Source organism: Taudactylus pleione, unplaced genomic scaffold (assembly GCF_031769625.1).
Source record: "Taudactylus pleione unplaced genomic scaffold, aTauple2 ptg000114l, whole genome shotgun sequence".
NCBI classification, from domain to species: Eukaryota; Metazoa; Chordata; class Amphibia; order Anura; family Myobatrachidae; genus Taudactylus; species Taudactylus pleione.
Window position 1 is genome coordinate 8,662,128 of NW_028284516.1, and position 72,089 is coordinate 8,734,216.

General features: G+C 45.3%; 1 protein-coding gene across 2 annotated transcripts; it reads left to right on the plus strand.

Moving 5' to 3' along the window:
* The first annotated feature begins 2,485 nt into the window (after nucleotides 1–2,485).
* LOC148524937 (carbonic anhydrase 13-like) lies at nucleotides 2,486–59,450 on the plus strand. Of its 2 annotated transcripts, none has more exons than XM_088471398.1 (7): nucleotides 2,486–2,572; nucleotides 10,039–10,243; nucleotides 32,315–32,433; nucleotides 46,327–46,422; nucleotides 50,279–50,341; nucleotides 53,291–53,446; nucleotides 57,545–59,450. In XM_088471398.1, exons 2-7 carry the CDS (start codon nucleotides 10,051–10,053, stop codon nucleotides 57,674–57,676), a joined length of 759 nt encoding a protein of 252 aa, XP_088327524.1. In that variant the 5' UTR covers nucleotides 2,486–2,572; nucleotides 10,039–10,050; the 3' UTR covers nucleotides 57,677–59,450. The 2 variants fall into 2 exon arrangements, with proteins under 2 accessions (XP_088327524.1, XP_088327525.1); XM_088471399.1 differs by having other exon boundaries at nucleotides 2,545–2,572; nucleotides 10,042–10,243.
* The last annotated feature ends 12,639 nt before the right edge of the window (nucleotides 59,451–72,089 follow it).

Consider the following 72,089-nt stretch of genomic DNA (forward strand, 5'->3'; position numbering starts at 1 on the left):
GTAATTAAACAAAAAAAGATTATTTTATCATTTTTTTTTTACTTTTTGAAAATAAAAATGCACATATCAGGCATTTGTAGCATTTTTAAATATCAACATATTTTTATCTTGGACAGTAATAAACAGTATTAGGGGTAAATTTACTAAGATGAGAGTTTTTAGAAATTGAGATGTTGCCCAAAGCAACCAATTAGATTCTAGCTATTAACTTCTAGAAGGTGCTACTTAAATGTTAAAGTGATGGCCGCGGAAATTTTTACCGCAAAAATCATGCACTTAATTGGATGTGCCCCATAGGGGCTATTGCAGGGTTGGTAGCAAAATGAAAATAAATACATTTACAAAGAGCCACATAAAATGTGCATATTTCTTCCTGTCTGCAGAGCTCAAAATTGGTCTGCAAAAGTATCATTGTGTCTAGCTTACCCCACGCATACATAACCCATGACACTTTCATCTATGTTGTAATACATCTATTTTATGTGCAGCAAACCCATTTGCAAACAGGCATCAGATTAACTGCAAAAAACTCTCTACCACCGCAGAAAGAAACAACACCCTGTATCGTGCAATCAAAAAAATATCAATAATAATTTTTCTTAGCACACTGACAAAAACACAACCTGGGCCTCAGCGACAAAGAAAGCACAACTCGGTATCCAGGCAGCATTCACAAACATCCAGTTACAAGAGTTGAGTTAGTGCTGACAATCGTCATTATCAATATCCGCTACTTGCACCCGCCCCTGTCTGTCTGCAAATAAAGCGGTTTTATAAGGCATATTTATGCATTTGTGTGAGCATGCCATCTTCAGTCTTGAGGATTTCAATGTGCTATACGTGTGCTGGTTTGCAAGTGTGCATTTGTACTGCATACATTTTTTGTTATTTGTTAAAAAATATATTTTGTATTACTATTATTGATTTTATTATTGCATCTCTAAAATATAAAGCTTTTTACAATTATTTTGTTGATTATTAGGTTTACAAAGCCACACATAGGGCATAGAAAGCTTGTAAAAACATCACATTAAAGCCCAACCTCATAGTACTTTAGACCAGCCACTTTAATTACATTATACTGTACTTTCGATTATCTCTGCCAAAGTACAGCACAGTTAAGGAAATATTTTAATTATCTGCCACTTTTGGGCGGAACTAGAAATGTGACATCACCTAAGCCATCAATTGTCACCAAATGAACCTAAAATATTAATTCCATGCACTCCCTGTCACATTTGTGCCCTGAACGTTTGCCCCTCTTGCATAGTCTTTGTTATGGCCCTGTATATTCCCCATACTTAGATTGTTCCCTCCATCTTTACTACACACCTCAACAGATGCAGTCTGAATTCTTGTACGGCAGCCTCATTCCTTCAGCATTCGTGAATAGAGTGGGCTATGTCAGCAATATAACCACACAAGTCCAAATGCCCTTAATACAGTGACTCTCTTTTATTTGGATATTTTCTACTTTGAAAACAAGTAAATTAAAAAGTTATGTCTTAATGCAGATTTTCACAATACTACCGACCTGATGCTATAAAATTTCTCTGTGGTCTAAATTTGGTTCTATTTATCAAATATCAAAAATGTATCAAATCAAAATCTTCGAAAGGTTTTCAAGTCTCTGCTCCCAATGCTATTGGGTAGCAGCAGTAAGAAGAGACTTTAGGCTTCGCAGGCCAGTCTTGGTCACACCTTTGGGGTCATACACACGCACTGCACTGGAATCCTGAACTTAGACTTCCAGTAGCAGATTCAATAAAAGAAGAAAAAAAAAGAAATATATTAAAAAATAAATTTATTTTAATATAATTTGCCAACTTTATTTTGATTATTGGTGCCTCGGAGAAGGCTATCGTGATAGGATAGTGAGCTGCCACTTTCCTGTTTTATTAGGCTTTGTCTTGCACTGCATAGGCAAGTTATTGCCGGAGACAGCCGGCACAGGCCAATGGAATAAATACTCCGGGATATCTACCACAGGGGAGGGTGCTTCTTAATTATCTCCGTAAGATAAATAGACTGTTTAATATATATTGTCATGCCTTGCTAGGTCACTTCCAGGGTAAAAATAGTTGAAAAGAAAGGTTGATTGCAGCAAGAGGCGAAATGTTGTACGTGAGTTTAATATGCATCTCATACACCCCATCCCAAATACTATTATGTCATACAGTATGTTCATTTTGTGTTGGCTCAATAAGTTTTGACTATAGTTCTATACAACTTTAGGTGGTTAGATCCATGTTCTGTTCAGCTCCTACATTTTTACATTTCTGTGGATAATTAGATATATGCAAATCATAGACATAGCACAGCACCAGACATCTCTTAGGAAATTGCTTGTTAAAATAAGTATCACATTTACTGTACTATTTATAATACAGCCGTCCTGTCATCCTATGGAAGTTCCTCCCTTTCTGCATTACAAGGCTTGGCTAGTAAAACCAGTCTGACTTACTGTATTTTTGTTGCTGTGAGTGACGCTGATATGTTTTGAGTTATATGGAATAGTAAAGACCGCACAGTTAGACAAGAAGAGACAGAGGAGAGACAAGATCTGCCATCGGTAAGTATATAGAAAATAAATGAATGAAAATGCAGGATAATATCTGAAAGAGAGCTGCTATCACTTAAAGCTATTGGATATCCATTTACAGTGATAACTAATGAAATTCTCTGGGAATCTGATGCTTTGTATATATAGAATGTAAGGTGCAATGTTATTATATATTCCTAATTATTATGAATCAAGAATAAAACACTGATGCAGTATTGGTCAAGTGCCAGCAATCTCCACATTGCAGCTCTTACCTAATGACAGATACAGACACAAAATATGTGATGCCAGCAAAACAGTAGCCAGCAAAGCAGTCATTTAAGAATAATGTAAAAATTGTGATTGTCGCTTGTTAATTGGAGCAGATTTATCAGTAGGGTTGTGTCAGTATAACTGTAATAAACTAAGTTCAATAACAGTTTGGAAGTCATAGTAGTGTTTTATCAATTGAGTCTTTTATTTCTAACAATTGTAATTTTCAACATTACAATTTGCTTAATTTTCAATAACTTATAGTAGAAATTATATTCATTGTTACCTAAGAGTTTCTATATAAAGTATTAGCTGTTTATTATGACTAGTAGTTTACAACCCATTTTACGATGGGTCCTCCTCTGCCCATGTTCTGCCCATGTGTTTGCCTCCGCTCTCGATATATTTATCTTTGTATCAGCTGTTATGTCATGCCAAGCGCGTCCTCAGGCTCCCACTACACATGCTGGAAACATAACAGCCTTCCACAGTTATTACATAGTGGCTTACATAATAACAGTCTTTAACAACGTTATCATCATAGAGTCAACATTATAGAAATAAAATAACATCTATCAATCTTTGTAATTAATCTGGGTTGTGCTCCATTAGGAGCCTATTCATTATCTATGGCCAATTGGCTTGCGATAATTAAGTATGCAAGTCCCCGCGAGTTGCGGCTGTAGATATAAAAATAACGGAACAATTCAATATCTGCCGCGCACCATCCATTTTCGTCTGCAAATGCAACCGACATATGTTTCTATGGGGGGGTTGCTGTGCTGCCGGATTTACCAAGCTATCCACTAGATGTACTCTGGGGTATTACAGCAGATATATCTGCTGCTTGCATTCCGGAGATTGGCCCTGATAGGATAACGCCATCTCCAGGTGGCGTTACCCTATAGTAGCCTATGGTCTCCCTCCCTGTCCTCCCCCGTGACGCATGTGCCGACCAATGGCCACTCATATACATTGGCTGCCAGGGACCCTAACCAAGAAGCAGTGTGATAGCGTTAAACTATCACACTGCTTCCAGCTCTTATTGGAGCTAGTCTCCTGGCAAGAGAAAGCAAGTACATTCATGTGAAAATATTTATTTTCACAATGCGAATTTGGGCGAATATTATTTATCGCATGCACACTAAAAATGCAGATTGTAATAAATATGCCCCTTGGGATGTAGTTATGAGACCGGCGGCCTCTCAATCCCGACAGCGTAATTCCGGCAAGGGATTTAATTTAGGCGTTGAAATACCGACGCCTATGTTAATCCCGACGCCGGAACACTGAGGACGCCGGAACGATCGTCCTATCTGCCGAGTAAGTATACACTTAGCCCGGGGATGCCGGGGTTAGATTTACGGACCCCCTGGGGAACTTAGGGTTAAGCACCCCCCTGAGGAAGATTAGGGTTAGGCTAGCGGAAGGGAGGGTTAGGGTTAGGCACTAGGGGCGAAGGTTAGGGTTAGGCAACCCCCGGGAGGGTTAGGTTTAGGGTGCGGGGAGGGGGGGTTAGGTTTAGGCACCCATGGAGGGAGGTTAGGGTTAGGCACCCCTAAAGCTGCCTGTCCACTAGACGATTAAAATGAGCAATTGAACGATGACGATATCGATATTGTTTGATCGTTCGATAATTGTTCGATAATCGTTTGAAAATCGTTTGCAGATTGTTTAAAAAATTGGTCTTTAGACATCTATCATTTTGCAAACATGCTGGTCAACCTGACGGTTGAGCAAGTCTGCAGACTGACAAATGACTGCACGATTGCAATTTCGTATTCGTGCAGTCTTTTGCCTGTCTTCTAGTGGATAGGCACCTTAAGGGAGGGTTAGGGGGGGGAGGGCAGGGTTAGCATACTTACCCCCGGGCGTCGGGATCTTCACCTGTCGGCCTGTCACTGTCGGGATTTGAACTGGCGGCTCTTGAGCCGCGGGATATCAATCCCATTCCTGTCCCTTAGTGATATAACAGGTTCATCAATTTATGAATTTCATCTAGAAAGTCATTGCCATATACACAGTTTAACTTTCCTTTTTCAAACATTGATAATTGCTGTAGTATTTTTGTCTAAGGCACACATGTTGTTTTCCCTTAACAATGCTGGGATTGATTGCTCCTGTCATTTGCAATGTTGTTGCCTGGAAACCTAGTAGAAACTTTGTAAGTGTTATTTGAAATACCTGAATATTTTGCAGCCTTTCTTCTATTTCCTCTTGTGTTCCATTGAAGTCTTCGTACTACAGTATAAGGCAGAGCTTTCAGTGCTAGTGTCAGGGGTAGCAAGTATACAACATGCTCTTTGTGGCTAGATGTAAGCAATATCTTTGATGATGATGCCAAAACCAATTAGGGAATAATATTACACAGCCTGGACTGCTTGTTCATATAGAGCCTGAAAATTTACTGAGAGCTTTTACAGGAGAATTAACCACTCACTTTAAATAAAGGGCTTAAATGACTCACATACACTACATTGTGTTTTACAGAGCAATCACAGCGTCTGATGATTGATTTTATCTCATGCCATGCAATGTCTCACATACTATAGTGGATTTTCAGGAGACGCACTCAGGGCCTGATTCAGCAAGGATCGCTATTCTGCTAATACGCACGCAACGTAGTTGCTAATATCAGCGGTGACACAGTATGTAAATAACTGCATTTGCATTGTGTTCGTAGCCTAACATAATGACGCCCACTTCCCCTTTCTCACATCCCTATACTTTAGCAATATAGCGAAATAATCGGTAACATCGAGTAATATCGGACTTATTACAGTCCGAGGCAGGTCAGACAGTTAAGTTAAGGCAGGTCAGACCTCACTCTAACTTCAGTGCACGCAATTAGGCCACAGGCTGTGTATGGAATAGCAGTGGCTAATTTATGCACGCCCCTGCAACGCCATCCCAACACACTGGCATGTCTGCGTTCGTCCAACCACCACCCATCACCACCCACAAACGGCACTTCCTGTCAATCACTCTGCGATGGGTTTGTGTAGTCTCTGCGATCGCAGTCCCGATCGCAGTGGGCGATTCCCGAACACGCACTGCGATGCATAAGCATACACAGACCGAAACAATCGGCCGATTGCATGTGTATAAGCAATTGCGTTCCTTGCTGAATCAGACCCTCAGTTACTTAATTGAATTCCATCTAGAAAAATAAAAAAATGTTCCAAGGTCTGCAAAGGGAGAAATGTTATGAAGCGCGATTTACCCAAATCACATTTCTGCCTCAGGATTTAAAGCCGCAATTTTGTTGAAGGCAAACCAGCCTTGTACATCCCACAGCAAGAATCAATGAAAATTTAGCACAGGTCCAGACAGGGGCGAATCCAGAATATAATGACAGGGGATACACCACGATAGGGGAAGGTGTGGAAGGGGGGTAAATTTGCACATGGTGAAGGCGCGTGAGTTCCTGGAAAAGTGGGTGTGATCACATAACAAGGGGCGTGGCCTCATAGGGAATTCCATACCCACGAGCCACTTCCTAGTTTTCATTATGCTGCGGTATGGAGTAGTGTCCTCAGCAGCCCACCTTCTGTGTTTCCATCCACAAAAGCCCCCTAGAACTGTGTCTCCATCCTCAACAGACCCTTTCTGTGTCCCCAGCAGCCCCCCCTTCTGGTATACCTAATGCAGTGGTTGGGGTCCCAGTTGGACCTCACGGCAGAGTGTGCCGGGCATAACTTTGACCCAGGGAGCCTGTTTGGACCCGGGGAGACTGTTCTGAGCCTTCCACTGGATGGATTACTTCACAGAGTGGTAACATTGGATCTCAGAAGACATACTAAGGGCTTGAGGTCCTGGTCGAACCTCCTGTTGGTGTACGCTGGGCAGAAATTTGATCCGGGGATGTTGGGCAGAACTTTGATGGGATAGCCTGTTCTGGGCCTTCCACTGGATGGATTTGAATGAAAACTTGACTGAGGGGTGGCAATTGATTTGGGATGCCTAATGGAGCAACTGTGGTCCCGGTTGGACCTCACAGTGGAGTGCGCCGGACAGAACTTTGACCCTGGGAGCCTGATTGGACCCGGGGAGCCTGTTCTGAGCCTTCCACTGGATGGATTTGGACAAAAACTTACAGAGTGGTAATATTGGATCCCAGAAGACAAACTAGGGGGTTTAAGTTCTGGTCAGACCTCCCCTTGGTGTACACTGGGCAGAAATTTGACCCTGGGAGCCTGTTCTGGGAATTCCACTAGATGGATTTGGAATGAAAACTTTGCAGAGGGGTAGCAATTAGTCTGTGATGCCTAATGGAGTGTTTGGGGTCCTGGTCGGACTTCGTGTGGAGTGCGCCGGAAGAACTTTGACCTAGAAAGCCTGTTCTGTGCCTTCCACTGGATGGACTTGGATGAAAACTTCACTGAGGGGTGGCAATTGATTTGAGATGCCTAATGGAGTGGCTGTGGTCCTGGTTGGACCTCACGCGGAGTGCGCTGGGAAGAACTTTGACCCAGGGAGCCTGATTGGACTTGGGGAATTTGTTCTGAGCCTTCCACTGGATGGATTTGGACAAAGACTTACAGAGTGGTAACACTGGATCCCAAAAGACAAACTAGGGGGTTGAAGTTTCGGTCAGACCTAACCTTGGTGTACACTGGGCAGAACTTTGACCCTTGGAGCCTGTTCTGGGCATTCCACTAGATGGATTTGGATGAAAACTTCACAGAAGGGTAGCAATTAGTCAGGGATGCCTAATGGAGTGTTTGGGGTCCCGGCCGGACCTCACGGCGGAGTGCGACGGGCCGACCTTTGACCCAGGGAGCCTGTTCTGGGCCTTCCACTGGATGGGTTTGGACGACATCACATAATAAAGCTTAATAACTTGAAGATTTAAACCCAGCAACGCCAGGTACTTCAGCTAGTAAACAATACCTTGTCCATATGAGTATCTTTTTTTCAGAAGTGCTTTGTGAAAAATAGAACAGTCCTCTTATGTTCACTGCTACCAATGTCTTTATCTTCCCAATACACACGCTGGGGGATGGTGGAAATACAGTTAGAGCTATATTAACAATGAGACGCCACCCTTGGATCTCTCTGAGAGATATCACTGTAGTAGACAGACTGTTTCTGTGCTTGGTGAGTCAAGGTTGAGGGACCTCACAAGCCCAGAAGTGACATATTTTGGATACATGAACTGAGACTCAGATGGCTTTCAGTCATTACTGTAGCCCCTTTATAGGGAAATCACTATCTTTAGTCCTGAATCGCTGGTCTTCTATTTTTTCCTAATAAAATAGATCACAGTGATTTTACACAATCTAGTTGAAAATATATATTATGACTTTTCTGCACTACACATATTATTAAATCAGGGGCAGAGTAGGGGCCTTTGTGCAGTTCCCATGCACACCCATCTGTCTTGCCAGTGGTGATCCCAGGCTGCGACCCCAGCGCTGGGATCGCAGATGCAGCAAGGAGGTGTGTGTTTCCTACAGACAGCTCCTGCTGCATTAGCATTTGAGATAGACGTAATTGCACAGCGGCTTGTGTGTGGCTCAGCAATTCCATTCATCTCTGAATCAGGCCCTATATGTCATCCCTATGATCAGTGTTACGCCAGTAAATCCAGGTACAAGGACCTATTACAGAGTTGAATATAATTCAGTTTGCATCACATATTGCTTTTTTTATGCTATGAATTTGCAACAATCTGCCACGTGACATAATTGGTAAATGAATGTGTGATATACGAGGGCAGTAAAGTCACTTACTGTACATTGTATAATGCACTTATGCTCACTCTGTAAAATTTAGATGTCAATCCATGCTTGTTTCTGTATGTATGAATTTCATACTGTTTGCTAAACAGTAAATGTTGTTCCCTGCCCATTATGTTTCCTGTGTTGGTCTATTGTCCAAAGACCAATCTCCCATACACTATTTATAGAGGCACAGAAGGAATCTCATGACTATACAAATGCCCAGGAAAATGGTATTGATTATCAATTAGTATTCTGTTCTAGTCATATGAAAATAGCCTGTGTACTTCTCTGAATGCAGCATATACAGTATACTGTATGTTTGCTTGTCAAGCTAAACTATTCCTTTAGTAATTAATATTGATTATATTTAATAAGGTATATGAATTATGTTAAAAAAGGGCAGCTTGTGCATCACATCCACATTCAGCGCAATAACTCAGTAGCCAATTGGGTTTGATGATTTAGCAATGAAAAGAGTGGAGAAGTGGACCAGTGGAGAAGTTTTCCATAGCAACCAATCAGCTTCCAGGTAGCATTGATCAAGTACAGTACATGCTATAAAATTATAGGTACAAGCTGATTGGTTGCTATGGGCAACTTCTCCACTGGTCCACTTCTCCACACTTTTCACTGCTTCATACATCAACCTCATTGGGAAATTGAAAATTCACAGCAAGAAACAAATTTCCTGTGTAATTCTGACATTCTGATGGGGAACGTGCACTGCTTTCACCTGCTGGCTCATACTGCAGATCAGTACATCTCATAATGGGGTAGATGTATGAAGCCCAGAAACGGTATCAGCGCACGTTAAGTGCGCTGATACCGTTTCTCCCCGATGTATGATCGGGGGTCTGGGCGGTAAATGACAGGGGCGCTATTATCAGCGCTGCTATCTACAAGATAGCAGCGCCGACAGCCTGGGCTATGTACGAACGGTCAGATCGTCTGACCGTTCGGCCGGCTGTAGCTGTCGTTATCGTTATCGACAGCTACAGCCTGGCGTTAGCCTATCCCCACAGCTGGGACAGCGCTGTCCCTGCTGTGGCAGCTACCGGCTCCAGGGCTGCACGCGGGGATCTCGCGATACTTGCAAGATCCCGCGCATGCTCATTGGAGCCGGCCGGGACAGAGACACAGCGCATCAGCACTAGGCTGATGCGATGTGGTCTGTAGCGGGTAGCGCCGGAGGGGGGAGTTAACGCTCCCCCTCTCCGGCCAGTGAGATGTTCACACATCTCACCGGTAGTGCTTCCTGCTTCGCCTCGGTAAAGAGGCAAAGCAGGAAGCGTTATAGCGGCACTTAACGTGCCACTATAATACATCTACCCCAATGTACTAATGAGTACATACCATAAATTATGATCAGATAGACTCAACAGCTGAGCACCCAGGATGAATCCTTGAAAAGCAAACAGAATGCTCTTTGTTTTACGTTAACTATCATAATAAACTGTCAGCACTGTTTTTACTACAGCTATCTTATTATTTTTTCAGAAGAGCCCAGATATGGGTGTGTCTACCTCTCGTAATGAGCACAGACGACCTCGTCAGTCACCGATTAATGTTAATACCAAAAAAGTGAAGTATGATTCTTCCTTGAAGCCTCTGTACATCTACTATGACCCCAAGACATCCCGAAAACTTGTTAACATGGGTCATTGTTTTAATGTGGAGTTTGACGACACAAATGATAGGTCAGGTATGTTTGATGCTTTGAAGTAAAATATACTGTATTTCCTGTATTGGAAGCACATTCTGCTGATCATACGTCAGACTGAGACTGTCATTCCTGACTGTCATTAGCAGAATGCGCTTATTCGGCTTGTTGGGGCTGCAGCAGATGCAGAATCGCAGTACAGACATTCCTCACTTAATGACCTACCTGTTTACCCACCGTTCGCACTTACGACTACACCCGCGCGTTACCGTCTGCCTCGAACTTATGACCCGCGCTGACTTTTTAGCGACCGTTCAGAGTTACGACCCGCCCTGACTCTTTAACGACAGGCAGCGGGCATGGCATCTCAGTGTCAGACGTCAGAGAGATGAGAGATATGAGAGATGAGAGAGAAGGAGAAGTCAGAGAAAAGGAGCTCAAAGTAAAGGAAGACTATTGATCTTGACATGAAAATGAAGATCATAAGTGATTATGAAGCTGGAAAGAAAGTTAAAGAGATAGCAGGTGACTTGGAGCTGGCACATTCAACCATTTCAACAATCTTGAAGGATAAAGATAAAGCATATCTCCCAACATGACCCTCTCCAGGAGGGACACAATGCTATGGTCCTGGACTTCCCTGGTAAGAGCTGGGGCTGCAGCGCAGTTCAAATTTCAAATAGGGGAGTCACACCAACTGTCATTTCACACGCTGCCAAACATAACTGGCTGGGACTCACTGGCAGTTGGTGTGACTCCCCTATTTGACTTTTGGACTGTACCGCAGCCCCACCTCTGGAGCCTCCACCAATCATACATTACCAGGGAAGTCCAGGACCAGAGCATTGTGTCCCTCCTGGAGAGGGTCATGTTGGGAGGTATGGATAAAGTGAAAGAATCAGTAAAAGCATCAACAGGATTTAAAGCCATAATAACTAGGCAGCGGAAAGGCCTCTTTCATGAAATGGAAAAATGATTGGCGATCTGGTTTGATGACCATATGCAAAAAAAAATGCCACTGAGCCTTTCAATTATTCCAGCCAAGGCACGCAGTATCTTTAAAACTTTGAAGATACGTGAGGAGGATGAATCGGCAGAAACATTTACGGCAAGCCATGGATGGTGTCAATGGTTTAGTCGGAGATTCAACCTGCATAATCGCAGTATCAGTGGTGAGGCAGCAAGTGCTGACGTAGGAGCAGCTGAAAAATTTGTTGACCAATTTGATGAAATCATCAAGAAAAGTGGCTACCGTCCGGAACTAATCTTCAGTGTGGATGAAACAGGACTTTTTTGGAAGAAAATGCCCGAAAGGTCTAACATACACAAAGAATCTAAAACAATACCCGGTTTCAAGGTTTTTAAGGACAAGGTCATGTTGTTGCTGGGTGGAAATGTTGCTGGGTTTAAGTTAAAGCCTTTGCTCATCTATCGCTCCCAGAACCCACGTGCAATCAAGCAGGTCAGTAAGCACATGCTGCCCATATAATATCGTGCAAATAACAAGGCATGGATGACACAAGCTTTATTTGAGGATTGGTTTACCAACTGCTTCATAACCCCAGTCAAGCTTTATTGTCTGGACAAGGGTGTTACCTTTAAAATATTCCTCCTGCTTGATGATTGCCCAGGACAGCCCCTGCATCTTGATGATGTTAACTCAGATGTAAAGGTAGTGTATCTGCCTAAAACACCACTGCTGTCTTACAGCCAATGGACCAGGGGGCTATAGCTACATTCAAAGCATATTATTTGCGCACAACTTTTTCCAAAATTGTCTCGGCAACAGAAAATGATGACGTAACCCTTCATGATTTTTGTAAATCATACAACATTTTACAGTGCATAAAGAACATAGAATCCGCTTGGGAGGAAGTGACAGAAAATTGTATGCAAGTCATATGGAAAAAATGCCTAAAAAGTCTTGTGAATAATGTTGAAGTGTTTGACATAGATGAACAGGTCGATGACATAAATCAAACAACTGTGCTTAATTTAGATCTTGAAGTGGAAGATATTGAAGAATTAGTGGAATATGTCGAGGGAGAGCTATCTAATGAAGATCTAATAGAGTTGGAAGTGCAGCAGCACCTGGAAGAGTTGGAAGAAGGAGAAGAGGAAAGAACGGAAGAAGTACAAAAGAAGTTCACAGTAAAGGGGTTACTGGTGTGTTCTCCAAAGTGAATGCGGCTATGTTACAACTAGAGGGTATGGATCCAAATGTTGAAAGGTTCACGAAAGTAGAACGGCAAATTAATTAACTTTTACGATGCTATCGTGAAATTTATGAAGAAAAAAAGAAAATTACAAAGCAGACCACACTAACAGGATTCTTCTCAAAAGCTACACCTAGTACCCCTACCCCTACAAGTCCTTCCATTTCCTTGTCATCATCTCCCTTACCCGAGCCCTCTACAGATCCTGATAACACCAATGATGACGCATTACATGATGAAGGATGTCACAACCATGGAATTTAGGAGCTGTGTTCCCGGACTGGGCCTTGGATCTGTATTATTTGGCGCAGACGCTCGCTGGAGGAGGCTTGGCTTAATGAAGTTTCTCCGCATGAGAGGGTGCAGCGAACTGACAGGGTTTGAGGAATGCGGCAGTAACAAGATAGCTAGGAAGCTGCGTGGAGCGGCTGGATAGCCCAGGGTAGACGTTGGTAGCTGAGTGGCTATGTGGAGCGGCTGGATAGCAGTGGGTAGACGTAGGTAGCTGAGTGACTACGTAGAGCGGCTGGATAGCCGTGGGTAGATGTTGGTAGCTGAGTGGCTACGTGGAGCGGCTGGTTAGCCGTGGGTAGACGTTGGTAGCTGAGTGGCTACGTGGAGCGGCTGGATAGCCGTGGGTAGACCTTGGTAGCTGAGAGGCTACGTGGAGCGGCTGGATAGCCGTGGGTAGACGTTGGTAGCTGAGTGGCTACGTGGAGCGGCTGGATAGCCGTGGGTAGACGTTGGTAGCTGAGAGGCTACGTGGAGCGGCTGGATAGCCGTGGGTAGACGTTGGTAGCTGAGTGGCTACGTGGAGCGGCTGGATAGCCGTGGGTAGACGTTGGTAGCTGAGAGGCTACGTGGAGCGGCTGGATAGCCGTGGGTAGACGTTGGTAGCTGAGTGGCTACGTGGAGCGGCTGGATAGCCGTGGGTAGACGTTGGTAGCTGAGAGGCTACGTGGAGCGGCTGGAGCGCAGTGGGAAGGCTACTTAGCTAAACTAAGAAACTAGTTGCACTGGCAACTTGTGTGAGCATTGGGGATCCTTTTATAGTGGACACTGGGAGCTGACAGGCTGAGAGAGAAGGAGAAGGCTCCTCATTGGTGGAAGTGGGGTCACATGGGCAATCCAAGATGGCCGCGCCCATGGACCGGAGGACAGCGCTTCCTGGAGGTAGTCAGCGGGGACCAGCGGTGAGCAGGAGCCAGCGTGGGAGCAGCACAGCAGCGGGACCCTCCAGAGGACAACAGCGTACAGCGCGGGAGCCGGAAGACAGCGCGGGTCAGTGCCCGCACAGGTAAGCGACAGGGTCTGATTCTGGGGTCTCCAAGCTGGCGTGTGACAGTACCCCCTTCTTCAAGAGTGGCCACCGGACACTTCCTTGGTTTATGAGGAAACTTCACATGGAACGCTTTGACCAGACGGGGTGCATGGACATCAGAGGCATTTATCCAGATTCGTTCCTCCGGACCATAATTCTTCCAGTCGATAAGGTATTGAAGACGGTTGTATCGACAACGGGAATCTAAGATTCTGTCAACTTCGAACTCCTCTCCCTGCTGTGTTTGAACACTAGAAGCTTTAGGCAGGACCTTCTGAAATCGGTTTAAGACTAGTGGTTTTAAAAGAGAAATATGGAAGGAACTTGGAATGCGAAGAAATGGAGGAAGCTTTAACTTGTAAGCCACAGGATTCAGGACTTTGATGATTGGGAATGGACCAATGAATCGCAGAGCAAATTTCATCTAATGTACTCGGAGTCTTGGGTTTCGGGTAGAGAGCCAGACCATATCCCCAGGTCGGAAATTTGGAATCGCTCGTCTTTGGCGGTCAGCAAATCTCTTGTACCGGGCTGACGTTTTAGTCAGAGAGGAACGAACCTTTTCCCAGATGTTGGAGAATCGTTGAAGGGACATTTTGGCCGCAGGCACATCTAATGTGGGAAGAAGAGGGAAATCTGGCACTCGAGGATGTTGACCAAAAACTGTAAAAAACGGAGTTGAGCTGGTGGATGTGTGATAATGATTATTGTGGGCAAATTCGGCCCAAGGAAGAAGTTCAATCCAGTCATCTTGGGAGGAGGAGACAAAAGTGCGCAGGAACTGTTCCAGGTCTTGATTGACCCTTTCGGTCTGACCGTTGGTCTGGGGATGATAAGCGGTAGAAAATTTGAGTTTTACCTGAAGGGCTGAGCAGAGTGACCTCCAGAACTTCGCTACGAACTGTACTCCCCTGTCGGAGATGATCTCTTGAGGAAGGCCGTGGAGCTTGAAGATCTCTTTTATAAAGCTCTGGGCGAGTAGAGGTGCAGACGGAAGCCCAGTAAGTGGTACGAAATGAGCCATTTTAGAAAAACGATCCACGATAACCCAAATTGTGTTGTGGCCCCGAGATGGAGGAAGATCAGAGATGAAATCCATAGATAGGTGAGTCCATGGCTTAGATGGAATTGCAAGAGGTTGGAGTTGACCGTGTGGAACCCGCCGAGGTATCTTGTGTTGGGCACATTTGATGCATGAAGACACATAAGACCTGACGTCCTTTTTCATCGAAGACCACCAATAGGACCGCTGGATAAATTCTAGGGTTTTATCCATACCCAGGTGACCAGAGAACCGGGAAGCATGAGCCCAATGCAGTAACCTCTTGCGGAGTTCCGGAGCGACGAAAGTCTTCCCAACCGGGGGTATAGAAGATAGTTGAGTAGAGGCGAAGGAAGCGGAATTCAAGATTGGTTGGGGCTGCTCCATGGGTAGATCAGGGTTGCTCGTCATGGAACGGGAGAGTACGTCGGCTTTGAGGTTTTGTGAACCGGGGCGATAGGAGACTTTGAAATTAAATCTGGAGAAAAACATTGCCCACCGGGCTTGACGAGGGTTCAAGCAATTTGCAGATTTAAGATAAAGGAGGTTCTTGTGGTCAGTAAAAATGGTAATGGGGTAATGAGCTCCTTCTAGAAGATATCGCCATTCTTCGAGGGCTAGTTTCATGGCGAGTAACTCTTGATCTCCAATGGTGTAGTTCTTCTCTGCAGGCAAAAACTTCCGGGAAAAGAAACCACAGGGATGAAGTTTTTCATCTTTAAATCGCTGGGAGAGCACTGCACCGACACCTTCAGAGGATGCGTCCACCTCCAGGATAAAGGGCCGGGTGGAGTCTGGTTGCTTTAAGATGGGAGCGGAGATGAAGGCTTGCTTAAGAAGTTGAAATGCAGAGGTAGCTTCGACGGGCCATATAGTTGGATCTGCTCCCTTGCGGGTGAGGGCTGTAATCGGAGCTACCAGAGTCGAGAAACCTTTTACAAACTTGCGATAGTAATTGGCAAATCCTAGGAATCTTTGTATGGATTTTAAGGAAGAAGGAAGAGACCAATCAAGAATGGCTTGTAGTTTTGACGAATCCATTTGAAGGCCTGTTCTGGAGATAATGTATCCTAGGAATGGTACACTTGAGACCTCAAACAGACACTTCTCTAATTTGCAAAACAGTTGATTGGACCGTAACCTCAGAAGGACTTGTTTGACCTGGTCTCGATGAGTTTGGAGGTCTTGAGAAAAAATCAAAATGTCGTCTAAGTAAACGACCACACACTTGTACAAGAGGTCCCGGAAGATTTCATTGACGAAAAACTGGAAGACGGCCGGAGCATTACAGAGGCCAAAGGGCATAACGAGATACTCGTAGTGCCCATCCCTGGTGTTGAAGGCCGTTTTCCATTCATCGCCTGGACGGATACGAATTAAATTATAGGCTCCTCTTAGGTCGAGTTTGGAAAAAACTGTGGCTCCCTTGACTCTATCAAATAACTCTGTGATGAGAGGAAGAGGGTAGCGATTCTTAATAGTTATTTCATTAAGACCCCGGTAGTCAATACACGGGCGCAAGCCACCATCTTTTTTTTTTACGAAGAAAAAGCCAGTCCCTGCTGGAGACGTGGAAGGTCGAATGAAGCCTTTATTTAAGTTTTCCGTAATGTACTCCGACATGGCCTGAGTCTCAGGGAGAGATAGAGGATAGGTTCGGCCCCTAGGAGGATTCTTCCCGGGAATCAGATCTATGGGACAGTCCCAATCACGATGGGGAGGTAACAGGTCTGCGCTCTGTTTGCAAAAGACGTCCTGAAACCCATCGTAGGCTTTGGGCAGGTCTGTAGAATCCCGTACAACGGAAGATCTGATAGGTATTACCCGCTGACGGCAACCTTTGAAGCAATTGGAACCCCAGGAGATTATTTGCATGGTGGTCCAATTGATTTGAGGTGAATGTCTCTGTAGCCAGGGTAATCCGAGGACTAAAGAATGAGAGGCTTTGGGAATCACTAGGAAGGATAGTTGTTCGGAATGGAGCACCCCAATGGTAAGTTTAAGTGGTGTTGGACGATGGGTGATGGTTCCACTAGAAATGCGACTACCATCGATGGCGGTTAAAGTGATGACTCGAGGCAATGCTTCCATGGGGATTTGATGCTTCTGGACAAATTCAGTAGTGACAAAGTTCTCTGCCGCTCCGGAATCCAGGAGAGCTAATACAGCTTTGGAACCTCGAGGACACTTTAAATGAGCCTGGATGGTGGAATCAGACTTCCTTTGTGATTCAATGGCAACTCCTAACTTAATCTCTCTTTCATAAGTTAGGAGGAGGCGTTTCCCGGACGAATGGGACAAGTTTTAACTAAATGTTGCGGAGATCCGCAGTACATACAGAGGTTCTGCCTCCGCCTTTTCTGACGCTCCTCAGCCGATAAATGAGAGCGGTTGACCTGCATGAGTTCTTCGCCCAGAGGAGGAGAGGGTAAGTGGGAAACTGGACGTGGCCTTCCACGATCAAATCTGCCTCTTTCCAAGGCACGCTCCCTGTGACGGAGATCCACCTTGTTGCAGAGGGAGATTAACCCATCCAAACTGGTTGGAAGGTCACGGGAAGCTAGGTCATCTTTGAGCCTTTCAGAAAGGCCACTCCAGAAGGCAGCGATGAGGGCATCCTCGTTCCAATTGACTTCTGAAGCCAGAGTCTGGAACTGGACTACGTATTGGCCGACTGTCCTGCTGCCCTGACGGAGGCGTAGAATATCAGCTGATGCGGAGGTGGTTCTTCCGGGTTCATCAAAGATTTTGCGAAATGTAGCAACAAATTCGGGGTAGTTGGAGAGCAGGGGGTCCGACTTCTCCCAAAGGGGCGAGACCCAATCGAGTGCTTGGCCAGAGAGTAGAGAGATGATATATGCCACCCTGGTTCTGGCCATCGGAAAGTTGGCGGATTGTAGCTCGAATTGGATTTCGCATTGATTTAAAAAACCCCTGCATAATTTGGGGTTGCCATCGAACTTGCTCGGAGGGGAGAGCTGAAGACAAGCAGGAGGTAGAACCGGAGGAGCAGGTGACACCACAGGAGGAGAGGCGGCTTGGGAGCCAGCGGGAGCGGGATGAGCCAGTAAGGACTGGATGTTGTCCAGGCGTGACGACATATCTTGGATAAATTGGATCAGCTGAGCCTGAGAGGTCTCCTGTCTTTCCAGACGGGATAGTACATCCTGCGAGGCTTCTATCCCAGATCCTTGACCACTTGCCGAGTCCATCTGGCCAGTGCAAACTGTCACAACCGTGGAATTTAGGAGCTGTGTTCCCGGACTGGGCCTTGGATCTGTATTATTTGGCGCAGACGCTCGCTGGAGGAGGCTTGGCTTAATGAAGTTTCTCCGCATGAGAGGGTGCAGCGAACTGACAGGGTTTGAGGAATGTGGCAGTAACGAGATAGCTAGGAAGCTGCGTGGAGCGGCTGGATAGCCTAGGGTAGACGTTGGTAGCTGAGTGGCTATGTGGAGCGGCTGGATAGCAGTGGGTAGACGTAGGTAGCTGAGTGACTACGTAGAGCGGCTGGATAGCCGTGGGTAGATGTTGGTAGCTGAGTGGCTACGTGGAGCGGCTGGTTAGCCGTGGGTAGACGTTGGTAGCTGAGTGGCTACGTGGAGCGGCTGGATAGTCGTGGGTAGACGTTGGTAGCTGAGAGGCTACGTGGAGCGGCTGGATAGCCGTGGGTAGACGTTGGTAGCTGAGTGGCTACGTGGAGCGGCTGGATAGCCGTGGGTAGACGTTGGTAGCTGAGTGGCTACGTGGAGCGGCTGGATAGCCGTGGGTAGACGTTGGTAGCTGAGAGGCTACGTGGAGCGGCTGGATAGCCGTGGGTAGATGTTGGTAGCTGAGTGGCTATGTGGAGCGGCTGGATAGACGTGGGTAGACGTTGGTAGCTGAGACAATACGTGGAGCGGCTGGATAGCCGTGGGTAGACGTTGGTAGCTGAGAGGCTACGTGGAGCGGCTGGATAGCCGTGGGTAGACGTTGGTAGCTGAGTGGCTACGTGGAGCGGCTGGATAGCCGTGGGTAGACGTTGGTAGCTGAGAGGCTACGTGGAGCGGCTGGATAGCCGTGGGTAGACGTTGGTAGCTGAGTGGCTACGTGGAGCGGCTGGATAGCCGTGGGTAGACGTTGGTAGCTGAGAGGCTACGTGGAGCGGCTGGAGCGCAGTGGGAAGGCTACTTAGCTAAACTAAGAAACTAGTTGCACTGGCAACTTGTGTGAGCATTGGGGATGCTTTTATAGTGGACACTGGGAGCTGACAGGCTGAGAGAGAAGGAGAAGGCTCCTCATTGGTGGAAGTGGGGTCACATGGGCAATCCAAGATGGCCGCGCCCATGGACCGGAGGACAGCGCTTCCTGGAGGTAGTCAGCGGGGACCAGCGGTAAGCAGGAGCCGGCGTGGGAGCAGCACAGCAGCGGGACCCTCCAGAGGACAACAGCGTACAGCGCGGGAGCCGGAAGACAGCGCGGGTCAGCGACCGCACAGGTAAGCAACGGGGTCTGATTCTGGGGTCTCCAAGCCGGCGTGTGACAAAGGATTTGTTGGCTAGAATGTCTGTTTTTCATATCTTTAGTTTTTTTTATGCCGATTGTCCTGCTCATGCTCTGTAATGGTACAGTATGCAACAGTTATGCTAAGTCTAACTAGTAGTAGCAAAGTTGTGCAAAATAAAACAAACAAGTTCTGCAAAGTACTGTACAGTGCTGTAAGGAGTTATGCAAAATTATTGTATGCAAAGTAAACAGTTATTCAAAATAAAAGTTTTGCAACGTAAAAAAAAGCAAAATAAAACAAGTTATGCAAAGTAAAGCAGTTTTCTTTTCTTTATTCATAATACAATACAGTTAAATGATTACTGTGCATACTGTATACAGGTATAGTACAGTAATGTATACAGTACAGTTCTGTATTGTACTGTACATGTATACAAAACTGTACTATAATTATGCATATACAATACAGTACTGTATATCCTGTTGATGCTTTCACTGACTCTTTCATTCTATTTTTACCATTTAAAATTGTTGAATGTGCCAGCTTCTTTCCAGCTTAATTTTATAATTGATTGTTTAACAACCAATTCCTTTAACGGAACTTGGTTGTTAAGTGAGGAATGTCTGTATAGATTTGGACCCATAATATCAGAAATGTGAGGGAAGTTTCTGAACGACGACTGGGAGGTGCTAGGGGATGGCTAAAAAAACATACGTAGATGTTGAGTCTGTTAGAAAGCAATGCACTCCTGCAGGGAGGTCTGACCTCCACCCTGATGTGCTACTGCACTTGTGACAGCAGCAATCTTTACTGTGAGAGTGACATGGTGGGAGACAGAAGTCACGTACTTAGCACCTATGAGAGACCCAGTTAATTACCTGCTATAAAGCTATTCCAGATCCCTGCACCACTACTTGTTTGCAGCATATATTCAGCAGCTGGTAAGCTGTACAAAACCCTGCTCCGATCCATTACCAGTAAATGTAACAGTGAGTACGGCTGTAACTGCTATCTTTCAATAAACCAACACCATTGGTTAAGTAACTGGGCTGTTCATAGTTTGAGTCATCCACTGGTGTGTGCCTAACAACTCTGCAATATCAACACCTGCACACACATTATTTCCAACAGGTTATGGGCCCAGGCATACAGGTGTAAAGTGGCCAGGCTCCCAAGCACCCACAGATACCCAGATATACAAGTAATTAGAGATGCCCAGTGCAGCATACAGATGCCATCTTAGGCACATGTGTAGTGCAGACGGGATCAGTACGGATGACCACTGGACCTATGCCCGGTGGTTCAAATCCCGACAGCAGAAGACTGGCAGGCATCTAAATCCCAATGGGTAAGTACACTGCCTAACCCTAATCTTCTCGTACTCCTAACCCTCCCTTAGAAGTGCTTAAACCTAACCTCCCCCCAGTGCCTAACCCTAACACCCCTGTAAGTGCCTAAACCTAACCCCCCCTGTCCCCGCTGCCCAAACCTGTCTCCCGGGGGGTGCATAACCCTAACTTCCTCCCGGGGTTGCCATCCCCCCTTCCCCTAGCCTAACCCTCCTGGGATGGGTGCCTAACCCTAAGCCCCCCTCCAGGAGCCAATAACCTAACCATCCCCCCCCACAGCTGCCTGCGCCCACCGCCTGGCTTACCTACATTCGGTATGCCGGGCGTCGGGCTCCTGGTGTAGGTATAATGACAGGCGTTGGGTTTTCGATGCCTGTCATTAGTACCCTGCTGGGATTTGGCAGTCGTGAAGCTGGTGATTGGCATTTTGACCATCGACTTCCTGACTGCATCCCGTGCAGACTGCATAAGAACACAGAGAGTACAGCACAAATTGTTTCCAGCACAGTGTGTCAGCACAATAGCTAGTCAGTGCACAGAAGCTGCATAAAAACACAGAGTGAAGACAGCACAAAATGTTTCCAGTGCAGTATAGCAGCAGTGAAGCTGATTAATGTACAGGAGCTGCACAATTATGTCTGTAAGAATCATAAATACAGGAGCTATACACATAATGAGGTTTGCAATGGAAATGCAATTAAAGTGTTAAATGTTGTGGAAGGTCACAGTTGACCCTGATGTAGATGCAAGCCCAGATGATATAGAGATAACCATGGGAACCAAAGTCTTAAGTGCAGAGCAACACATGTCTATAATACATGGGATAGAGTCAGCAAAAGGAGGATAAATTTAAGACGTGTATTGTATAACACCAAGTTGAATGAATGCAGCAGTGATTATTACATAGACATGATGTCTGTCTCTCAGCAACTAATGTCTGTTGGAACGTAAGTGGATTATGAGGAGATTGCTACGGCAATGCTGCAGAACTTGACGTCTGAGTTTGAATTCTTGGTTGTTGCATTAGAGGTAAACATAGTAAAGTTAACAACAGATACAGTCAAAGCAAAGTTTTTACAGTTTCAAGAATATGTGACCTGTGATTTGAATGCTGAAACTACTGCATTACATACAGAGAATGAAAAATTCTGAGCATTTTAATTCAAGTGTAATAATTGTCACAAGATAGGTCACAAAGCAATTGAGCGCAAGCAAAAGAATAGGAATACTATACAAAGCAAGAATTGCAATGGCAGAGATAAGTCAGCCCTGAGTGTTACAGATAACCGCAGAAACATTGCTGGTACATCGATTTGGGCGTAGCAAGACGTTTCAGTTCCAATGAGGAATGGTTCATTAAGTTATACAAATGTGACCATATCACTATCAAAAAAATTGACAATCAAGTCCTTACAGCACCTAAAGTTTGGACAATTGAAGCTAACTTAAAAATTGGGACAAGAACAAAAGTCACAGAGATCCAATATGTGCTTTATGTACCAGAACTGGAAACAAATCTTATCACCATCAGTGTCCTAGAACAGACAAGCCACACAGTTCACTTAGCTCAAGGAAAATGCATTGTGAGAAACAGTAGATGGGCTGTCACATAGCACTGTTGGGCTGATACATAGCATTGTTATGAAGATAACTGAATCACAGTCACTGGTATTTTGACATAGAAGATTTGGTCACCTTGGATATGACAGTGTTCAGAAGCCACTGTACAAAGTGGAATGGTTACAGGAATGTTAGTGACTAACGCAGAGAACCACGTATATGAGAGCTGTATTGCAGGTAAACAAAGCCGATAGCTGTTTCCAAAATCAGCAGAGTTACAAAACCACTTGACATAGTACTTTCAAATATGTGTGGTGCCTAACCCTAACCCCCCTCCCTGCAGCCTAACCCTGACTCTTCCTGGGGGGCACTTAACCCTAATTTGCCCCTGGGGGTCCCTAAACCAAACCCCACTTTTCTGGGATAACGCAAATACTTACCTTGACCTTATGTTCGGGATTGTGGCGGTAGGGATGTCAACGCTGGTTTCCTGATCCCATTGGGGATAGCAGCATTGGCATTTTCCAGAGCGATGGGATTCCGGCATTGGTATATCGATGGCCGGCATCCCGTCCGCTGGCATAGTCACTACATCCCTTGCTTGGCTATTGCCATGAGAGCCAAGGTTACAGATTGTGGAATCCGAATACCAAAAACATTGTTAACTTATGAAATGTTATTTTTAAAGAGACAACACAAGTTGAAGAAAAGTTGGAATATAATATACAGAACAATTATGTGTCACTGGACATACAGTACCAGCTGCTGGAGATATATCTGAGTCCGGGACTATCAGTATGGAAGTTCAACTACATAAAAGATCTTCTGCAAGATCAAATATAAGCAAGCCACCTAAAAGATATGATGAGGAATTTGCAAACCTTGCATTCAGTGAGTCTCAAGATATCAATTGGCATACTGATTGGTATGAATGGCAATCCAAGATAGGCAAAGAGGCTATGCAAGATTTAAAAATCATCAGTGTGAAAGGCATCAAGAATCATGATGGTTGCAGCAGTCCCAAGTTCTTGAGTGGAGAGACTGTTGTTAATACCCATGCTATCAGAACTTTTGCTAAATTATCTTCCGAGAAGGGCAAGTTGTAGTCACGTGATGTGTTGACGCCTTTTCATGTGAATGGCTCTCTGCAACTGGTTCAATGTGTCACAATCATGGTCAGCATTCACAGTATCTTCTTTGGTAAGGAAATCATGAAGAAGCACGCCCTTGTGGTACCAAAACATGGTCACCATGACCTTCTTTACTGATGGAATGTTTTGACTTTCTTTGAAGGTGGGGATGATGCGTATTCCCATGTCATGGATGCTTGCTTCATCTCTGGTGTCACATGATGCACCCACATTTTATCGCCTGCAACAATACGCTGCAGGAACTGCACTCCCTCCTCATGGTACCGCATCAAGTGCACAAGAGACAATCTCATCCTATTGGTTTTTTGAACTTCTGTGAGTTGCTTGGGTACTCAGAGTGAACATTTTGTCCTGTAACCCAGCTGCTCATGAAGGAGGTTGTGAACAGTACCCACTGAGATGTTCATCAATATCACCAACTCAAATGTCATCTGTGGTGGACGTGTTTGACTGGCCGGATCGCTGTTAATCTTGAATTTCTGTCCTGTCGTTATTAAAAACAGTGCACCAAACCCAAACCTGTATCAGTGATATGACGTTATCACCGTACACCTCGACAAGATGGCGATGAATTTCAGCTGCTAATGTGCCTTGAGATGCAGAAAACTGATCACACTACGCACCTCAATGTTTGACCATGTTTCCGCCAGCCCAGCCATCATTCAACTGATGTTGGAGCAGTATGACTGATATGAGACACAGTCTAATGGCTTCAGTGGTCTACCTGCTCTGGCCTGGCGGGAAATTAGAATGAAATAGAGAACTTATTGAACCACCCTCGTTAATAGTATGATATGAGGCACAGTCTAATGGCTTCAGTGGTCTACCTGCTCTGGCCTGACTGGAAATTAGAATGAAATAGAGAACTTATTGAACCACCCTCGTTAATAGTATGAACTACATCATCAGTATTATCACTGAGCTCATTGTTCAATCTATCAGCAAGTTAAAATCACTTTATTTGTTTAGAAGATTTGAATTGCAAATTAATTCCCTTTATTATGTTGATCCACAGGGAGCATTGCTGAAATCTGCTTTGTTTTTTAGCTACCTTCATCCAGCAGGGAAGTATTGGGAATGTAAAGTGGCCCTGGAAAATATTTTGAAAGTTTCCTCATGTTGTAGCATAGTTATCAACTTTCTGGCGCTCCCTCTGGGAGGCACAACGGGAGGCATGGCTCGGCATATGAGGCAGTGTGGGAGAAGTGGCGGCGCAGTCACATCATTGTGGCCAGGCCCCCTGCTATACAAAAATATTAATTTGCATAGAGGGCAAAAAAAAGGACAAAAGATAGTTTTATTGGGGCACTCTTTTAATAATTGACAAATATTACATGAATCATATAATCAAGTATACAGAAAAAACAATCATTGAGCTACAAAATGTACAAGATTATGTGGTATAGCTGGAGAACATAATTTTCATAAATGATAGGATCTAAGCAAAAATACATATAAAATAAATATTTTGTCCTGTATTGAGCTAATTGCATTTATTATTTTCCTGCTCATACATGCTAATCCACATATAATCTCTCCCTCTTAGAAATACATTTTTGCAATATAAATCACTGTATATACATAGATTGTCCAGTATTTGACCAGAAAGACAAATATTATAGACACAAATCACTTAGATTGGTAAAATTGTGTAATTAAACAAGAAACCTAGCCAGTTAATTACTGGTATAGTACCTTCAAAGGTAATATAACTGCAAAATATACACAATATACAATACTTGAAACCTTCCAATCAAAGCTTATAAGTATTTACTTAATTATTAGATTGATTTCTATTACCATTGGATAAATACTTAATTAGTTACTGATACATTTGTATCAAATAATTACTTCTAGAGTGCCCCAAAAAACCTATCTTTTGTCCTTTTTTTTGCCCTTTATGCAAATTAATATTTATGTGTACTGCACAAAAACTTTGGGAGCACCACCAACATAGGATCATCTAATATGGATTGATAGATAGATCATTACATTGGTTCTGAAAAACTACATGTTATATATACCTTTTCTAACTGGTGCAGACTCAACATCCAAACTATATGAGACCCCTGCTATACAATGCAGAGATTGCCGTCATTGTAAAGCGAGGGGCATAGCTATTATGACGTGATTCAGCATGATTCGCGTTATCTGCCGCCTGGACCACCCACTTCACCCAGTAAGTAGGCTGTAGGGGGCGAGTGCCGGCCAGCTCCTGGAGACTTGCCCACTTTTCCTGCCAGCCATGAGCGCCACACGATTTTCCGGAGCCTCCCAGGCATTGCAGGAGAGTAGGAAAGTATGTGTTGTAGGCGTCACCAAAGTGACAAAGGGAGGGGTCAAACTGGCAGAAGGGTCTTCTGGGCTAAGGGAAGAGTAGATCACCCTTTCAGATTCCATCCTTTAACATAGTGAAGTGTGTAGGGCCTTGATGATGTGTTTTAATGCAAATTGCATCATCATTACCCCGCCCTCAGTGTGCAATGCAGTGAATTGCAGCATTTTGCGGGGGCAGTACCACTATGATGTGAATTGCATCATTAGACACCTGCACTTGCCCCTTAGGCATCTTCTCAGAGATCTCCCGGAGAAGAGCTCTAAAATAAAGACAAATTTGCTTGCATGCTAAGGGCAAAATTTAAGAATAGAATAGAATAGAAACCCTTGATTTATCAAGCAGGGGTTTTGAAAACCACCATAAAACTGGCAGCTAACACACCGAAAAAAATTGACTGTCTTTAAGGTGCCTACACACACAGCGATTTTTTACCCAAGTTGGCCGATTTTGATGAAGTGTGATGACAAATCATGTAAAATATGGCCAAATCGTGAGTTTTCACTCGCGATCACGATGCCAATGCGCGTCCCCGCTCGTTATACATCGCATCTTCAGATCTGCCATGCTGTAGGGCAGATTTGCCAATCTGGGACATGTGGTGCCGATCGTGATTACTTTTTACTAACAATGTATCTCACGATTCATCGTACTTCGAGGAATTTGACAGACAGGACCCTGTACATGCCCATCCGCCATCTTGTGCAGCATCGTGGATAGAAGGAGACGGAAGCACGATTGGGAGCCTGCACACCTGAAGTCTAGATTTCAGCACTTTGGTGAGTATTGGTACTGTATTAATGCAACCCCACTGCCCACCAATATGTGCCACCCACCTACCAACTAATGTGTGCCACCCACCTATAAATGCATGACCCAGCCACTGCCCGCCCGAATGACAAAGCCACCTACCCACTCACTGGCCACCAATGTCACGGGCTACCTAATAAATAACAAGAAAACACTCCAAATATATGAAAATTTCAAAAACAAATATACTGTATTACAACAAGATAAACAAATACATTACAACAACATAAACAATTCTATTACAACAACATAAAATATATTTCAACAGCATAATCAAATGTATTACCTTTGTTTATATTGCTGTAATATATTTGTTTATGATATTGTAATATAACATCATAAACAAATGTATTGCAACAACAAACAAATCTATTACGTAAACAGAAATATATTACAAACATGTAAAAAAACAAATTAAAATACAAATAAAAACACATTACATTTCTGTAAAAAATGAAAACATTACAATACAAATAAAACACATTACACTCCTGTAAAAAAAAAGAAAACATTACAATACAAATAAAAACACATTACATTCCTTTAAAAAAGAAAACATTACAATACAAATAATAACACATTACATTCCTGTAAAAGATAAACATATTACAATACCATAACAAACATATTAAAATCTTGCCTAAAAAACATATTAAGACATTAAAACATTTAACATTAACAACATCAAAAATCACAAAACTATTTACAATAATACTTAAATATTTATATGTCCTTATTTTTTATTCTTACTAGGACTATCAATGGATAGTGAGCGCGAGATTGTGACTGAATTCCTCGAGATCCTACAGTCAAAATAATGTCTATGGTGGATAAGCTGTAGACAATACCATAATAAGTCTCAGAAATTGGCAGCTTTAGAGGTGTTGTTGGAGTACACTAAAAAGTTAATTGCAGATGCTGACCTGAAAACAGTCCGCCACAAAATCCAGAACCTGGGTACGGTCTACATCAAGGAGAAGAAGAATGTGGACGATTCAAAGAGGTTTGGCGCAGGCACCGATGATGTGTATCATCTAATGTTGTGGTACTATAATTTGATGAGCTTCATCAGCGATCAGGAGCCACAACACCAGTCTGTCGTCCTGATGGCCGAGCGAGAGGGAGAAGAGGAGGCGGCAGAAGTGAGTGGACCATCTGAGGAGATTTTGGTAAGTTGCAACACAGTTCATAAACCAAAATCTTTTTTTTAGAATAATCCCAAATGTCCACTGTAGTCAGTTAGTTCACAGACAGTCCTCCTGCCATGGCACCGCACCTGGTCCATTGAAATAGGCCATATACTCCTCCCTCACTTCTTTGGCACGTGCGGTTGATGTTGTTGAAATTGGTGGTGCAGACATTGATGTAAACTGGGCAATCTCCTCCGGATGTCCTGCATCTTCTGGTCTAGCTGTGACTGCTCCTCGTTGGGTAGTTTTTCTTTGCAGAAAGTTATGCAGCACACAGCACGCCATCACGACCCAGTCTATCTTGTACACACGTAGGTTTATGGTGGTGTGGAAAATGCGGAACCATTTGGTGAGTATTCCAAACGCATTTTCCACAATGCATTGTGCACGGGATAGATGGTAGTTGTAGATCCTCTTCTGTCTGGTCAGGCCCCTCTGTGCAAATGGCTTCATCACATGTTCATGTAAAGCAAAAGCCTCGTCTGCAACGAAAACATAATTTAGGCTGTGCTGTGTCTCGTCCAGTGACGGCAAGTTGAGGGTTGTGTTGGTGAGTCTCTGGTAGAATGCCATCTGTTTGAAGGACCCACCATCCGAAGCATGGCTATTCTTGCCAACATCCACAAACAAAAATTCATTGTTGGTATTCACCACTGTCATGAGAACGATGCTGAAGAAGCCTTTGTAGTTGTAGTAATATGATCCGGTGTTGGCAGGTGGATTGATGCGGATGTGTTTTCCATCGATGTCTCCGCAGTTAGGGAAATTCCAACGTTGTTCAAACTCTTCAGCAATGCTCTTCCACTCCTCCACGGTGTTTGGAAACTACAAAAATAGAAAAAAATGGGTTAAAATATGACTATAATATTTTTTCTCCATTTCTTTTTCCTATATAGACTCCCACCCAAGAGCCTGGTATGTTCTCTACGCCGGACCCAAGTTTGATCATGGACAGCGAGGTGGAAAATTCTTCCCCAGTGCCAACAAGCATTCAACCCCCCCATCATGTTCCGCACCTCCCTAACGGAAAAAAAAACAGGGGAAAAAGCAGCAGCAGTACTCAGAACAGGAGGACATATTTCTGCAACAAGCACAACGCATCCTTCAGAAACCGCCAGATGACATTGACGATTTCACAGCACATATTAACAGTAGAATGCGAAAAATGGATGACCCAACTAAGAAAAGTTTCACAGGCTCGTGTATGAGCTATTAATAAGGTCACTCAATAGCAATTTACATGACTCAACTTACATTACAGACCCACTACTATATTCGCCTGCCCCAACCGCATATGTGAGACCCCCCCAGCTCAGTTGGAGGTTACTCCCCCACCCAGTACCCCACCCACAAGCCAGACCATTTATAGTGCTCTGCTGGAGGCAGAGGTAGATATGCCCCGTTACTCGTAATTTTTTCAGGTATTTTTTTTTTTATTGTTGCCTGTACTATCACCAAATAGTAGGTGCTTCTGTATGGTATACAGTGGTGATGACGCTGATTGGACAAGGTCACTACACACATTGTGCAGGTACAGATTGATGGAAGCCAGGGCCACAATCTGGACTTGTGCCATGTGTGTAATGGCATGATCAAACTGGCGTCTGACCCACCGTATAACCTACAGCAGTCTACCAATAGAGATTGATAAAATTTGGTGATAATCTTGTTTTCCACATTTTATATACATAATGTAAAATTGATATATTAAAAAAAAACACAAATAAAATGTTATTTAATATTGTGCAGTGTTGTTGGCACAGTCTTGTTAATGCAGCCTTATTAGCTGTCAACATAGTTATATAAAGAGTTTAAAAAAACAAAGAAAAAACTTTTTCTTTCACAAGAAACAAATGTGTAGTGTGTTTTTTTTTTTACCTTGCAATACTGGTACTGCAGCACTTTAACAATAGCCTTGCAGGTCTCCGGAATGATGACGCCCAAGGACTGAGGCGAGATGAGGGTCCCAAACTTCAGGTCTTCCAATGACCTTCTTGTAGCCAGGCACCTCAGGGTAGCCACCAGTCTCTCTTCAACAGGGATTGCCTCCGCATGTGGAGGGTCACCATACTCAGCAATTCCTGGAAAGTGCCGTCATCCATGCGCAGGTAGTTGCGGTAGTCGTCCGGGTTGTTCTCCTTGATCTCCATCAGCAGGAACATGTGAGAGCTAGTATCCCTTTGCAGCAGCCACTCCTTGGTCCAGCATACTCTTCTCCTCCTTCGCTGGGCCCTCTCCTGGATCACCTTGACCCCAACTTGGACAACCAACACTTTATACTGATAGGGATGCATCAGCACAGAATTCAGGAACAGGGTAGAATGCAGGTAGCACACACTTGGAGGTAGAAGACACTTTGTAAAAGGCAAGCCAAATACAAAGCAGAGCACAGTAGTAATGTACAGGGTTCAGCAGGTATACACCTAGCCTCACTAGTAGAAGAGCAGAATGTGCACAGGGTTAAAATAGCGCCTGCTTTTTATACCCCCTAGCTAGCCCCACCCATTATTTAAATTTCCCACCAATCGTGAGGATCCTCATGTGTTGTTTAGTAAACTCACGATCTATCAGGCACGATCTCATGATTTGGTCCTCGACACGTTGCACGATAGATCGTGAGATCGTGAATCAAATTTGCAGCTTTTTTTACTTAATTGTGCTCACGACTGCCGGGGAACTCCCGGGGAGAGTTCAGGGGAAATCGCACACATCGTGGGATTGTGAGCACATCTCTATGTGTGTAGGCAGTGGCACCTTTAGACAGGTGTGTTTGCTGAAACAGCAGGTAAATTAATTGATTTTAATAGACAATTTTGACAGAAATATAATCCAATTGGACTAGATTATGATGTCTCTCACTAGATATGACTGGTCTTTAACAAAAACAAATATAAAACAAAAAAAAACACAAACACACAATCACACTGCACTCACACACAGAAATATAATCACACACAGGACTTAAAAAAAATTACTATATGGAAAACGAAGGTCAAATTGACAAATACAGACCAAGAAGCAAAACAACTTATATAAAAAATCACCACAATTAGTAATCACTTTATATCTCACCTTATTCTTAACTACAACTTTCTCCTCCACTTACACTCTGCACAGACTCACAAAGTGATAGGAGCCGGCTATCTGTTTTTTATGATATCAGATGAATACTGTTTCTACAAAAGCACCATTAAATGATTAGCAATAGAATATAATCTACAGTAATCCACTGTGGTCTGTTTCTATGATAAAAATAGTTTGCTGCCTTCTATAACAAATAGGGCAAAATTTACTAAGCGGCGGGTTTTAGACCTCGGCTGTTTGGTGGCGGTTTGACAGCGGGTTCTAAATGACGGCCCTGTTCTATTCTATTCTTAAATTAGTTTTAACAGTGGCTTTGGCCTTAGTAAATCTGCGGATAGCAAAATCACTGCCAAACCGCCACCAAACCACCACCAAACCCCGGGGTTTAGAACCCGCCGCTTAGTAAATTTTGCCCACAGAGTAGTACAAATGAATGACTATCAATAGAGTAGCTTCTATTTCACAGTGGTCTGTTTCTATGATGTCCGGTGAATGTTCTTTCTATAAAAGCACTATTAAATGAATATGAATAGAATAGATTCTAATCTGCAGTGGTTAGAAACCACAGTGAAATAGAATAGAAACCACTGCCAAATAGAACACTCCACGACAGGTTGTCGATTAGAAACTGCCGGGGATTGACGGGGGTTTCAGTTTAGATATCAAATCCGACCTTTAGCAAATGCTGTCAATCAGAAATAGAAACCTCTGTCCATTGACGGCAGTTTCCGGCGCTTTCCAAATGACACCAAAACCGGCACTTAGAAATTTTAGCCCTAAGCGTGTAACAGGACACAACTCACTATTGTCTGCCAAAATCGTGACTCTTCCACCAGATACGGGATAGGTGGCAGAGAATATTTCTCCTAACTGTTCTTACAACTGTTACTACCTACTACAGTTGAAGGTGTCACTGTATTCAGAGCTTTCGCTTGGCTGGTCCATGGAATGTTGGCACCATGTCTGAAACTAAAATAGGCCCTTTTCATTACTGCCAAGATGAGCGTTTAGTGAACACTCTAGGCCTTAACTCCCCAACGGTCAATCAATAGCATTCACATGTAATAAATAGGCCTATTTCCCAAAACTAACCCCACCATTATATTATTGGCCCCCACATTTAATACAGAGAACGGACGGACATTGCAATAACAAGACTAACAATATATTAATTACATCAATGCACCCCACTTTACATGAGTACAGTCTTCCTTGCACTTTGCATGTCGAAGACAAAAAAATACATAAATAAATAGTGTAATGTTGGGTATTTTTAATCCTTACCTCCCAACGTCCCTTCACCCCACCCCACCCCATCCTTTATAGCCACCCAGCCAAGTATATATACTCTACACACAAAAGTACACTGAAATGTATTCATTTCATTATATGTCATAATCTTAATAGCACCATGTTCATCATGCTGACTATAATGCCGGTTGTGGTTGTATTTTAAGATGGCATTATAAAGAGGGAGCACTGTATTAATATAAGGAAATACATCGTGTACAGATTATTCTCTATATGCTTTGTGTTGCTGCATGGCCTTTTCATGCTTTTCTCTTGTAGTACTATGTGAAGGGCCATTGACTGGGCAATATCGCTTACGTCAGTTCCATTTTCACTGGGGATCCTCTGACAGACATGGCTCTGAGCATGTAGTAAATGGAAAGACATACCCTGCTGAGGTAAGATGCTGCAGATTCAGGAAGCAGACAAAACCCCCCCATTTTAGGATATGAACCATTAACATAGAATACATTGATTAGTGTACACCTGACATTATAGTACAGTATAGTATTACCTTGCACCTGACACAGGACAAAGAGCTAAGACTGCAGTCATTTGAGAACTATGACATCACTGGCACCCCTGACTCACCCAGGGGTGCCAAGAGGGGGCCTGGTAGAAAGTAACCAAACACCTTGCAATGCTGCCACCACTCCCCGCGCCCCTAACACCATAATGTGGTATAGCTGCGGCTGCACCCCTTCCAGTGGCCACAATCTCCTAAATAATATCCAGGCCCACCTAATGTCTTGACAGCTCTGGGCCTAGCTCTTGTGTGTTACACAATATTGTTCCAGAATATTACACATTCTATTTTAGCAAGGCATATCTGCCAAGCCCCGGGGTCCGGAGGAAGGAGCCGGACAGGGGCGGAGGGATCCGAAAGGATACCTCTTTGCAACCCGGGACCCCTTCCTATAGGGAAGAAGTGGGTGTGCGGAAGCAAATGTCATCTGAAGATGGCGAATGATCCCGCAGTCAAGCTCCGAAAATATTGTATTTTTGGAGCTTGATGAATTTAGGCCCCCATACTAGTGAATGGGGACAGCGGGCCACATGGGGAGAGAAAGGTAAGCAGGAGATATCTGTGATACCCTTCTGCTCCACAGGAGGTTTCTGTCCTCCCTGAGCTCGCCTTAGGACACCTGCGTTACGGTTTGACAGGTGTACTGCCCCAGTCAAACTCCCCTTTATGATGAATGGCCCCAAAACTTAGGCCCTCATTCAGAGCCGTACGCTCTGAGCAGAGCGCACGCTCTGAATGAGGGCCGCCCTCCATAATTATGGAGCGTCCTCCTGGACGCTCGTATAGCTGTGGGTCACCACCCACAGCCTATACGAGCGTGCAGTTTGATGGCCGCGATGGTCTTGACCATCGCGACCATCGAAACTGCGAGCCGGAGCCTGCGGTTGAGGTTTTCAACCGCAAGGCCAGGAGTGATTTTGGCTCTATCAGAGCCAAAATCACTCCCACTGACATCACTAGTGATGTCAGTGGGCCGGCTTCTGACGGTAGGCGTTCCCTTGGGAACGCCCCCGTCAGGGAGGCACGCCCCCGGCATGCCCACCAAAGGGGGCGTGCTGTCAATCAACATCGACAGCACGCCCCCTTTGATCAGACACAACGAGCGAAGGACTTTCCTTCGCTCGTCGCGTCTGGCGCATGCGCACGACGGAGCTCCCGCCGTCGTGCGCATGCACAGTGCACAACATCGACCCACTTGCGAGCGGACAGCCGCTTGCGAGTGGGTCTGAATCAGGCCCTTAATTTCTCCAAAAGTAGGTGAAAAATTTCACCTGCTTTTGAAGAAATTAAGGGTATTTACTAAACTGCAGGTTTTTAGAAGTGGAGATGTTGCCCATAACAACCAATCAGATTCTACTTATAATTTATCTTCTAGTAGATAATAGCTTGAATCTGATTGGTTGCTATGGGCAACATCTCCACTTCTAAAAACCTGCACATTAGTAAATATTAGTAAAAGTCTGTGAAAGGATTTTTTATTAATTTTTTGGCCGAAATTTGTGTAGATTAAGATCTATATAGGAAACTTTTCAGTGTCACGTTCTGCAACCAGGATGGTCCATTGATGAGTCTGTCGGAGAGGTCATCCGAAAGACAAGCATACAGTAGGCTGGTGCAAGTACGCAATGATGATACGTACAAAGCGTACGGATAGGGGCAAGATGCATAGAACTATTCATACTGGCGACTATACGCATTTATGTCTATGCACACAATGCAGGAGCATCTACGGTTGATTTGCGTTCAACTCCGCATGAGATCCATTAGTGTATGTCCAACATTATGGTTGGGCCTGTGTATGACGACACAGGGCCTGAATCAGAGCCGGACGCTATTTGCGGACGCTCGTTCAGAAAAAGGGGCTGGCTATTTAAATTAAGCGCTCGCTCTTTGCGGTCTGTTGACGCCTCTATGTCTGAACGAGCGAACGAAACATGCGCTCACTATTTTGGAAAAAAACGCCCCCTGGCCGCTCGCATCATACGTCATCTCCGCTATTTATTTGATTAATCGAGTACATTGAAAGGCGTATGAACCGCTCGCAGTGCTTGTGGTAGCATATTCCTACCGCAATCATGCGAGCAGTTCAGGCTAAAAGACAACCAAGAGACATGGTCAATGACGCTGCTTTGTTAATTATGCACACCCTTAAAACGCCCGTTTGGCACGCCCTGCGTTCGGATCTCCACTCCCCGTTTTAAAGCACCTTCCCCTGTTACCACCCACAAACGCCTCATTCTGTCACTCAAATTAGCAGGCATTCGCTATTTTGCGAACACATGATTTTCGACCGCAATGACTGGTTCTTCGCATGCGTACTAAAACCCATACGCATGCGCAGATGTGCTAACATCGCTCGTAGCGAACGAGCGGCCGCTTACGAGCGGCTCTGAATCAGGCCCACAGTACACAAAGTAGTTGTCATGGCACTAGGAGAATAGGGATAGGAACGTAGGCAAAGCAGGATGGAGTATTTCAGGACTCTTGCATTACCTGAATACAGTTGGAACAACTGAATAAGATCCCTCGAAAGAAATGCAGCAGGGGACTGCAGAGCCGATTGTTTTAACAGTGATTGTGATCTCTCGGGCTGCCTGGAGGTGGCAGGAGAGAACAACTGCGCAGGTGCTCTATGGACATCATTATGGATCCCAACTGCAACAGTGGGCCTGATTCAGAGCCGCTCGCTCTGAATCAGGGCCGGGTTTTTTTTTTTTAGGACTGGCCTCTTGTCCGCTCGCATAGCTGTGGGTGGCCACCCACAGCTATAGCGAGCGGCCATGATGATGGTCGCGATGGTTAAGACCATCGCGACCATCGGACTTCCGACGAGACCCTTGTGGGAGGGTCTCGTTCATCGCAAGCCCCAGAGAGCTTTCGGCTCTAACAGAGCCAGAAGCCCGCCCACCAAATGGAGCGAGCTGTCACTCAACATCGACAGCTTGCCCCCTTTGGTGCGAGACCCGGAGTGACGGAGTGCCCATCGCTAGCCGTGTCTCGCGCATGCGCACGACGGGTCTGAATCAGGCCTAGTGTACGCAGTTGGCTGAGTGTTGCGTACTGCGATTACGCAGAGCACAGTAAGCCATTGCACAGTAAGTGACAGGTAGTAGTTGAGTGGTTGGAGAAACGCAGATGTGCTTGTCCTTTTGAACACCGTTGTATGGGCGTGCCTAAATTAGCCACTGCGATGGCATGCGCAGCTTGAATACTTACTGCGTGCAATGAGGTTAGCAATTTCTAAGGTAATTGTGCGTGAGGGACCGATGGTACTCGATGTTCCGGTGTATATGCAGGGCTGCAAGGTATTTATGGATTACGGGTGGTATTACGGATGTGAGATAGCGGTAGTGGGAGGCAGTGGGCGTCTCAATGGCTGGCAGTGCAACGACATTGCGATAGCAATCATTAGTAGGGGTGTGCACCGGACACTTTTCGTGTTTTGGTTTTGGATCTGGATCTTTCTTCGTGTTTTGGATCTAGATTGGTTTTGCCAAAACCACCCTTCCATGTTTTGGGTTCTGGGTTTTGTGTTTTGGACCTGTATTTTTTTGAAAAAAAGCATAAAAACAGCTAAAATCACAGAATTTGTGGGTTTTTCTGCTCCTATGCTATTATTAACCTCAATAACCTTAATTTCCACTCATTTCCAGTCTATTCTGAACACCTCACACCTCACAATAGTGTTTTTATGTCCAAAAGGTTGCACAGAGGTAGCTGGATGACTATGCTAAGAGATACGAGTGGGCGGCACAAACACGTGTACCATCTAGGAGTGACACTGCAATGGCAGACAGGATGGCAGTTTGAAAAACTAGGCCCCAGACTATACATAATGCAAAGAAAAAAAAGAGGTGCAAGATGGAATTATCCTTGGGCCCTCCCACCCACCCTTATGTTGTATAAACAGGACATGCACACTTTAACAAACCAAACATTTCAGCGCCAGGGTCTGCCACACAACTGTGGCTGAAATGATTGGTTCGTTTGGGCCCCCACAAAACAAGCTGGCAATTAATCTGTCCCTGCACAAACTGGCTCTACGGAGGCAAGATGTCGTCCTCATCCTCCTCATCCACCGATTCCTCACCCTCTTCAGTGTTGTGTACATCCTCATCCTCACAGAGTATTAATTTGTCCCCGCTGGAATCCACAACCACAGGTCCCTCTGTACGTTCTGGAGGCTGGTCTCCCTGGAAGAGTTGATAATTCATTTTATGAACATCATCTTCTCCACATTTTGTGGAAGCAACCTCCTACGCCTTTCGCTGACAAGGTTCCCGGCTGCACTAAACACTCTTTCGGAGTACACACTGGAGGGGGGGCAACTCAGGTAAAATAGAGCCAGTTTGTACAGGGACCTCCAAATTGCTTCTTTTTCCTGCCAGTACAGGTACGGACTGTCTGACATGCCTACTTGGATGCTGTCACCGATGTAATCCTTTAACAGACAGACGCACGCTTGTCGCTGCTGCTTTGAGGATGCAAGTGCGGCTACAGCCCACACAATTCACAAAGACAGAAAAAAAAGAAGAATATTTTTATTGTTTGTGTAACACACTTTGAGGGTGTCACCACCCTTTAACAGACAGACGCACGCTTGTCGCTGCTGCTTTGAGGACAGTAGCATATCCAGTGACAGTAGACTTGTCAGAAATTGTTGGCACGTCCTTCAGTCCGGACAAGATGTCCAAACCAGCCCTTGACTTATGACACAGGCGCACGCTTGGCACTGCTACAATGTTGATGCATGTGCGGCTACATCGCACACAAGTCACAAACACATTAAAAAAATAGTTTTTTATTTTTTGGAGCACTTTGAGGGTTACACCACCCTTTAACAGACAGACGCACGATTGTCGCTGCTGCTTTGAGGATGCAAGTGCGGCTACAGCCCACACAATTCACAAAGACAGAAAAAAGAAGAATATTTTTATTGTTTGTGTAGCACACTTTGAGGGTGTCACCACCCTTTAACAGACAGACGCACGCTTGTCGCTGCTGCTTTGAGGATGCAAGTGCGGCTACAGCCCACACAATTCACAAAGACAGAAAAAAAAGAACAATATTTTTATTGTTTGTGTAGCACACTTTGAGGGTGTCACCACCCTTTAACAGACAGACGCACGCTTGTCGCTGCTGCTTTAAGGATGCAGGTGCGGCTACAGCCCACACATTTCACAAAGACAGAAAAAAAAAGAAGAATATTTTTATTGTTTGTGGAGCGCACTTTGAGGGTTACACCACCCTTTAACAGACAGACGCACGCTTGTCGCTGCTGCTTTGAGGATGCAGGTGGAATCTAGACGGGATTTGGAACCGGGGACACACTACCTCCATCAATTGTCTAAATCCCACTGCACTAATGGCGGATACCGGACGCACGTCTAACACCAACATAGCAGTCAAGGCCTCAGTTATACGTTTTGCCTCAGGATGACTACTGTCGTACTTCATCCTCATCGCTAGGGACTGTTGGAGGGTCAATTGTTTAGTAAAAGTAGTGATGTTCCTACTTCCTCTCTGGGATGATGAACAACTCCCAGCAGCAGCAACAGCACTAGGAGGAAGTGGTTCTTGATCTTTCCCTATTTTATTTTTATCGGAGAAAGTTTGGACCTCCATTTATGTTATATTGATATATACGTGCGGCTAAGGCGCACACAAACACAGAAAATATTTTTTTATTTTTGCTGGAGAGTAGTGCACTTTGTGGGTTACACCACCCTTTAAGAAATGAGCCAGCCGGCTCTTTACTTATGGGACACAGGCGCACGCTTGGCGCTGCTCCTTTGTTGATGCACGTGCGGCTACTGCGCTCACAATTCACAAACACAGAAAATATATATATTTTTGGTTTGGAGTGTACTTTGGGGGTTACAGCACCCTTTAACGGTCAAGCCAGCCGGCCCTTTACTTATGACACAGGCGCACGCTTGGCACTACTTTGTTGATGCACGTGCGGCTACTGCGCACACAATTCACAAACACAGAAAATCATTTTTTTTTTGGTTTGGACTGGAGTGTACTTTGGGGGTTACAGCACCCTTTAACGGTCAAGCCAGCCGGCCCTTTACTTATGACACAGGCGCACGCTTGGCACTACTTTGTTGATGCACGTGCGGCTACTGCGCTCACAATTCACAAACACAGAAAATATATATTTTTTTGGTTTGGAGTGTACTTTGGGGGTTACAGCACCCTTTAACGGTCAAGCCAGCCGGCCCTTTACTTATGACACAGGCACACGCTTGGCACTACTTTGTTGATGCACGTGCGGCTACTGCGCACACAATTCACAAACACAGAAAATAATTTTTTTTTTGGTTTGGACTGGAGTGTACTTTGGGGGTTACAGCACCCTTTAACGGTCAAGCCAGCCGGCCCTTTACTTATGACACAGGCGCACGCTTGGCACTACTTTGTTGATGCACGTGCGGCTACTGCGCACACAATTCACAAACACACAAAAAATATTATTTTTTTAGCACTTGGGGGGAGCACCCCTGATGGACAGAGCACCCCCTGGACAACACTACAGCACCCCTTTAGGACTGGGACACTGCACAGGACTTTGGATTGGACACAGCCCCTATGGAGAACTGACTGCACAACACAGTCCAGCCAGCCCCTATGGACTTTGAAGTAGTGGACACAGCCCCTATTAACAACAGCAGCACAGCACAACACAGCCAGCCCCTATGGACTTTGAAGTAGTAGACAACAGCAGCACAGCGCAGCGCAGCACAGCACAGCACAACACTACTCTGCACTACACTACACTACACTACACAGCCCAGCCAGCCCTAACTCCCACCCTCCCTCTTCACTGTCCACAGCCGAGTGAGAAAATGGCGCCGACGCGGGTACCTTATATAGGATCCAAAACCCGCGAGACTCGGAAGGCGGGATGATGACGTTTTGCCTCGATTTCAGATCCGAGTCAGGCGGGAAAAGTCGAGCCTGACTCAGATCTGACTCGGATCGGGGGGGCTCGGGGGGGTTCGGATTTCAGAAATCCGAACCCGCTCACCCCTAATCATTAGCATATTTTCGCAGTAGACCTGCATGCGATTTTGGAGCTGCGATCACAATAGTGATCCGTAATGAATCAGACCCAGAGTATCCAACAATTTTGCACACAGAACACAATAAAGTGCATTATATTACATAATATAATTTTATTTATAGTGCACTTAGGGCCTGATTCAGACCCGCTCGCAAGCGCAGAGCGCTCGCAAGTGGGTCGATGTTGCCCAGGTGCGCATGCGCGAGACCGAATAACGAAGGCCAAGCCGTCGTTATGGGTCTCGCACCAAAGGGGGCGTGCTGCCGATGGTGATTGACAGCACGCCCCCTTTGGTGGGCGTGCCGTGGGCGTGGCTACCCAGACGGAGGCGTTCCCATGGGAACATCTATCGTCTGGGGCCGGCCCCACTGACATCACTAGTGATGTCAGTGGGAGTGCTTTTGGCTCTGATAGAGCCAAAAGCACTCCAGGGCTTGCGGCAGCGAGACCCTACCGCAGGGTCTCGTCGCAAGCCCGATGGTGCGATGGTCTTGACCATCGCGACCATCATTTTGGCCGCTCGCTATAGCTGTGGGTGGTAACCCACAGCTATGCAAGCGGCCTGGAGGCCGCTCCAAAAAGGAGCAGGGACGGCCCTGATTCAGAGCGAACGCTCTGTCAGAGCATCGGCTCTGAATCAGGGCCTTAGATTTTTTCAGAAGGACATTACATAATATTCTTATAGCATTGTATTAATAATAGGGGTGTGCACCGGCCACTTTTCGTGTTTTGTGTTTTGGTTTTGGATCTGGATCTTTCTTCGTGTTTTGGATCTGGATTGGTTTTGCCAAAACCACCCTTCCGTGTTTTGGGTTCTGGGTTTTGTGTTTTGGATCTGTATTTTTTTGAAAAAAAGCATAAAAACAGCTAAAATCACAGAATTTGTAGGTTTTTCTGCTCCTATGCTATTATTAACCTCAATAACCTTAATTTCCACTCATTTCCAGTCTATTCTGAACACCTCACACCTCACAATAGTGTTTTTATGTCGAAAAGGTTGCACCGAGGTAGCTGGATGACTATGCTAAGCGACACGAGTGGGCGGCACAAACACGTGACCCATCTAGGAGTGACACTGCAGTGGCAGACAGGATGGCAGTTAGAAAAACTAGGCCCCAAACTGTACATAATGCAAAGAAAAAAAAGAGGTGCAAGATAGAATTGTCCTTGGGCCCTCCCACCCACCCTTATGTTGTATAAACAGGACATGCACACTTTAACAAATCAATCATTTCAGCGCCAGGGTCTGCCACACAACTGTGGCTGAAATGAATGGTTCGTTTGGGCCCCCACAAAACAAGCTGGCAATTAATCTGTCCCTGCACAAACTGGCTCTACGGAGGCAAGATGTCATCCTCATCCTCCTCATCCACCGATTCCTCACCCTCTTCAGTGTGTACATCCTCATCCTCACAAAGTATTAACTCGTCCCCACTTGAATCCACCACCACAGGTCCCTCTGTACCTTCTGGAGGCTGGTCTCCCTGGAAGAGCTGATAATTCATTTTGATGAACATCATCTTCTCCACATTCTGTGGAAGCAACCTACTACGCCTTTCGCTGACAAGGTTCCCGGCTGCACTAAACACTCTTTCGGAGTACACACTGGAGGGGGGGCAACTCAGGTAAAATAGAGCCAGTTTGTACAGGGGCCTCCAAATTGCCTCTTTTTCCTGCCAGTACAGGTATGGACTGTCTGACATGCCTACTTGGATGCTGTCACCGATGTAATCCTCCACCATTCTGTCAATGGTGACAGTATCATATGCAGTGACAGTAGACATGTCAGAAATTGTTGCCAGGTCCTTCAGTCCGGACCAGATGTCCAAACTTGGTCCTGCCTGCCCTGCATCACTGCCAGTGGGTTGCTTAGGATACCTAAGTTTTTTCCTGGCAGCCCCAGTTGCCGGAGAAAATGAAGAAGGAGCCGTTGACCTGTCACGTTCCGCTTCAGCTGACAGTGTGTTCACCAGCAGGTCTTTGCACCTCTGCAGGCTTGTGTCAGCCGGAAAGAGAGACACCACATAGGCTTTAAACCTAGGATCGAGCACGGTGGCCAAAATGTAGTGGTCTGATTTCAACAGATTGACCACCCTGGAATCCTGGCAAAGCGAATGAAGGGCTTCATCCACAAGTCCCACATGCCGAGCGGAATCGCTCCGTCTTAGCTCCTCCTTCACTTTCTCCAGCTGCTTCTGCAAAAGCCTGATGAGGGGAATGACCTGACTCAAGCTGGCAGTGTCTGAACTGACTTCACGTGTGGCAAGTTCGAAGGGCTGGAGAACCTTGCACAACACGGAAATCATTCTCCACTACGCTTGAGTCAGGTGCATACCCCCTCCTTTGCCTATGTCATAGGTGGATGTATAGGCTTGTATGGCCTTTTGCTGCTCCTCCATCCTCTGAAGCATATAGAGGGTTGAGTTCCACCGCGTCACAATCTCTTGCTTCAGGTGATGGCGGGGCAGGTTCAAGAGTGTTTGCTGGTGCTCCAGTCTTCGGCACGCAGTCGCTGAATGGCGAAAGTGGCCAGAAATTTTTCGGGCCACCCAAAGCGTCTCCTGCACGCCCCTGTCGCTTTTCAGAAAATTCTGCACCACCAAGTTTATTGTGTGAGCAAAACATGGGACGTGCTGGAATTTGCCCAGATGTAATGCCCGCACAATATTGCTGGCGTTGTCAGATATCACAAATCCCCAGGAGAGTCTAAGTGGGGTAAGCCACTGGGCGATGATTTCCCTCAGTTTCTCTAAGAGGTTGTCGGCGGTGTGCCTCTTACTGAAACCGGTGATACACAGCGTAGCCTGCCTTGTAACGAGCTGGCGTTTCTGAGATGCTGCTACTGGTGACGCTGCTGCTGTTGCTGCGTAAGGTGATACATCTACCCAGTGGGCTGTCACAGTCATATAGTCCTTAGTCTGCCCTGTTCCACTTGTCCACATGTCCGTGGTTAAGTGGACATTGTGTACAACGGCATTTTTCAGGACACTGAGGACACTTTTTCTGACGTTTCTGTACAGTCTCGGTATCGCCTGCCTAGTGAAGTGGAATCTAGACGGGATTTGGAACCGGGGACACACTACCTCCATCAATTGTCTAAATCCCACTGCACTAATGGCGGATACCGGACGCACGTCTAACACCAACATAGCAGTCAAGGCCTCAGTTATACGTTTTGCTTCAGGATGACTGCTGTCGTTCTTCATCCTCCTCGCTAAGGACTGTTGGAGGGTCAATTGTTTAGTAAAAGTAGTGGTGTTCCTACTTCCTCTCTGGGATGATGAACGACTCCCAGCAGCAGCAACAGCAGCAGCGGCAGCAGTAGGCGTAGCAATGCAGGATCCTCCGGAGGAATCCCGGATAGGAGAGTCAGTCATGCCAGTGACATGGCCTGCAGGACTACTTCCGATCCTGACTAAGGAGGAAATTGACGAGGAGGGAGTTGACGGTGTGGTTTGCAGGCGCTTGGATACAACAGGACAACGGGATTTAGGTGTCCCTGGACTGCTTACGGTCTTAGCTAAAGTTTCTGAACTTGACAGTAACTTTTATGAACGCGCTGCAGGTGCCGTATAAGGGAGGATGTTCCTAGGTGGTTGACGTCCCTACCCCTACTTATTTCACCTTTACATATGGCACATATGGCAAGACAGTTGTTGTCCGGATTTGGATAGAAATATTGCCAGACCAAAGAGGTGGAATGTTTGGTCTTCTGCCCAGGAATGACCGTGATGGGCTTTTTCATCCCACGGACAACAACTGTCTCCCCCGGAGCCTGATTTAAACAAACCACATCACCATCAGAATCCTCCTCGCCAACTTCCTCCTCAGCGCCAGTTACACCAGTATCCTCATCCTGTTGTACTTCAACAGTGACATCTTCAATTTGCATATCAGCAAGTGGACTGTGGGTGCTCCTTTCAGCACTTGCAGGGGGTTGCAAATGGTGGAAAGAGCCACCTCTTGCCGTCCAGTGCTGGGAAGGTCAGGCATCGCAACCACCACCACACTTGGACTCTCCTTGGGGATTTGTGATATCTTCTTAGAAAGCACAGTTCTTCGCTGTGCTTTTGCCAGCTTAACTCTTTTGATTTTTTTAGTGGGAGGAGGGCTTCCATCGTCATGTGAAGCTGAACCACTAGTCATGAACATACTAGGGATCGACCTTAGCCGTTCCTTGCCACTCCGTGTCGTAAATGGCATATTGGCAAGTTTACGTTTCTCTTCAGCTGATTTAAATGTCTTTTTCAAGGTCATTTTCCTGAACTTTGCCATTTGGGATTGTATGTGCCCTCTACTATGACATTGGGCATCGGCCTTGGCAGACGACGTTGATGGCATGTTATCGTCTATGTCATGACTAGTGGCAGCAGCTTCAGCACTAGGAGGAAGTGGTTCTTGATCTTTCTCTATTTTATTTTTATCGGAGAAAGTTTGGTCCTCCATTTATGTTATATCGATTTGATATATACGTGCGGCTAAACACAGAAAATAATTTTTTTTTTTGGTTTGGAATGGAGTGTACTTTCGGGGGTTACAGCACCCTTAATGGTCAAGCCAGCCGGCCCTTTACTTATGACACAGGCGCACGCTTGGCACTACTTTGTTGATGCACGTGCGGCTACTGCGCACACAATTCACAAACACAGAAAATTATTTTTTTTTTGGTTTGGACTGGAGTGTACTTTCGGGGGTTACAGCACCCTTTAACGGTCAAGCCAGCCGGCCCTTTACTTATGACACAGGCGCACGCTTGGCACTACTTTGTTGATGCACGTGCGGCTACTGCGCACACAATTCACAAACTCAGAAAATAATATTTTTTTTGGTTTGGACTGGAGTGTACTTTCGGGGGTTACAGCACCCTTAACGGTCAAGCCAGCCGGCCCTTTACTTATGACACAGGCGCACGCTTGGCACTACTTTGTTGATGCACGTGCGGCTACTGCGCACACAATTCACAAACACAGAAAATATATAATTTTTTTTTTGGTTTGGACTGGAGTGTACTTTCGGGGGTTACAGCACCCTTTAACGGTCAAGCCAGCCGGCCCTTTACTTATGACACAGGCGCACGCTTGGCACTACTTTGTTGATGCACGTGCGGCTACTGCGCACACAATTCACAAACACAGAAAATAATTTTTTTTTTGGTTTGGACTGGAGTGTACTTTCGGGGGTTACAGCACCCTTTAACGGTCAAGCCAGCCGGCCCTTTACTTATGACACAGGCGCACGCTTGGCACTACTTTGTTGATGCACGTGCGGCTACTGCGCACACAATTCACAAACACAGAAAATAATTTTTTTTTTGGTTTGGACTGGAGTGTACTTTCGGGGGTTATAGCACCCTTAACGGTCAAGCCAGCCGGCCCTTTACTTATGACACAGGCGCACGCTTGGCACTACTTTGTTGATGCACGTGCGGCTACTGCGCACACAATTCACAAACACAGAAAATAATTTTTTTTTGGTTTGGACTGGAGTGTACTTTAGGGGGTTACAGCACCCTTTAACGGTCAAGCCAGCTGGCCCTTTACTTATGACACAGGCGCACGCTTGGCACTACTTTGTTGATGCACGTGCGGCTACTGCGCACACAATTCACAAACACAGAAAATAATATTTTTTTTGGTTTGGACTGGAGTGTACTTTCGGGGGTTACAGCACCCTTAACGGTCAAGCCAGCCGGCCCTTTACTTATGACACAGGCGCACGCTTGGCACTACTTTGTTGATGCACGTGCGGCTACTGCGCACACAATTCACAAACACAGAAAATATATAATTTTTTTTTTGGTTTGGACTGGAGTGTACTTTCGGGGGTTACAGCACCCTTTAACGGTCAAGCCAGCCGGCCCTTTACTTATGACACAGGCGCACGCTTGGCACTACTTTGCTGATGCACGTGCGGCTACTGCGCACACAATTCACAAACACAGAAAATAATTTTTTTTTTGGTTTGGACTGGAGTGTACTTTCGGGGGTTACAGCACCCTTAACGGTCAAGCCAGCCGGCCCTTTACTTATGACACAGGTGCACGCTTGGCACTACTTTGTTGATGCACGTGCGGCTACTGCGCACACAATTCACAAACACAGAAAATATATAATTTTTTTAGCACTTGGGGGGAGCACCCCTGATGGACAGAGCACCCCCTGGACAACACTACAGCACCCCTTTAGGACTGGGACACTGCACAGGACTTTGGAGTGGACACAGCCCCTATGGAGAACTGACTGCACAACACAGTCCAGCCAGCCCCTATGGACTTTGAAGTAGTGGACACAGCCCCTATTAACAACAGCAGCACAGCAGAACACAGCCAGCCCCTATGGACTTTGAAGTAGTGGACAACAGCAGCACTACACTACACTACACTACACAGCCCTAACTCCCACCCTCCCTCTTCACTGTCCACAGCCGAGTGAGAAAATGGCACCGACGCGGGTACCTTATATAGGATCCAAAACCCGCGAGACTCGGAAGGCGGGATGATGACGTTTTGCCTCGATTTCAGATCCGAGTCAGGCGGGAAAAGTCGAGCCTGACTCGGATCGGACTCGGATCGGGGGGGCTCGGGGGGTTCGGATTTCAGAAATCCGAACCCGCTCACCCCTAATTAATAACCAATGAAATATAAAATATATTTGATCCAAAATCGATTTCTGACATGTCATTTATTTCTTTTTTAAGTTGCATGTAGTTCACTGGAATTCACGGAGGTACCCGTCCTTTGCCGAGGCCACAAAGCATCCTGATGGCTTGGCTGTAATAGGCGTGCTGTTGCAGGTACACTGTACAATCCTACCTATACATAATTGTGGTACTTTTAGGAAATGTAATGTTTATATGAACTTTAATATCCTGTAGAAAAGGATGTAACTTGTATTTATTGGAATCAAGCAAAAACTATCAGCACAACTGTGACTACAGTAACCAAACCTCTTATATGGGTTTAATACACTATTATACTTAGCACCATATAAAATACATACTGCAAAGTCACTTGCATGCACACAGAAAATATGACAAATAGGGGTTAACACCCCAGTGTAATATGGGCCTGATTCAGAGCCGGACGCTATTTGCGCTCGCTCGTCCAGAAAAAGGGGGTGGCTATTTAAATTAACCGTTCGCTCTTTGCCGTCTGTTCACGCCTCTATGTCTGAATGAGCGAACAAAACATGCGAACGTAATTTTGAAAAAAACGCCCCCTGGCCGCTCGCATCATATGTCATGTCCGCTATTTATTAGATTAATCGAGTACATCGGCCGGCGTATGAACTGCTCGCTATTCTTGTGGTTGGTTTTTCCTACCACAATCATGCGAGCAGTTCTGACTATAAAACAACCAAGTGACGTGGTCGATGACGATGCTTTATTAATTATGCACGCCCTTAAACCGCCCGTTTTGACCGTTTGGCACGCCTGTGTTCGGATCTCCACTCCCCGTTTTCAAGCACCTTCCCCTGTGACCACCCACAAACGCCTCAATCTGTCACTCAAAATAGGAGGCATTCGCTATTTAGCGAACACACGATTTTCGGCCGCACTGACTGGTTCGCGCATGCGTATTAAAATCCGTACGCATGCGCAGTTGTGCGAACATCGGTCGGAACGAACGAGCAGCCGCTTACGAGCGGCTCTGAATCAGGCCCTATGTCTGCAAACTTAGTAAAATGAAACGTGTGATATTACTCTCCCTTCTGTGGAACTCCTTTGCCTTCCCATCTACTAAAATAAGCCAACATGTAAAATTAAAAAAACATTATCCCTGAGGTATTCAAAAAGGGTCTCGGGTCACCATGTTGGGAAGTACGCTACGTACCCCACAGGCATGATTACACTCTCCACTACCCTCACCTTTGAACCGCTGTGGTGAGTGGGACTTTACCACACCACTCAATTCCCAAGTTTGTCCCAACTCGCAGCACTGTGGGACAGTCCCCACAAATCAGGTAGGTAATACGTAAATGGAGACAGTGGAGCAATTTGCTATCACTGCATAATACATGTAGAACTTCTGGAATCCATGTCGGTCCAGCTTTCACTCTCAATTATTGTATGAGGTGTTGTCTTTATTTCCTCTAGTTAATTGAACTCTAATTGCAATGTTGTGTAAGCTGAGTTCACACAACGTAGTTACATTTATTTTATACAGTATATCTAAGTGCAGAAAATACAAAGCCATTTTTCAGTGCTGAAGCCATGCTCGTGTGTGCTGTGGGAATGTACTGAGAAGCTGTCCAGGAGTGAGCATAACTTCGACATTGAAGATTACAAACAGAGGCCCTGATTCAGAGCCGGACGCTCTGACAGAGCGCTCGCTCTGAATCAGGGCCGGGCTATTTTTTTTTTTAACTGCCTCCTGCCCGCTCGCATAGCTGTGGGTGACGATCGGGCTTGCGACGAGACCCTTGTGGTAGGGTCTCATTGCCGCAAGCCCTAGAGTGCTTTCGGCTCAAATAGAGCCGAAAGCACTCCCACTGACATCACTTGTGATGTCAGTGGGGCCGGCACCAGTCGGTAGGCGTTCCCATGGGAACGCCTCCGTCTGGGCAGCCACACCCCCGGCACGCCCACCAAAGGGGGCGTGCTGTCACTCAACATCGACAGCACGCCCCTTTGGTACGAGACCCGGAGCGACGGCTTGCCCGTCGCTATCCGGGTCTCACACATGCGCACGATGGAGCCGGCTCCGTCGTGCGCATGCGCTCTGGGCCACCATCGACCCGCTTGCGAGCGCTCAGCGCTCGCAAGCGGGTCTGAATCAGGCCCTGAGTTTGTACTTTATAGATAGTGTTGCCATTATATTATACTGTCTCCTGGGTGGAGGGAGCAGATAAGAACTTTGTGAAACTATGTACTTCAACCCCCCCTCCCACAAGTTTGAAGGTGCCTACACACTTGGCAAAATTTTACCCTATCTGGCCGATTCCGACGCATCGGACGGACAGATCGTGTAAAATATGTCCAAATCGTGAGTCCCCACTCACGATCACGATGCGATGCGCGTCCCTGCTGGTCGCACATCGCATCTTCGGATCTGCCGTGCTGTAGGGCAGATCTGCCAATCTGGGACACAATGCTTTGGAAAAAGTCTGGATGCACGATAGATCGTTTGTAAATTGGACACTTTAAACACCAAATTGTGTGCAGAGCTGCCGGGGAGGAGTTACAAGGGAAATCGTACACATCATGGTATTGTGTGCAGATCGCCAAGTGTGTAGGCACCATGACACTAGAATACATTAGAAGTATTTCTGCAAATATATAGCAGTCTGCCATCTACACGAGAATTCAAGAGCCAGTGAATTGTTACTTATTAATGACTATGGGCCTCATTCTCTACGGTTCACACACACTTATAGGTGATTTCCACTCCAGCTGAGTTTCCAACATTTTCCTTCGTAAATTCTTACAGGCAAGACCCTCTGACCCTTATGCCTCACGTTTGTTCCCTGTGTCTACTTATCCGTACACTGGGCCTGATTCCATACCGATTGCAACTGTGATTACGCACGCAATTGGCCGATTGTTACGTTCTGTTATGTATGCATCGCAGAGCGCAGGCGCGAACACTCCACTGTGATCAGGACTGCAATCACAGTGTCTACGCAGACCCATCGCAGAGTGATTGACAGGAAGCACTGTTTGGGGGGGGGGTGACGGGGGGTGTGGTCTGCGAAACGCAGGCGTGTCAATGCATTTGAACGCCATTGCAGGGGCGCGCATAAATTAGCCACTGCGATGTCATACGCAGCTTGGGCTTTCACAGCGTGCGATGAGGTTAGCAATTCCTGAGCAAGGTCTGACCTTGTGCAAGTGTGTGTGAGGCTGCGTTTGTACTCGATGTTACCGATGGTTTCGCAGTCGTGCTCAGTATTACAAATGTGTGTAAGGTAAAGGGGGCGTCCTTATGTTAGGCTGCGTATGGCATTGCGATTGCAATCATTAGCATATCTTCGCAGTGAGATTGCGTGCGGAATCGCTATTGTGATCGCAATAGCGATCCTTACTGAATCAGGCCCACTGTCTGTCCTTTGTGCTATCTCTAACAGTATGATTGTTCTATGATTTGTATGATTTGAACATGCTCTGTACTGTATGACTATACCTGCTCTGTTAATTTACACATGTGCCGTCTTAACACGCAACTGTTCTCACATAACTTGTATGTTCACATCTCTTATGTTCTCCTGTCTCTTATTTGTTCAACTCTGTAAAACATGTGGTGCCTTATAAATGAAATTTGATGCTGATGTTGGTTTTATAAATACCATTAACAGTGACTGCCTTAAACAGAGAAGAGGAAGCAGTTTTGTTTGCTTAATCAATATTCAGAACAATAAAGCCAAGGAATTCATTAGGAAGTAGCAGCATCACTGAGACACAAAGTAAATTGATCGGCTGCATTATAAAAATGTCTGCCTTGACTTGGGGGATTTATGAAGGGCAACATGACTAAGATGAGGGGCAAAATCAGCTATAGTCCCACCATGCACCTCCCGGTGTGCAAGTGCGCCTCAGTCTTTGCTACACAATCTATATTTTCTACTTGTAGTTCTTAGGTCACATTAGGTCATCTTTCATAGTTTTCAAATGATGGCTATTATCATATTGCATGTCTGTGCTTTCATTACAGATTGGAGAAGCAAATCCTGAAATCCAACACATTATTGATAATTTAGACAGAATAAAAACAAAGGTATGTGGAAAAATGTCTGTGATATCAAAAATAATGGAGGTGTCGACAAACATAATTACAGCATTGGCAACTTACAAGCCATTGGAGACAGGGGCTGATTCATAGATGTGCGGTAATCCCATCGTAGCTGCGAATTTGCATGCAGCGGCTGTGTGAAAAAAGCAAACTTCGCAACCACTGGGATTTCTATTGAGATGCTCACCCGCAGCTTCACAAATCCAGGTGACTGTGTACAAAGACTCAGCTCTTTCACAGTTCAGGCAGTTATTGGACTTCTGAAAAAGTCTATGGTCGCGCAGAATGGCTGCAGGAACTCAGATTCTGGAGCCATTTTTTCTGCGTATGGGATCGCAGTAGCAGGCAGAGACACTTCCTGAAAACGGTAATGACATGACTGCATTTGAGTCACCACCTCCCCATTGCCACCCACAAATGGTCCCTGTCTGTCAATCACTTTGCCAATGATTCGTCACTGCGAGAGATATCGGTAATGACACTTGCAGCATGTGCGGTGTGACACATTCGCACGTGTAGATCACTAATAATCGCTAAACTGCATAAACATCGTCATTGCGTCCATCTCTGAATCAGGTCCACAGTCAAGAATAATTTGCTTAATCTAACATAATAAAATAAGGGGTAAGAGATCATTGTATTGTATTTGAAAGCAAAGAGTGATACTGCTGTATTTATACACTATCTGGCCTCAAATTGCATTATATATGTATAAACACGTATGCCAATCTTCACCTGATTGGGATCTTTCAAATGTCGATTGGGATTAATGCAACTACACAATGGACCTCATTCAGAGTCGGTCGTTGCGGCCGTACGGTCGTACGCCACCGATGTTCGCTAAACTGCGCATGCGTAAAGTTCGCAATGCGCGTGCGCAAACTAGCTGCTACGATCAGAAATTTCTCTCTCCTTGAACACAGCCAGGTCGGTAGTTTGAGTGACAGATTGAACCGTTTGTGGGTGGTAACAGGGGAAGGTGCTTGAAAACGGGGGAGTGGAGATCCGAACGCAGGCGTGCCTGACTATGCAAATGGCGTTTTATGGGAGTGCATAATTAACAAAGTAGTGTCTTAGCACACGTGACATGGGAGGTTTGAACACTGACTTGATCGTAGTGCTTAAGAGAGGGTATGGTCAACCTTAAGCTCTACGACCAGCTCCGATGGTTCCCGATGCTCGCGATGAATCCTTATATCCCAGGAGATGACGTGTGTTGTGATCGAGAAGGGGGCGTTAATTAGTCTTACGGCCGCTTATTACCCTCGGTCGTTCAGCTAACGATCTCATCTTAGGACCGCAACTTGTGATCGCTTAATTTGCATATCCGGCCCCTTTCCCCTACGACTGTGCGGCTGCAACGACCGACTCTGAATGAGGTCCAATGTGTGTACCCAGCAACTGCATGATGCGACGGCACGATACATCACGCCGTACGTACGCACTGCACGGCGTGATGCACGTACGTACGCACATCACGCCGTATGTACGCACTGCACGGCATGCGGAGGGGACGGAGCCACAATTGCCAGTAATCACAGCAATGCCCGGGGCATCCTCAGGCCTGGGTGCTGTAAGGGCAGTTGTTGGCACACCCGAAGAGTTCCAAGGAAGCTCCAGACAGCACTGCTGTAGAGATTCTGGCAGCAGGGTGCCGTTACAGGCACCCTGCTAACCGGATGCAAGGACTGTGGGTGAGCAGCGGTGAAGTGAAGTCTATGGGGCTGCACCGATCACACACCCCTAGTAACGGCCCTGAAGTGGATGATGGCGCGATGTGTAGTTCCATGCTGCATTTAGCAGCATGGCATTGGGGAGGCAATCGGGAAGCCGACTGCCTAAATACCGGCAGCCGGCTACCCGACTGTCTTATCCCGGCAAGGGTGAAATGCCGGGCGTCTAGATGTGGACGCCCGCATTTCCCCGACGCCGGGAGACCGGTGCCCGGCATCACGATCGTAGTGATGCTGGGCGCCGCGAGCGGACAGCCGCGGGGGGGTAGGGTTAGGTTTAGGGCTCCCAGGGGGGGACTTAGGGTTAGGCACCCCCCGGGAGGGTTAGGCTATGGGGAGGGAGGGTTAGGCACCCCCGGGGGGGGACTTAGGGTTAAGCACCCCCCGGGGGACTTAGGTTTAGGCAGCGGGGAAGGGGGTGGTTAGGGTTAGGCACTTAGAGGGGGGATTAGGGTTAGGCACTTGGGGGGGAAGTTAGGGTTAGGCACCCCTAAGGAGGGTTAGGGTTAGGGGGGTTAGGTTAGTGGATACTTACCTATCCACGATCGGGATTTCCAGCGCTGTTGGGCTTCCGCTGCGTCGCACTCGTCGGGCTGCCGCTGACGGGAATCGAACCGCCGGCCATGCGGCCAGCGGTATTTCATACCAATTCCTAGCATTGTTCATCTCCTCATCGTATCTGCTGTGCTGCACAGCAGATGAGACAATTCGATGAACGACCGTTGGGAATGCACGATCGGGTGTACACACTATGCGACCTGCATGATATATCATTCCAATCTGCGTCGGAAAGATATATCATGCAATGGATCGCCTAATGTGTACCTGGCTTAAGTTTTATGATGACCAAGATCTGAAGATGCATCATCTGTCTGGGATGAAACGCGTTTTTTCCTTCATGTGGATGGGAACCTTATAGAAACTGTATATTGAATGGGTGCCCTAGATTCCTGATTTATTACAACTGGAAACTTGAAAACACACAGTTTATTTGACCATATTCCCTAACAGATAGCAGACAGTGCGACCAGAATAATGAAACCCTTAAACACAATTCTTGCTGCAGATTATGAAAGTTTTGCTTTCACATTACTACAAAGACATATGAATTGAAATATATTGATATCAGTATACAAAGGAAAGCAACGTTTTTTTCTTGTAATTTTCCATATTTATTACTAACTACAGGTTATAATTCTAGGATAAAGAATGTCCATTCACAAAATTCGACCTCTCGAGTTTGCTGCCCAAGGACAAAAACTACTGGACATACCTGGGATCACTAACAACTAGCCCTTTCCTAGAATGTGTCACCTGGATTATCCTTCAGGAGCCCATACCTATTAGCTCAGAGCAGGTGTGTAATACATATTCCCTATCATTTAGAAATGTAGCGGAAATTATATTTACTATCAAATGTTAAAACCAAAGATCACTTCTATTCTATGTTGAGAAGAGGAGAAGAGCTCCAGAAGTTCACACATCAGTAGTTTGAACTCAGCATTAAAACCATCTATTGGGTGTCTTGTATATAAATACACAGAATGAGTTTCTAGCCTGCAAGTGGTTTTATTTTAGTGTTGGAATAAAAAATTGGTCTTCAGTGTAGATGAAAAAATGCACCTGTACACTTCAATTTCTGTGTCCGTATTTTCAGAGTTGTGTAGCTTAAGATCTGTGAAACGCAAACGAAAAATACAGCATATAGATGCTTTTAGATAATTAAATAGGTATGGACTTTATCCAGCAGCATCTCCTACCTTCTTAGATGAGGGGGCTGCCACTGCCGGTGCTCCGACCAGCACACTGCAGCCGGGTCCTGGTGCCTGCACAATGGATCTGGCAGGTGTCAGGACCGGTACATGCGCGCAAGCAGTGGTGACACCACGCACGCGCATAACACCGGCTTCTGAGGACTGCATCGGCTGCAGCCCCTAGAAGCAGGGTAGGGATGCTCGATAGGCAGAGGAGCGGCTTCCACTGGAAGCATACTCGCTGCTAATCGCAGCCCAGACTGGCAATCCCAGGGGGAGAAAACACCTCCCCTGGGACTGTCTGTCCTCTCAGTGTGTGTGTGTGTGTGACTGGCAGGTAGGGCTTCCAATGGGACTGCAACTGGTTCACTGATGTAAAAAAGAAGAATTCTATGGCACTGGAAGAGGGTAAGATACAAATATTTGACTTTAAATGAATCATGTCTGTGATAGTATACTATGATTGGGCCTACCCTTACTCACCGTGTCTATGATACTATACTATACTATGATACAATACTATGATTAGGCCTACCCTTACCAGAAAAAGTGCATTGGCTAGGGGCTGCATCTGCTGCAGCCCCAGCAAGCCAAATAAGGATACCATAATAAATGCAGAACCGCTCGCCCTGGGACTACCTGTCTGACATGATTAGCAGAAAGCATTTTTTACGGCTCCTAATTCACAAGCAGGGGGACTGGGGGGATCACAGGGGAGTTTCAGATTTTACTAGTTAAAATCCACCACTGACCGTAATATGAAAACATATAAAACAATTTCACTATTTACAGACAGCAAATTGCATGCGCAAACCAGTCAGTGCGGTCGAAATTCATGTGCTTGCAAAATAGCGAATGCCTGAAAATTTGAGTGACAGAAAGAGGCGTATGTGGGTGGTAACAGGGGAAGGTGCTTGAAAACGGGGAGTGGAGATCCGAACGCAGGCGTCCTTAAAGGTCAAAACGGGCGTTTTATGGGTGTGCATAATTAAAACAGCAGCGTCATTGACCACGTCACTGGGTTATTTTATAGCCAGAACTGCTCGCAAGATTGTGGTAGGAAAAACCAACCACAAGAATAGCGAGCAGTTCATACCCTGATCGATGTACTCGATTAATCTAATAAATAGCGGACATGACGTAGGATGCGAGCGGCCAGGGGGCGTATTTTTCCAAAAAACGACCGCAAGTTTTGTTCGCTCGTTCAGACCTAGAGGCGTGAACAGACCACAAAGAGCGAACGGTTCATTTGAATAGCCACCCCTATTTTCTGGACAAGCGAGCGCTAATTGCGTCCGGCTCTGAATCAGGCCCACAGTCCCCGTCTCCCGTGTGTTATTAGATTATTACTGCTCACTTTATTCATAAAAGTAGCAGCAGGGCCGCAACTAGGGGGGGGCTGGAGGTGCACGTGCACCGGGTGTGCCGCTGCACCCGGCGCCAGTGTCCTCCAGCCCGGCACCGCAGGGAGACTCCAAGCCTGACGCCCGCTGAGATGTTATTACCAGCGGGCGCCCGGCTCCTTCTCTGCAGCGCCATGCTAGCCGGAGGTTGGAGTTCTGTTCTGAACTCCAGCTTCCGGCTCTCCCCACAGGCACTATGGGACAGACGTAATGACGTCTCTCCCATAGTTCCGGGGAGCAGCAGGGCGGACCTGACGGTGGCAGTCACAGGAGCGGGGTTTAAGGTAAGTATTTTTTTTTGTGTGTGTGTGTGTATGTGGCACTATGGGGGCATTAACAGGGGGCATTACAGGGGGACTACAGTGGCATTACCTACAGGGGCATTACCAGGGGGCTCTACAGGGGCATTACCAAGGGGCTCTACAGGGGTATTACATAGGCATCATCAGGGGGCACTACAGGTGGCATTACCAGGGGGCTCTACAGGGGGACTACAGTGGCATTACCTACAGGGGCATTACCTGTGGGCTCTACAGGGGCATTACCAGGGGGTTCTACACGGACATTACCAGGGGGCACTACAGGTGGCATTACCAGGGGGCTCTACAGGGGCATTACTAGGGGGCATTACTATTTGGTCACAACAGGGGCATTACCATATGGGCACTACAGGGGCATTACTATGGTGACATTACCATATGGCCACTAGTACAGGGGCATTACTATAGGTGCACTGCTGAAGGGGGCATTACTATGGGGGCACTGCTGCAGGGGGAATTACTATGGGGGAATTACCAGGGGGGGGGTGGGCACCAAATTACTGTCTTGCCCCGGGTGACAAAAACCCTAGTTTCGGCCCTGGTAGCAGTTGCCAAGGCTCCTTCCCTGTGCACTTTCCCACTACATGAAAATGTCCCATGTTCCTTTCTGAATAGGGTGAGCAAAGTAAGTCTAATGGGTCTATTCATAATGTTAAGCAGCTGTCTCCACACCAGAGCAAGGATGAATTGCTCCGGCGCTTGCGGCGAGTAAGTATGTTAATTATCGGGGCTCGTCCGGACCCCAATAATTAACATAGTTACTCGCCGCGAGCAATGGTGCAATTCATTATTGCTTCGGTGCGGAAACATCTGATCCGAAAATCAGCTGTCTCTGCGAGCAGCTTCACTGCTCATTTCGGAGCAGTGAGACTAGTGCGCATGCATGACCTACAGGTCATGCATGCACACAAGAGCCCCGACGTCCGGCGGAGGGATCCGACGGGATCCCTTCTTCGCAACCCGAGATTCCTTCCCATAGGTAAGGAGCGGGTTGTGAATCCCAAGCAGGAGTGATCGCCATCTTACGATGGCAAATGCTCCCGCAATCAAGCTCCAAAAATATTGTATTTTCGGAGCTTGATGAATTCTGTTCCCATACTAGTGTATGGGGACAGCGGGCCATTCCGGTAAGCAGGAGATATCTGTGATATGTCTTGCTTTATGCTTTTGATGAATGGCTCGATCACTTAATTTCTACAATTCCAGGTGAAAATGTTCACTTTCACCTGCTTTTGTAGGAATTAAGTGATGATGAATAGGCCCCTATAGGAGACCAGGGCTGGACCATTGAAGGCGTTAGGAACTGTAGTGGACAGGTATAATGGTGCATCCCAGGTAAAGGAAATGCTGGATTTTGTGGTAACACAGTGAATTTCACCCAACAGAATTATTTTTCTTCTTTCCATGAATCTCCGTAATGTCTGTATTAAAGCCCCCACACACAGTGCTCCTTGCAAATGATCCAATATACAGTAGTTTGCGATTTCCCCTAAACTCATGAGCAAACCATATTGTGCCTACACATGGAACAATTGTACAAACAACCAAACGATACAGATGGCTCATTAACGATTGCAAATATGCTGGAACATTTAAAAATAGTGAAAGGGAGTGGCCAGGATTAGTGAAGACAAATCGTCCATCATCCATCGCATCGTTCACCGTGCACACACACGAAACGATTTCTGCCAAATCGTGAAAGATAGGTTGATATCTTCCTGCAGCTTCAATTGATCAATGACCAAGATCAGCGACAGCAGGAGCGCGCATCGGCATCATAATCATCCCCACACATGGTACTTTTTACACGATTGGTCATTTTACTTCCAATCGATCGAAAACGGCCAAATTGTGTAAATAATCGCACCGTGTGGGGGGGCCTTTACAGAACCTGTCCTATTCTTTGTAGCTTGTAAGCAATCATTATTTAAAAATCTGTAAATCTAACAATCATTTTTTTTTTCAACTTTCTCACCAGCTGAAGCATTTCCGGGGTTTGCTCTGCACGTCAGAGAATGAAGCTCCGACCTTTATATTAGACAACCACAGGACCCCCCAGCCCCTTGAAGCCAGAGTTGTCAGATCATCCTGCAAATATAGGAAACCATAGCACAACTTCATATCTGTGACAACAGCCATTATAAACCTGATCAGCCGATATCTACTTCACTGGGTGACACCGTATCTACTGTGACTTTCTGGTGGTTACTGTCAAACCAGCAGCTTTTCTTATCTTCCTTTACAGGTGTCTTATCTCATAGTGGTCGTTCACACTACAGACGATACAAATCTACTGTAACATGGACATTGTCAAACTTCATGTACTCTGATATGTCAAAATTATATCCAGGTACACTTTGCTGCTGTGCAGGGGCATCTAATTACTGTAATCAGGGCACAGCGTGGATAGAACGTCATACACTACAGTTTCAGTCACATACATCAGCCTCTTGAGAAAGCCGCCAAGTGCGGAGAAACGCGTTGAGGACACGGTGTGTTTTCCGGTGGTGTGACTCCATCCCTAACTGTATGCTGCAGTGTGAGACATTTGCCTGTCCTTCTTCCCCCCCCCCCAGCGGCTGACACGCTGATTGGAACACAGTGGCTTGCCGGGATCCACGTGAGGGACGCAGGTGATTTGTATCACGGGATTACCAGTGCTTAGGAGGGGTCAGTCTCTGCTCCATTCACCTCTCAAGGAAGCTTTAACAGCTACGGACGCCGCAGAATGCTGACCGCCGGAGCGGTTCAGAGAGAGGGAGACCCTGTCGGGCACTCGCTCCGTTTTTTCCCTGGGGCACTGCTGGTGGCTACGGAGGCTGCTTATTATTCATCATTGCCGGAGTGGCCTGTCTTATTGGAGGATTGTGAGTACTGTTGAGCCCTTATATACATCTATTGCTGCTCCAGTACTGCTCGACCATCAGCATATACTCCACCTTGAAGTTTAGCTCACATGTACTGTGCTTTGATACAAACGTTGCTATAACTATCAGTCTGTGGTCCGTTTGTTACACAGTGTCACAATTACTGGGATCATTGGGCCTGATTCAGAGCTGCTCGTAAGCGGCCGCTCGTTCGCTCCGAGCGATGTTTACCCAACTGCGCATGCGTACGGATCGTTATACGCATGCGCGAACCAGTCAGTGCGGTCGAAATTCATGTGCTCGCAAAATGGCGAATACCTGATAATTTGAGTGACAGAATGAGGCGTATGTGGGTGCTAACGGGGGAAGGTGTTTGAAAACGTGGAGTGGAGATCCGAACGCAGGCGTGCTTAAAGGTCAAAACGGGCGTTTTATGGGTGTGCATAATTAAAACAGCAGCATCATTGACCACATCACTGGGTTATTTTAAAGCCAGATCTGCTCGCAAGATTGTGGTAGCAAAAACCAACCACAAGAATAGCAAGCAGTTCATACGCTGGTCGATGTACTCGATTAATCTAATAAATAGCAGACATGACGGAGGATGCGAGCGGCCAGGGGGCGTATTTATCCAAAAAACGACCGCAAGTTTTGTTCGCTCATTCAGACCTAGAGGCGTGAACAGACCGCAAAGAACGAACGGTTCATTTGAATAGCCACCCCTATTTTCTGGACGAGCGAGCGCTAATTGCGTCCGGCTCTGAATCAGGCCCATTATTTCTATCATTGGATGCGGAGTCACTACTGTACACAGTCCTTATTATTGGATCTAGAAAGGGACTTTGCCACCCTGTATTACAGGGGATTGGAGATCATTATCCACCGGCTGCTATATTTATATGTATAATTGTTATTTTGTGTAATATATGTTTTTTAGGATTGTTTTTCTTTAGAATCCCATTTAGGGATTATTCACATATCATATGTGCATATTAATAAATATTAATTTACATTTTATTCTATCTTAATGATTTTTTACATTTAATATCTTTCCTATCTGCTGTGATAAATCAGCGCTGTCTATCTACTGTTTGTGTTTTGGTCTAGATTGTTGGGGGTGTGCTGCATTTTTTTGACTAGCAGATATAGCACACAGTGCACCCACACTGGCGCCTTAGCTACTATATTAGTTTACAGTTTCAGTCATGACAAGTTTACTAAGCTTGGATGCAGTGTTTGATTTATTTCAAATATTCCAGTCTATTAAATATTAAGTTATACAGAGGAGATAGCATCCATTATACTGAATAAGAGGATTGTACGGGTCAATATTGGAAAGTAGGGACATTAATGACCAGGGTTTAATGTTTAACTCCTTCGCTGCTGAGGGTTTTCTCACCCTTGTGCTGAGGTAATTTTTTTCATATCTGCACGCCTCATATTCCAACATGAGAATCAATGATTTTTTCTTACATGGAACCCACGCTAATTATGCCTTAATTTTTTTCAGAAGACTTTGTATTTTCAGAAAACATCATTAGTCTTTTTAATAATTCTAACACGTCCATAAACATTTACCCGAAAGGGACAAAAGTAGTTTTTATTGAAATTTCAAGAGAACCAAAAATAAAAGTGTTTTTTGGTCATATATGCATCACAAAGAAAAACTTTATGGTTTTTGTTTCATCAATAATCCAACTTTCCAAAATAGTAAAAAGCAGGATTCTATGGGGTAAATTTACTAAAGTGAGAGTTTTTAGAAGTGAGTTTTAGAAGTGATGTTGCCCATAGCAACCAATCAGATTCTACTTAACATTTAACTAGCACCTCCTAGAAGATAATAGCTAAAATCTGATTGGTTGCTATGGGCAACATCACTTTTAAAACTCACTTCTAAAAACTCTCACTTTAGTAAATTTACCCCTATGTGTGATAAAAAAAATTTGCAGTTAAATTGAAAATGGTTTTTCTTCAAATTTTTACTGTCTTGGTTTAAACGCTTCCTATGTGTAGGAAGAATGGGGTAGCCTAACACAAGGCATACCATTTTAAAAATTAGACAACCTACTGCATTATATGAGTGAGCACTTTTTTTTTTACACAAGATAGGGGAGATATGTGCTTTAAATCCATTCCCCCGTCTGTGAAAAATTGCATTTTTTATGTACTGTTCAATTATTTTCTGCTGATCACCAGAAAGTAACTACTGTACTAAAGGGGTGCAATGTTTGAAAGAGGAGACTCCCGTATTTAAATACCTGGGTGCCCCATGTGTGTTCAGGCCAGTATGGGGGAGATGGGGCACAATGTGCTCTTCCTGATCTATTGAAATTTTGTTTTCCATACAGCCGGCGATACCTGTGATCACCAGACAATAGCTGCTAAGGGGGCCACATAATTTGAAAGAGGGGACTCCCCCTTTCATACTGTATGTGTGTGACCCCACATTTACAAATGTAATTATGAACATGATAGGGTACGTAGTGCTCTCCCACCCATATACGGGAAACTTCATATTCACCTGTGCTCACCAGACAATTTCAACTAGTGGGACACATTATTTGAAATAGCGGACTCCCTTCTTTCAAATATGAGTGTCCACAAAGTTACTGGTGTCATTATGTGATTGATAGAGAATGTAGTGCCCTCCGCCCATATACGCAAAACATACATTTTCCGTAGTGCTATGGGGACCACCATGATTTTTCTGTAGTGCAGGGGGTTCTGCCTGGTGATCACACTGATTTCCAGGCAAAAATCTCTATGGTAGCACAAAGTTTGAAAGAGTGGACTCCCCTCGTCCAAACAAGGGTGCCCCAAAGTGCTGTATTTTCCACTATGCACATGCCCAGGGGGGCCCTACACAGCAGGCCACCTGCATTGGTACCCTTGCACAATCTGTCCGAGATCACCCTCTCTCCCTATGCACAGGAGAACTCTGTTGTTCAATAGAGAATAGGGCGTTAATTGTAAAATATATGTGCACATTGTTAACAATAATTTTCTACTTAAAGCATACAATACATAGCACTTATGCAGGGGACTCAAACACAAGACCTCATGTGTCATAATCAAACACTTAACGCATGAGTTATTTTGCCATGGTTGGGGAGATAGCGGGACTAAAAGTCTTTACTCCGTCTCTGGCAATTCTTTTAAAGTTTTATTTTTAAAAAGTGGAGCTGACTTCATTACTTCGGGACCAGCCACAGTGATCTTCCCAACTCCCCACTGATTATGAGTGCCAGTGGGGAGAAGTTAAGTAACCTGTGGGCACTTTTCTGCAATCGATGAGTGAGAGGTATATGTGGATGACGGGCCCCACTTGTCCTCTGCAGTGAAGGGATTCAAGGTTAATTTTGCATCAAAATGTAATGTCTGTAACTACGTATAAGAGAAATCCATATCTTAAAAAAATTAAACAGTACAAATTAAACAAATCAACTAACGAACACGTAGATATAAGCATTATCATAACTCTCATACATGGACTCACCAAAAGTAGAGACTCGTGTAGGAGCCTGCCATGATGTGAGTGTTCCTTTGGGAGTTGGGAATCATTATTGCAATGCTATTGACAACCAAGCATTTCTTTTAGAGATGTGAAAGTGTTCTCTCAGTTATGGCTAGAATAGATGTGTTAATGGGGGGGGAAGATGTATCAAAGATAAAGTTGAGAGAGATAAAGTGCCAATCAATCAGCTCCTAACCGTCATTTTTCAAACACAGCCTGTAGAATGATGATTAGGAGCTGATGGGTTGGCACTTTATCTGTCTCCACTTTGTCTCCAAGATTTGATACATCTCCACCAGTGTACGACTTATTGTTTAGCTGCAACCTTTCAGTAGCAGAGATTTGAAAAGTAGTGAAAACCTCACACAAATCTCAGATCCACAGCTCCTGAATGTGAACTAGTGACTATTCACATTTGCAGAATAGGTACAAGATACTGTATATGCAATTAAAAATAACATCCAATAGTGGTCTACAAATCCCTTCATATGTTCACATGAATTAAAAATCTGTGTAAATTTTAATACAAAGGGGTATATTAACTAAGGTGCGGGTTTTTAGAAGTGGTTTTGTTGCCCATAGCAACCAATCTAGCTATTACCTTCTAGAAGGTGCTAGATAAATGTTAAGTAGAATCTGATTGGTTGCTATGGGCAACACAACCACTTCTAAAAACCCGCACCTTAGTAAATATACCCCAAAGAGACAAACAAAATGAACCCTTCATGTCTCTATATTGGATTATACTGTAGATTAATGTAACCTCATTTGTTCTATGGCTTTATTTATTATAAGAATGGATATTTGTGTCATGAAAAAAAACCAAACACAAATATATACAAAAATAAATGTATTGTCCATTATACCACAAATGTACATAAAGTGACTGATGTATGAAAGAACGTTTGTGTGCTGATGTCTGATAAATGTTATTTAGTCTGTCAATATTTGAAAGTTCCTTTACATCATCAGATGTTATTTCAGATGGGAATTACAAAGCACTGGACTAATGTGTCACCAGTAATTATGTTGCAATCTCTCAGAATTAGTGTTGAAACTTTACCATGTAATGGATAACTAATAATAAAACAATAACCTAAAGTAAAAATGTTTGGAAGCAAATAGAGAAAAAGTGGAGGAAGTGAGGTGATAAGTCAGATGGACAATAAATTAATGAGTGCAACTGGCAAGCTAGACGCTGCAAGTTAGCTGCCAATACATGTAGGTATTAGAGGATGTTCTCAGGTCATTAATCAGTACTCAGCGTCTATTGTGCTGCTCATTCACTTGCCTGGTGAGTGTAAACAAACTTTAGTGCAAGTGCAGACATGCAAGAGTTAGTGACTGTACACCAGCCAAAGGGACTCATGTATCATTAAATATTTGTGGCATATTCCCCGAAAACACCCATTTTCGAAGTATACCTGCAAATATTTTAGTATCCCCCAGATGTATTATGAAGGGATCGCAGCAGATGTAGGAGCTGTCCCTCCATATCTGACAGCAGCTGCAGTGCTCATATGTTTCTGTCAGATTTACCAAGCTTAACCCCCGCAGCTAACGTCATCTAAAGATGGAGTTGTGCTGCTGTAGCCTATGGGCTACACATCGCAAAACTAGATGGGAGAGGGATCCGTAGGAGCCGTCCCCGGCAATGACCGCTGCACATGCATGGTCTGTAGACCACACATGTGCAGGAGTCCCGGCACAGGAGTGAAGAGACCACTGATGCCGTCACTTCACTCCCAGCCCATCGCTGGGACGGGATACTTTGCATATGCTTTTTGCATTTTCACATATCCCAGCGCTATAATCAAATACTGCAATGTGATCATGGGTACTAATATCGTGCCCACATCACATTGTGTATGCGATCAATGATGAATGGGCCCCCAAAGTGACTTATCCGAATATGTCATTGTGTTTAGTGTATTGTACAGCCATGGCCAAAAGTTTTGAGAATGACACAAGTATTGGTTTTCACAAAGTTTGCTGCTTCAGTGTTTTTAGACCTTTTTGTCAGATGTTACTATGGTATACTGAAGTATAATTACAAGCATTTCATAAGTGCCAAAGGGTTTTATTGACAATTATATCAAGTTTATGCAAAGAGTCAATATTTGTAGTGTTGACCCTTCTTATTCAAGACCTCTGCAATTCGCCCTGGCATGCTGTCAATCAAATTCTGGGCCACATATTGACTGATGGCCGCCCATTCTTACCTAATCAATGCTTGGAGTTTGTCAGAATTTGTGGGTTTTTGTTTGTCCACCCGCCTCTTGGGGATTTACCACCGGTTCTCAATGGGATTAAAGTCTGAGGAGTTTCCTGGCCATGGACCCAAAATTTGGATGTTTTGTTCCCCGAGCCACTTAGTTATCACTTTTGCCTTATCACAAGGTGCTTGTCACAAGCCGCGTATGAGACCCCAGAATCAGACCCTGTTACTTACCTCTGCGGGCACTGTCCCGCTGCACTCTCCGGCTCCCACGCTGTGCTGTAGTGGCTTCCTCCTCTCCATCGGCCTCGCTGGTCTTACCTCTACACGCCGATGCCTGCGCGCTCTCTGTGATGGCAGGGCCAGCGTTCCTCATGTGCTGACAGCCGTTCTCCGGGAACCATGGGCACGGCCATCTTGGACCCTGACATGTGACGCTCCTTCTGCCAATAGGATCTTCCCTTCTCAATCCTCTGCTAATTGGACTTCTCCAGCCTCTATAAAAGGATATCCTGCTGCACTTTCAAATTGCCAGTGCAACAAGTCCCTTAGCTTGTCTAAGTGAGCCTCCTCACTGCGCTCCCACAGATATATATATATACAGTATATATATATATATATATATATATATACTACATTACTGTCCAGTCACCTCCCGGTCCTAACAGGTGAACCAGCCATCCTCCAATTATCTGGAGTCCAATCACCTCCCGATCCTAACCGGTGAATCAGCCGTCCTCCAATTATCTGGAGTCCAGTCACCTCACGGTGAACCAATCGTCCTTCTACATTCTATCAATTCAATCAAGTACTCTTTTCATGCGTAGGAATTTCATCAAACCCAGTCTCCTTCAGAGAGCATCCGGATCTAACGAAACAGATACAAAACCCAGCCCGGGAACACAGCCTCCAAATACTTTGTGCTCCATCATTCTGGAAAAGGCATTGTTCGTCACCAAACTGTTCTTGGATGGTTGGGAGAACTTGCTCTTGGAGAATGTTTTGGTACTGATAAGGGGTGTTTAATTGTGAGTGAACCCACTCTCTTGGCTGAGAAGCAACCCCACACATGAATGGTCTCAGGATGCTTTACAGTTGGCATGACACAGGACTGATGGTAGTGCTCAACTTTCCTTCTCCGGACAAGCGTTTTTCCAGATAATCCCAAACAATAGCCGAAAGGGGATTCATCAGAGAAAATAACTTTACCCCAGTTCTCAGCAATCCAATCCCTGTACCTTTTGCAGAATATCAGTCTGTCTCTGATGTTTTTCCTGGAGAGAAGTGGCTTCTTTGACACCAGGCCAACCTGCAAAAGTCTTCGCCTCACTGTGCGTGAAGATGCACTCACACCTGCTTGCTGCCATTCCTAAGCAAGCTCTGCACTGGTGGTGCCCCGATCCCGTAGCTGAATCAACTTTAGGAGACTGTCCTGGCGCTTGCTGGACGTTCTTGGGCACCCTGAAGCCTTCTTCACAACTACTGAACCTCTCTCTTTGAAGTTCTTGATGATCTGATAAATGGTGAATTTAGGTGCAATCTTACTAGCAGCAATGAAGCTCTTGCCTGTGAAGCCCTTTTTGTACAAAACAATGATGACTGCACGTGTTTCCTTGCAGGTAACCATGGTTGACAGAGGAAGAACAATGATTTCAGGCACCACCGTCCTCTTAAAGCTTCCAGTCTGTTATTTTAACTCAATCAGTATGATAGAGTGATCTCCAGCCTTGTCCTCGTCAACACTCTCACCTGTGTTAACGAGAGAATCACTGACATGATGTCAGTTGGTCCTTTTGTGGCAGGGCTGGAATGCAGTGGAAATGTTGTTTTTGGAATTAAGTTAATTGTCATGGCAAAGAGGGACTTTGCAATTAATTGCAATTCATCTGATAACTCTTCATGACATTCTGGAGTATATGCAAATTTGCCATCATAAAAACTAGGGGTGAGCGGGTTCGGATTTCTGAAATCCGAACCCCCCTGAGCCCCCCGATCCAAGTCAGGCTCGACTTTTCCCGCCTGACTCGTATCTGAAATCGAGGCAAAATGTCATCATCTCGCCTTCCGGGTCTCGCGGGTTTTGGATCCTATATAAGGTACCCGCGTCGGCGCCATTTTCTCACTCGGCTGTGGACAGTGAAGAGGGAGGGAGGGAGTTGGGGCTGGCTGAGCTGTGTAGTGTAGTGCAGTGTAGTGTTGTGCTGTGCTGTGCTACGCTGTGCTGCTGTTGTCCATAGGGGCTGTGTCCACTACTTCAAAGTCCATAGGGGCTGGCTGGACTGTGTTGTGCAGTCAGTTGTCCATAGGGGCTGTGTCCACTCCAAAGTCCTGTGCAGTGTCCCAGTCCTAAAGGGGTGCTGTAGTGTTGTCCAGGGGGTGCTCTGTCCGTCAGGGGTGCTCCCCCCAAGTGCAAAAAAAAATAATATTTTTTCTGTGTTTGTGAATTGTGTGCACTGTGTCCCATAAGTAAAAGGCCGGCTGGCTTGTCCGTTAAAGGGTGCTGTAACCCCCAAAGGGCACTCCAAACAAAATAAAAAAAAATATTTTTTGTGTTTGTGAATTGTGTGCGCAGTAGCCGCACGTGCATCAACAAAGTAGTGCCAAGCGTGCGCCTGTGTCCCATAAATAAAGCGTCGGCTGGATTGACCGCTAAAGGGTGCTGTAACCCCCAAAGGGCACTCCAAACAAAATAAAAATATATATTTTTTTGTGTTTGTGAATTGTGTGCGCAGTAGCTGCACGTGCATCAACAAAGTAGTGCCAAGCGTGCGCCTGTGTCCCATAAATAAAGGGCCGGCTGGATTGACCGCTAAAGGGTGCTGTAACCCCCAAAGGGCACTCCAAACAAAATAAAAATATATATTTTTTTGTGTTTGTGAATTGTGTGCGCAGTAGCCGCACGTGCATCAACAAAGTAGTGCCAAGCGTGCGCCTGTGTCCCATAAATAAAGGGCCGGTTGGATTGACCGCTAAAGGGTGCTGTAACCCCCAAAGGGCACTCCAAACAAAATAAAAATATATATTTTTTTGTGTTTGTGAATTGTATGCGCAGTAGCCGCACGTGCATCAACAAAGTAGTGCCAAGTGTGCGCCTGTGTCCCATAAATAAAGGGCCAGCTGGATTGACTGCTAAAGGGTGCTGTAACCCCCTAAGGGCACTCCAAACAAAATAAATAAATATTTTTTTTTGCGTTTGTGAATTGTGTGCGCAGTAGCCGCACGTGCATCAACAAAGTAGTGCCAAGCGTGCGCCTGTGTCCCATAAATAAAGGGCCAGCTGGATTGACTGTTAAAGGGTGCTGTAACCCCCAAAGTGCACTCCAAAAAAAATAAAAAAATATATTTTTTTGTGTTTGTGAATTGTGTATGCAGTAGCCGCACGTGCATCAACAAAGTAGTGCCAAGCGTGCGCCTGTGTCCCATAAATAAAGGGCCGGCTGGATTGACCGCTAAAGGCTGCTGTAACCCCCAAAGGGCACTCCAAACAAAAGAAAAAAATATTTTCTGTGTTTGTGTGGGCTGTAGCTGCACGTGCATCAACAAAGGAGCAGCGCCAAACGTGCGCCTGTGTCCCGTAAGTAAAGGGCCGACTGGCTCATTTCTTAAAGGGTGGTGTAACCCACAAAGTGCACTACTCTCCAGCAAAAATAAAAAAATATTTTCTGTGTTTGTGTGCGCCTTAGCCGCACGTATATATCAATATAACATAAATGGAGGACCAAACTTTCTCCGATGAAAATAAAATAGGGAAAGATTAAGAACCACTTCCTCCTAGTGTTGTTGCTGCTGCTGGGAGTTGTTCATCATCCCAGAGAGGAAGTAGGAACACCACTACTTTTACTAAACAATTGACCCTCCAACAGTCTCTAGCGAGGAGGATGAAGTACGACAGCAGTCATCCTGAAGCAAAACGTATAACTGAGTCCTTGACTGCTATGTTGGTGTTAGACGTGCGTCCGGTATCCACCATTAGTGCAGTGGGATTTAGACAATTGATGGAGGTAGTGTGTCCCCATTTCCAAATCCCGTCTAGATTCCACCTGCATCCTCAAAGCAGCAGCGACAAGCGTGCATCTGTCTGTTATAGGGTGGTGTAACCCTCAAATTGCACTCCACAAACAATAAAAAAATTCTTTTTTTTCTGTCTTTGTGAATTGTGTGGGCTGTAGCTGCACCTGCATCCTCAAAGCAGCAGTGACAAGTGTGCGTCTGTCTGTTAAAGGGTGATGTAATGGTCAAAGTGCGCTCCACAAACAATAAAAAATTTCTTCTTTTTTTTCTGTCTTTGTGAATTGTGTGTGCTGTAGCTGCACCTGCATCCTCAATGCAGCAGCGACAAGCGTGCGTCTGTCTGTTAAAGGGTGGTATAACCCTCAAAGTGCGCTCCACAAACAATAAAAAAATTCTTTTTTTTCTGTCTTTGTGAATTGTGTGGGCTGTAGCCGCACCTGCATCCTCAAAGCAGCAGTGACAAGCGTGCGTCTGTCTGTTAAAGGGTGGTGTAACCCCCAAAGTGCGCTCCAACCAAAATAAAATAATCTTCTTTTTTTCTGTGTTTGTGTGTGAAATGTATGCACAGTAGCCGCACCTGCATCTTCAAAACAGCAGCGACAAGCGTGCGTCTGTCTATTAAAGGGTGGTGTAACCCTCAAAGTGCGCTCCACAAACAATAAAAAAATTCTCCTTTTTTTTTCTGTCTTTGTGAATTGTGTGGACTGTAGCCGCACCTGCATCCTCAAAGCAGCAGCGAGAAGCGTGCGTCTGTCTGTTAAAGGGTGGTGTAACCCTCAAAGTACGCTCCACAAACAATAAAAAAATTATTATTTTTTTTTCTGTCTTTGTGAATTGTGTGGTCTGTAGCTGCGCCTGCATCCTCAAAGCAGCAGCGACAAGCGTGCGTCTGTCTGTTAAAGGGTGGTGTAACCCCCAAAGTGCGCTCCAACCAAAATAAAATAATTTTTTTTTTCTGTGTTTGTGTGAAATGTATGCACAGTAGCCGCACCTCCATCCTCAAAGCAGCAGCGACAAGCGTGCGTCTGTCTGTTAAAGGGTGGTGTAACCCTCAAAGTGCGCTCCACAAAAAATAAAAAATTCTTTTTTTCCTGTCTTTGTGAATTGTGTGGGCTGTAGCCACACCTGCTTCCTCGAAGCAGCAGTGACAGGCGTGCGTCTGTCTGTTAAAGGATTAAATCGGTGACAGCATCCAAGTAGGCATGTCAGACAGTCCATACATGTACTGGCAGGAAAAAGAGGCAATTTGGAGGCCCCTCTACAAACTGGCTCTATTTTACCGGAGTTGCCCCCCCTCCAGTGTTTAGTGCACCCGGGAACCTTGTCAGCAAAAGGCGTAGGAGGTTGCTTCCACAAAATGTGGAGAAGATGATGTTCATAAAAATTAATTATCAACTCTTCCAGGGAGACCAGCCTCCAGAACGTACAGAGGGATCTGTGGTGGTGGATTCCAGTGGGGACGAATTAATACTCTGTGAGGATGAGGATGTACACAACACTGAAGAGGGTGAGGAATCGGTGAATGAGGAGGATGAGGACGACATCTTGCCTCCGTAGAGCCAGTTTGTGCAGGGCCAGATTAATTGCCAGCTTGTTTTGTGGGGGCCCAAACGAACCAATCATTTCAGCCACAGTCGTGTGGCAGACCCTGGCGCTGAAATGATTGCTTTGTTAAAGTGTGCATGTCCTGTTTATACAACATAAGGGTGGGTGGCAGGGCCCAAGGACAATTCCATCTTGCATTATGTACTGTTTGGGGCCTAGTTTTTCAAACTGCCATCCTGTCTGCCACTGCAGTGTCACTCCTAGATGGGCCACGTGTTAGTGCCGCCCACTCGTGTCGCTTAGCATAGTCATCCATCTACCTCGGTGCAACCTTTTGGACATAAAAACACTATTGTGAGGTGTGAGGTGTTCAGAATAGACTGGAAATGAGTGGAAATTAAGGTTTTTGAGGTTAATAATAGCATAGGAGCAGAAAAATGAACACATTCTGTGATTTTAGCTGTTTTTATGCTTTTTAAAAAAAAAATACAGATCCAAAACACAAAACCCAGAACCCAAAACACCAAAGGGTGGTTTTGGCAAAACCAATCCAGATCCAAAACACGAAGAAAGATCCAGATCCAAAACCAAAACACAAAAAGTGGCCGGTGCACACTCCTAATAAAAACTGAAGCAGTAGACTTTGTGAAAACCAATACTTGTGTCTTTCGCAAAACTTTTGGCCATGGCTGTACATTGTGCTATTGATTGATGCGTCAAGCAGTGAAAGCAATGGTGAAATAGACCAGTGGAGAAGTTGCCCATAGCAACCAATCAGCTTCTACCTATCATTTTATAGAATGTACTAGATAAATGCTACTTCAAAGCTGATTGGTTGCTATTGTCAATTTCTCCACATGTCCACTTCTACACTCCCTTCACTGCTTGATACATCAACCCAATAAATACTGAGATATGCAAGTGCCCTGGCATGGGCTTACACAGCATGAAAGCATCTGGGTAGTGTATTCGCTCTCTGTGTGAATTATTCGAGTGTCATGCAGTAGCTTTTACTACACATTAATCTCTGTGCAACTGAGGAAAGATGGGACAGTGCAGTTTTTGAACAAGCCTTTAGCTTTCATATTGAGGGAGATGTATCAAACCATGAAGAGAGATAAAATGGAGAGATAAAGTACTAACAAATCAGCTCCTAGCTGTCATTTTGCAGGCTGTGTTTGAAAAATGACAGTTAGGAGCTGACTGGTTGGTACTTTTATCTCTCTCCACTTTATCTCTCTCCAAGATTTGATACATCACCCCCTAATTCATAAACAGACAAACTGAAATATTTTTATGGACAGCATCCCTTTAAAATCACATTAATAATATTTATTTTGCAAGCCAGTCAAATTCCTCATGGAAATAAGCATTAAATATAAATACCTTGACAACAGGGGTCTCTAACTGTGTATACAAAGAGAGGAACCTGAGCAGCATAGGGTCATACATCTGCCAAGAGACCAATCCATGAGAAAGAGAGCAGTAATGTAACTATGTCTAACAGGGTCGTATACCAAGCTGCAAGTGCCAGACTGACCATTTTTCTGTTTTATTTTTTTATTTAGTCCATTTATATTGGTAGGTGCAGTGCACAGACTGGCAGTGATTGCAGTGGTGCAAAACTCTGCTGTGTCTGATAGGAGAAGCAAGGCAGTGTGGGGGATTCCTTGCTAAAAGTGGGTGATGCACAGAAAAGCACCTGCAGCATCTGGAACAAATGCAAAAAGCATAAATTCATGTTACGAGATGGGACTATAGATAAGTAAATAATCTTTATTTAATATGCAATTTAAGTGGTGTTGCTGCTTTAAGATTATGCTGTAATGCCAATTTCACCATGCAGACCAACGATTGTTACTGAAGTGCCATAGATCGGGTATTACTTTTACTTGTGGGTAGACATGTGCTGGTCCGGATTTCTGAAATCCGAACACACATGAATTTAGGGGTTCCGAGTAGAACCGGGTCAAGGTTAGGATTCACTTTTGTGAGCCGATTTGTATCTGTTGCCGGTTCGAAACACGGATTTAAAAAGTGAACTTGGATTTGGACATTTTAGCTGGTTATTTTTATCGATTTTTATAATTTTTATCCGAATCCAAAACCAAAACACTTGAGCGTAGTGCAAAACCAAAACACGAAGATGAATCCATATACAAAATCTAAACACGGGGGTCAGCGCACTATTCTCTATTTTTGTGCACACATACTGTATATTACACAATATAATAAAATATTGAGATTTACAATTGTCACAAATAATAAAGACAGCCCAGGTGTCCCCTTGTTCCCACACAATATTCAATACATGAATGAGGTTAAAATGGATAACTTGGTGGCATAGAGGTTAGCATTGCTGCCTCAC

Coding starts and splice junctions, on each gene's coding strand:
- LOC148524937 (XM_088471398.1), top strand. CDS start 10,051: ATGGGTGTGTCTACCTCTCGTAATGAGCACAGACGACCTCGTCAGTCA. Junction 32,434..46,326: donor GAAAGACATACCCTGCTGAG/GTAAGATGCTGC, acceptor TTCTTTTTTAAG/TTGCATGTAGTTCACTGGAA. Junction 50,342..53,290: donor TAGACAGAATAAAAACAAAG/GTATGTGGAAAA, acceptor TTATAATTCTAG/GATAAAGAATGTCCATTCAC.